Source organism: Mixophyes fleayi, chromosome 1 (genome assembly GCF_038048845.1).
Source record: "Mixophyes fleayi isolate aMixFle1 chromosome 1, aMixFle1.hap1, whole genome shotgun sequence".
Taxonomy (NCBI): domain Eukaryota; kingdom Metazoa; phylum Chordata; class Amphibia; order Anura; family Limnodynastidae; genus Mixophyes; species Mixophyes fleayi.
The window spans coordinates 99,543,758-99,604,705 of NC_134402.1; the positions used below are offsets into that span (position 1 = coordinate 99,543,758).

Below are 60,948 nucleotides of genomic sequence, written 5' to 3' on the forward strand. Positions count from 1 at the left end.
GGGGATGGGGAAGGCTTCATTTCTTGGGATCAAGACAATTAGAATTTATGAAAGGTTGATGGACCTGTGTTAATTTACAGTCTTGCTATCAATATAATTATGTGAATTTAATCCATATATTTTCTTTAAAGAACAGTAAAGATTTCTTCACTTTTCTTCTCACATAATCCTCCTTTTAGATTTAAAACTATTCTGAGTAAAAGATTCATTTTTTAAATAGTTGAGATCTGGATGAGAAGAAAGATTTTCAAAATGGAACAATGGCATCAGTGTTATAAGTGAAACGAATTAGGAACGCCATTATTTTTTGGTTCGCAAAGCAGATTAAAACTGCTGGGAATTTACAAGAATAAAAAATAAGAATGAACAAACTGTTGTAAATAACCGTAACACATGATCTATTAAACAGTGACTCCAGCATACTATAAGCTGAAACACCAGTAGTTTCATAATCAGCATGTGAAAATTGTTTTTTGCCAATTAGCAAATGTGTGCAGTATCAAAGGCAATCTCAGCACCTTTCATGAAAGTGAACACATGTATTATGTAAATATAAATGCTAATAAATATTTCTAATAATTATACAAGTGGACTACAATAAGAGTAGTAGAATGCAGAAAGGGTCAAGTGATATACACCAAAAGCAAGACTTGCTGTATTTCATCAAGTCTGGTTTGGGGGATTATACATCAATGCCTTGTAGAGTTCTGTATGTGAGAATATATTCCACATATTGTATATTTCTTTATTTTGAATCCCATTAATTTCCTTTGTCACTTTTTTTATATAAGGGTTTATGTAACCTAAAATATTTTACAGGACATGGGATGCTGTATTTGGCACAGGACTGACGATTAAATATAACCACACACACGCTGATCTGGTTTCTTAGCTCGTAGCACAGTTGTTAGCATTGCTGCCTCACAGCTCTTGGATTATGGGCTTGATTCCAACCATATCTGTGTGGAGAGTCAATAAGTTTGTATGTTCACCCTTTGCTTATGTGGGTTTTTCCTGGTGCTCAAATTCCTCCCACAGTCCAAACACATCTTGGTAGGTTAATTGTATGCCAGTATGCATTTGTGGGATAGTGAATTTAGACTGTAAGCTCTTGTGGGGAAGAGACTGATGTAAATGATTACTTTTGTCTGTAAAGTGCTGCATAATATGGTTGTACTATAAAAGTAAATAATAATAACCAAAAGGTAAGGACACTGTGTTATTGGCCCTGACCACCACTTAGCAGCCCAATTAGCTTAGCACCAATTAGCATAGAGTCTGGAGCAGATTTGTTACAGTATCCATAACCTTCTTTTCTACCCCCAGACTCCAGCACCTATATAATGTTGCTAACCAGACAAATGGTAGTGATGTATTCTCTGTAAAATGAAGCAGATTAACAGACTGGGCCACATACTACAGGTGACAGACGTAAACACAACATGTTCATTACAATTTTTCCGCTCTGGGAATATTTTTCTTCCTTCTCTTTCACCACAAATTCCCAATTTCATCTGTTATTGCTGGAGTATAGTTGCATTTCACTCATTGGGGAAGATTCATTCACCGACCATGTGGCGCACATTGCTGACAATTACGGTAGGCATCTCCGCTCATTTTTCCTCGCACCTCTAAGGGAGATTTCTAGTGGAGATATCTGTCAAATATCTTTCATGAAGTTTGGACATTTCGGATAAACCTTGCATCAAATTGAATCTCCCCCATGAACTATCAATCAGTAGACTAAATGCTATTAGTAAAGCAGCACGCGTACTATTAATTACACAGTTGCATGCACTCTGCTCTAACAAACAAGGTTTTCAGGTCTGGTACACATTGGGCTTTTCAGGCTGGTTACAATTAGGAAAACATTAGAAAAGAGCTTTGACATATAGATTGTACGTTGTTACTATGCCAATAGTTTATGTTTTGTTTTCAGTGATTCCATATATTTGTACAGGTATCACACGCTAATTGCAGTATCGTGCTATATTGTGATGCATGTCACAATCAACAGTGAATAACATATTTTATTGTAACCTAACTGGTTCAATTTGGGAGCTCTCTCAGTCTTATTTTTGTCTCAGTACTTTCAATATATTAATATTTTGCTGTAAACAACTCATCTTACACAAATGTGGCATTAATGCTATCTAAGTTGTATTTAGTAGCTCATTAATAAAACAAGAGGATACTGAAAATGGTGATTACCTACAATTATAAAGAACTTATCACCCTTGTACCAGATAGATTGCATCATAATGGCTCAGTTACCGGTTTGAATACAATGAATACTAAACCATCCACTGTATATTTACACTTAGGAAAGTAAGTCTGCTGACCATTATCAGTTTTCAAATAGGATTCTTTGTTGATTTGGTAGTAGGTCTTTAGGGAGTTGTTTCTAGGATTAATGCATTTGCATAATGAATTAGCATTTAACAATTGAACAGTAATGGATCAGTTTCTTTGCAGGCCTTTTCTGATTCACAGGCTTGAAGGAAAAGTTTATTTGCAAATACTGCAAACCATTTGTTTTGGTTTTAGATAAAAACTCAGCTTGTGACCAATTTAGATGCTAATTGTTTTGTGATGTTTAAACTGTTTTAATTGCACACTATTTGTCATTGTCCCATCCATAAACACTCAGTGGAAATGGTTGAGTGGCCTAAATGAAAATTGATGTATATTTGTAAGCAGTAGTTTATAGGCGTTAGATTGTCTAAAGTACGTTTAAGATAAATTTAGGAAATCCTGTTATATACACTAAATCTTATTGGATGGCATAGTGTTCAAAGCATTGTATTGTTTTGATATTTTTAATTAGCCATTCCTTGTATCACATATCAGTTACTTATAAAGACAGATGTAGCTAACTGCAGATAAACACCTGTCAGTGTGATTTCAAGTTATGGCATTTTCTGAGATGCCCATATACAGTTCTACCCAGTCAGCCATACTTGTACATATACAGGTGTGGCCAAATCTGAAAATATAACCATTTGGTGCTCAAACTGGCATACCAATAGCACGTTGATATGATATTACATGGAATTGCCAAGATTTCAACGCATCATTGCGGATATAGCATTCATTAAGGAGCAGAAACAACAGCTTGTATAGTATCCCTAGTCATTGTAATAATAACCAGAGCTATGGTGAACAAAACCTTCAGCTAAGATTATATATAGTCAGAATAAGTGATCCAGGGCAAAATAGTTGTCTATTCACATATGTATTTCAAAGATGTATATATTTGACAGACAAGATGAATATACATAATTTTAATATATATGTGCCTATATAATAATTGTGCCAGTTCCAGATTCTTCTACAGATCACAGATATCCTCAGAATTCCTAAATACAAAGAGAACAATTTAATCACTTGTTGACTGCATGGTTTTCCCCCCTTCATGACCATAACAATTTTCTAAGTTTGGCAATGTGCCTATTTCACACTGAACACATTTTTACAATTTGTAATATATGCCAGTGAATTTGATAGTATTTTTTCATAACCAATAGGTCTTTCTTATCGTAGAACAACAGAATAATATGGGGGAAAATGTGCGAAAATTCCCTTTTCCATTACATTTCTCGTAGTTACCTTTACGCGATTAGTGAGATAGTTATCCCAAAATGTAATCAACTCGTTCTCCCAAATTTACCAAATATGTGTACATTATAAGGTCTGACACTGTTATAGGATCCAGGGACAATGATCTTTTATGCATTGCTGTCATTGTAGGTGGACCAAAATACAAATTCTTAAGTGTAAGTGAATGGAGATAGGGCTAGAAGAGGGTTGTTAGAACAAATGTTTCGGGGCTGTCATTATATGGGAAAATTGGGGTGACCTTTATTGTGTGTGACATCATACAGAATGCATTGAGTGTTACACACAATGAGCCCAATCAACTAAAGAGAAATTTTATTAAGAAGTTAAACTTGCCCAATATCCCCATAAATGAACCATTAATTTCCCAAATTATCCAATCTACTAAAAACCATAACAATCTCCAAAGGCGATTTTGGGCAATTTTACAGCTTTTCCCATTAATTTGAATAGTCGATGCATTTTAGGTGGGCGCAGAAAGCCCTTTTAAATACATTGGTCATTAAAATTAATGGGAAGAGCTCTGCCAATGACAAGCAATGTTGGGTTATATCTGAGCAGGCACTGACCCCTAGATTCATTGATAATAATTGCGGCATATCCTGGATGACAGAGCATTTCAGTTCCTCAGCAATTGCTAAAAGAAAATAGGAGAATAATGTTTAGTAGATCCTTTCGCTGATTGATGTGATTTTATTGAGATGGGGACACTGTTATGAAAAAGTTTTTCTTTATGTTTTTTTTTTCCTTTTCATGAGAACTTTTAGAGCAATGATTGGCAACATGACACAATTTAGGGACTGATGCCTCTAAACTTTTTAAAGGGCCTCACATTGCTCTCAATGTCAATAATAATTTAGGCAATGTGTTTAATCAAAGAAAGAGACACCTATCTGTAATAACATATCAGTAGGCATTTTAAACAAGTCTTACTAGCTATAACTTTTGTATTGATTTTCAGTAACATAAGGACTCATATCCACTGGCGTATATTATGCTAGTAAATCGCATGTAAACAGGTCATACACTAGAAACCATTGTTTCTGATGTCACCAAACCCACTGTCTTGTCATGCTATCATTGCGGTATTATTCTATTTGGTTTTTGGAATGCATTGTATTCTTTTTTTGGTTCTTACAACTGATAAACATATTAGGAAAGCCTACATTATGCTGCAAACACTAGTAAAAATGCTAGTAAAAAAGCCACATGCTATTCCCAACATTTTTTATGTTATGAAAATTAATAATCCCACACGCAATGTGAATTTTAATCTTTAACTACAGACTTAGGCCGGGTACACACTACAGAAAATTACTCCTGATGCGATATCGTTACTGATTTTACCAACAACTGAAAGTGCCGTTCAGCATGCCGATTCATGTGTACACACTATACACGTTTTACCTTCAGACCTGTGCTTTTCATCTGTCATAACCATCTGCTGAAAAGATTGGCGCTCTGTAAACTCTGTGGAGATCTGCCTACACTGCTGGTCGTGATGGTGTACACACTTCAGAATTTGCACAACATTGTTGTAGAGATTTTTTTTCACATGATCGTGGAAACATACACACTAATGCAATATCGGACCGAACTGTCATATTTCGTGGGATTGGCATGATAATCGGGTAACAAACCTGTAGTGTGTACCCAGCCATACTCTTCATGAATCTATCATTAACATTTATTTATATAGCGCCAGCAAATTCCGTAGCGCTTTACAATTGGGAACAAACATTAATAAAACAATACTGGGTAATACATACAATGAGGTAAGAGAACCCTGCTCGCAAGCTTACAATCTATGGGACAATGGGAGTTGGAAACACAAAGGCATGTGCTACATCATATTGCATACTGGACTAGCTAGAATGCAAAGGTAAAAGTATTGAGTGGGCTGTGTGTGTAGCAATGTTGGTCAAAGGGTTGCTGTCTTGTGTTAGCTGTGTAGAGGGTGGTAATAGGGTAACCTAGGGAGATTAGGATGGTGGTTGAGGAATATCATAAGCTTGTCTGAAGAGATGGGTTTTCAGAGAACGCTTGAAGGTTTGAAGACTAGAGGAAAGTCTTACTGTGCGAGGGAGGGAATTCCACAAAGTGGCTGCAGCACGAAAAAAGTCCTGTAACCGAGAATGGGAGGATGTGATGAGAGTGGAAGAGAGACGCAGATCTTGTGCCGAACAGAGGTGTCGAGTTGGGAGATATTTTGAGACAAGTGAGGAGATGTATGTCGGTGCAATTTTGTTGACACCCTTGTATGTTAGTAGAAGAATTTATATATTGGATTCATTGAAATACAGGCAGCCAATGTAGAGACTGACAGAGTGGCTCAGCAGAGGAAGAATAGGTTAAGTGTTTAAACACTTAAACTTAGGGGTCCTGACACGATGACGTCAGCCTGCACTGCCGAACACTTCTTCAATCGGAAACACTTGCTGTCATCATGCTGATCCAATCGGAGATCTCCAGCGTCGTCTTCAAGGGAAATCTGTTGGGTTTTTTTCATTCGGTTTTGCTGCTTTTCGGGGGTTTTTTGTAGGGCTGCCGTCCATGACGGCATAGTGGTAATCATTTTTACGATTACCACCGCAGGAGAGAGTAATGGTTTTTACTTTTTTCTGTGATCAAATCATTGACAACCTTGGTCAGCGCAGTCTCTGTGGAGTGTTGAGAGCGAAAGCCTGACTGAAGAGGATCCAATAGGTTGTTTGCTGTAAGAAAGTGTGTGAGGCGAGTGTAGGCAATTCTCTTGAGAAGCTTGGAGGGGTATGGGAGCTGGGAGATGGGACGGTAATTTGCAAGAGAGTTGGGGTCAGAATTTTGTTTATTTAAAATGGGAGTAATCACTGCATGCTTGAACAGTGATGGAAAAATACCAGTAGAAAGAGATAGATTACAGGTTTTAGTTTATGGGGTAATGAGCACAGGAGACAGAGACCTACTAATTTGTGAGGGAATGGGATCAAGAGGACAGAAGGTAGAGTAGGAAGATGAGAAAAGAGTAGAAACTTCCTCTTCATTTGTGCGATCAAATGAGAGAGTGTCAGAGGGTGCTACAAAGGAATTGAGCTGATTGCTTGTCGAAGGAGATGATACCATTTCAAGTCTGATCTTATCTATTTTGTCCTTGAAATAGGAAGCAAGATCCTGGGCACTGATGGTAGTTGGAGGATTTGGGGCGGGAGGATTCAGAAGAGATTTAAATGTGTTAAAAAGGCGTTTGGGGTTAGAAGCCTGAGCATAGATGAGAGATTGGAAGCATGTTTGTTTTGCAGTGTTCAGAGCAATTCTATAGGAGTGGTAGATACCAGTATATGTGATGAAATCATTAGAGGTACAAGATTTACGCCAGTGACGTTCTGCTTTACGAGAAAGTTTTTGTAGGGTTTTTGTTAATTTAGTGTGCCACGGTTGGCAACGAAGTCTACACGGAGTATGTAGTGTCGCTGGAGCCACTTGATCAAGGGCAGTTGCTAGGGTTTGGTGAAAATGGGGTACCGCCCGATCAGGGGAGGAGAATGTAGAAATTGGGGAGAGAAGGTGTTGGAGAGAGGTGGAAAACTGTTGAAGATCATGAACCTTAAAAAGAAAAACTCAATATAAAGTTTATATGTTGTATTTAAAGTGTACTAAACTATTTTTCAAAAATTTACTTCTGTGTAACTGGAAGAACAATGAAGGTTTCATACATACCCATTAATACATAAACTATAGCCATCAGGGATAGTATGAGTAATTTCTGTAGTCAAGCACAAAAGTTAATTTATGAATAGCAGCATCAAAGTACAAGATTCATAAAAGCACATTGTTTAATGTGACTTCGTGAGATTAAATTGTTCCACTGACATAGTATGTGCTTTATTAAATCTCATGAGTATATTGCTAACAATTTCCAGTGCATAAATACATTTAATCGTCCCAAATGTTATGTACTGAATTACTGTACTATAGTTACATTGATCTTGTACATTCAAGGCAATTGTCAGTCAAAAGTAATGCATGCATTCTGTATACCAGAATGCAGGCAATCAGCTTGTGTCCTTCAACTTATCTTAATTTCTGTGAGTGTGTAATAAGTTGTAATTCAATTTTGTTATCTCCATTTTCAATTACAGCACACACTGATAATACTGAAATGCAGAAACTCACCTGATCCCTTGCTTAACTTAACACTTTGTACATGTTTGTTGAAAGGTATACTATTTAGAGGCACGTGCTAAAAGCAAGGTTGTTCATTTGTCCACATTAGCATTTTTTTTTGAGGCCTAGATTCTTACCTGCACCACCAGAAAATGACAGCTTAGCAATGCAAATCCAACTTTCCACCGACTGTTCGCTTCAGCTTATGCAAATGCACCTAGATTTCTGCTGGGGCGCATAGCTTTGCAAAGCAAAATGGCCACTTTTGAAGTGTAGCAGGGGAGAGGAGCAGAGGTGTTCACACCAAAGTATAGAAGAGCTGTTGTGGTGCTCCTTATTTTGTGGAATGGTGCAGAAACGAGGTTTCATTTTGCGGAGCAAGATAATTGTAATGAGATAAGGGGGTGGAGAGGGCACATTTTCAGGAGTCCTCTTTAATGGTCCCGACTCAGAGCTGGTGTTGGTCTTGTCCTAGACTTTGAATGAAACAAAACACTTGCTACACATTGTGCACTTATTTAATAAAATAAATTAATTAATACATCTTAAAATTGGCAGTGAGTTAAAAAAAAGCAATAACATGATTTTCAAATAAAATTTAGTAGAATAAATGATTCCCCTAAAGGCCTTTGTTTACCATGTTATTAAATATATTGTAAAATATTTTCTTCTTTCTTGATGCGTCATAATCCAAATGGGAAATCTTATTTTCTACTCTCTTCTCACTACACCTGCATTGGTCCAAATGGAAAAAAGTTAAAAAAGAAAGAAAAATCCACAGAAAAAAATGACACACCAGGTCAAGATGAGTGCCCAAATTAAAATGACCAATGCCAGGGGGTAAATTTATCAAGCTGCGAGTTTCCGGCCGGTTTGAAAAGTGGACATGTTGCCTATAGCAACCAATCAGATTCTTGTGATCACTTATTTAGTACATTCTACAGAATGATTGCTAGAATCTGATTGGTTGCTATAGGCAGCATCTCCACTTTTCAAACCCACCAGAAACTCGCAGCTTGATAAATTTACCCCCAAGAGTCCCTGGAACTTTCCCTTGACTAGTTAGCCATTAAATGGGGCAAGTCTGGGAAACTAAAGTATAAGTCTTTAGCAGACAAACACCTTTGATGGTGTAGTCCAAGCAATGCAATGAAAAATGTACACACAAAAGTGCCACATGACACTCCCAATGTCCCCTCATTCTCATGATTTATTTATTTGAGCCATAAAGAAGACTAAACCAATGAGTATTTTAATAGAAAAACAGAAAAATGTATTTATTTGAAAGGAGTGATACTAAAGACTAGGAGGTTCAGCACTGATAGGAGAGTACCTGAGGTTTGATCCCTCTGGGCACTTTGTTTATTGCTAAATATATCAATATCACACTACATTCTTACAGTAGCTGCTCTACGGCTGATGGTTTGTTATTGGGGGGGCTTCCTGTTATCAACAATACATTTTTTAACACTTAAAATTTTTATTTTATGTTTAAGTGACCATTTACTAGATAGACATATCAAGGTTTATAAAGCTATAATAAAATGGAGGATACACTCCCAAAAATTTGCCTTATCTTGTTCATAGGATTGTACTTCACTGTACTCCCTATCTTACAGTGTTATCTTGCCATTTTTTCCACTACTTCTACCTAGTAGTACTAATTTTGCTTTTATCAAGTACACACAACGTAGTAATTTTTTCTGCTGGATCAGCCCTTCACATTAAAAATAGTTGAGAAAAACTTTAAAAATGTCCTTAAAGAAAACTTTAAGGACAAAAAAATCAACAAAATACTATAGTATTGTTATGTCCTAAGTACTTTTTACTAAAATACGCTGACATATTTTATACTCGTTTCATACATGACATTTTTAAGATCATTATCAGTTTCAGATATATAATACAACATAAATATTAAGGTGCACACATTAAATTACAGTAGTGCACATTATATACGTATCTGACATGATTGTATTTATGTCTTTCCCCTGATATGCAATAAATATACGTTGGTAGGAAACAAGCCAATATATTACGGGATGCAAATTTTAACTGGTGCTGAAAAGTTCCATATATAAAGTTAACGTATTTTTTTATAATATACATATGCTATCATCAGCATCAGTAGCAGCAGCTATTTTTATAGCGTCACTAATTCTGCAGCGCTGTACAGAGAACTCATGCTATTAAATTATGGGGAACAGATATTTTTCCTTGAGAAATTGTTAAAATATTACCCTCCTCTCACTTCCACTAGCATGAAAATCTTTCACTTGCCGTCTTACTCCTCCTGTATAATTTCTGCCTTTATATATTGTCACCTTTACTTTTGTATGTTATTATTTCAAGAATATTAAAAACCTTGCAATATTTATTGCAGAGCATCTGATATTTAGAAACTAGAAATAATCCCTATATTAAACCACCCCAATCCTCGCTTCATTGTTTTTCAATCTCTCCCCCCTTTTCTCTTCTTTTGTAGACCACAACTCATTCTATTCTGTCACTCCACTTTGTCCAATCCACTTCTCTCTTTTGCTACACCCCTTATCCTTCTCCCTTATGCTCTTATTTTTTTGCCCCCTTATTTACATGCTCTCCAATCCCTATTCCTGTGTTCTTCTGGTATCATTTACACTCCTCATTTAACCTCACATTTCTGTGGTTCTCCAACTCTATATTCTGACTCTTTCTCCAGCTTTTGCTCAACACTTAAGTTTAGGATATTGTTCTCACCTGTCTCTTACACAAATATCTTATTCTACCCCTTCTCACACTTCATACACTTCAAGCCAGACTGAGTGACAGCTTGAAAATAATAGAGACCACTGCTGTCCCTGTCATTATGAAAAGCAGGATAAGCAGCTACTCTCAATGGCAGGTGTTTGCAGAACTCCAATGGTTGATATTTGAGAATGGTAACTGGCTCAAGAACTTAGGCTGGAATTTGTAGTGGACTGTGCTTTGTGTTGCAAATGTGAGTATTGTTGCTAGATGAAAGACACTATGTGGCCCATCTACTGTGAAAAGAGCAATTCCTCTGGTCTTTGCTAGACCTCTCCAGTGGTGACCCTAGTTCTGGTATGTGTTGTTTGTCCTGTTTCAACATCTTCTCGTCTAGAGAATGCACATTTCCACTGTGCAAAAGGGCTCAAATTGGTTCCGAGTTGGCCATCCTTGGGTCTAGTCTTATAATATGACCTGTTTGGCACCTCCATATTGCACTTAAGCAGGAAAGTGAATTTCCTGGTGTACTCGGGGCAATGTAATAAAAAGATTCACACGCACAAAATTGCTACATGTAATAAAGACATCCACGATATCACCTCTCAGTTTAAGCCATAATTATGGTAAACCAATCAGTGTTTAAGGAGAAAGATAGAAAAGTTTATTTTATTGAAAGGGGTGGTACTAAAGGCAGGTGGTGAACTTTGATGTGACATTTACACTTTTGCACAGTACATCTTTGTAGAATTTCCCACATCCAGAGAGTAGATATGCACCTTGATGTGCACTGGGTAGACTATCCAGACACACCAGTGTAAGCCCAGGCTTCATCTATTTTAAAATGCAGTGTATATGGAAACAAGCAAAGAGTACACTTTTCCATGATTCTTCCTCTAGATAATTAAATTCAGTTAGGTCTAACCAGAAAGTGCCCGTAAACAAAGGGGCATTTTATTTTGTTACTTGTTTTGCAAGTCATTTTGTCAATTGTTTTGCTTTTTTTATATGTTGGGTTTTTTTTTATTATTTTTGTTTAATCTTGGAAGCCTGCCTTTCGTCTCACCTCTTAAATCATTACTAGATTCACTATAGCCTAGTTGTAACAGCAGCTACCATAAGAGCCACTGTTAGATCCAGGTTACACCTGAAGTTTGTGCTGACAACTCTCTGGTCTTCTTTGCATTCACAACAATGTCATCACATTAGTTTGTTTTATCAATGCAGAACCACAGTAAGCTGTATAACACTTTAACTTTGAATGCTGTGTACAGTAATCTGTAAGAATTATGGTAACAAATGCAAATATTGAAATTGTACATTGAAAGTGCTAACCAGTCCACTGCCAACTGTCTAAAATTGTCCTTCCTGCTTTGAAAGTTGATTGCTGCTCATACATTACTTAAAGCTCTCAAACGATAGTCACAAAATTCTAGACTATGGGTCTCATTTAGAGTTGCATATAAAAATACACCTTTTGCATATGAGGAAAGATGCACTTGCTCACTTCTGTTTTTATGTTTATATTCTGAGTTGCATATTAAGACACATGCAATGTAATGCAGAGTGCATAGATGTGTCAAGAACAAAATTGCAATAGTCATCTTGTAATTTTTATTCAGTTTTGAAAACAGAGTTGGCTCTGTCGATCAACAATCTTATACTCAAAAAGAATACACACAAAAAAGTGTAATAAATATGAACTAAATTCAAACTCTCTGTGAAAAGTATAGAAACTACAAGAACAGCAAAACAACCATATCAAATTTTATGAATATTGTTTGATTTTCGGCTTTACGGATCAGAAGCCAGAAAACAGAGGGCAGGTCCTGATCTATCAGCGCTAATACACTAATATCTGTTATTCATCTTGTAAATTTGTATGAGGCTTGTGGAGTGGTAAATATTCACCTCATCAATTGCATATCTAAATATATGTGTAGTCCAAAATAGGACACATCTCAAAGGTCTATGATTACCATGTATCTGCACACCCTTACTATACTGCACATTTGCCTCTCAAAATGTATGGGCCGATTAATGCAACTCAAAATATTGGCGCAAGTTGTGCGCATGAGCAGTGCAACGCTGAAGTTACCTATAAATGCGCTTATGTGCAAACTAAATGTGACCTTTTTAGCTACAGGTGTCTCATGCATTAATTAAGCATATAACATCTTAGCATGGTCAAGTATAAAATTGCTGGACTGGGGTTGCACGTACAGACAGCACTGCCCACATGTTGTGGCCCAGCACCCTATTAAGCGACTATATTAGTGTTTCCATTATTTTATCCACCATTTGTATTTACCCATGCTTAAGCTGAGTACACACTACAGAGTTTTTGTCCAATAATCGACTCAACCAGCCGACATACGACCGCTCGTTCGAAAGTCGTGCCAGTGTGTGTAGTGACACGATGGTCGAAAGTCTGCCCAAATGGACGATTGTCGCCTCATTTGGTTGGTCGTACCATTCAATATTTCGTTCCAGTCTCCTTTCCGTTGTGTAATGTGTATAGATTTCCGACCGATCCACGACAATCCTCCGATACTTCCTCGACTTGGGGTGCGTGTGTATGTAGATTTGTGATGCCTGTACCAGCCCCACGTGGTGTAGTATCCGCACATCACAGACTTGTGTTTTGTAATAGATGTGTATTGCACCTGTCTGGTTGCAGACCATTACACTTGTGTAAAGCACATGTGTTATTGCCCTTTGCATCTATGTTGGGAACAAATTCATATTTACCTTTTATAAACTTATATCTTTATGAACGATTAAACTTATGCAGTCATATTAACCTTTATTAACTACTATTTGTAAAATACCCAGAATAAACAACACTGCGTTCATGCAACAGTTTTATTTAAAAAGAAGTACAACATTTTTTATTGCAAGTGAAAAAACTAATATTACACTTTAAATGTGCTAGTGGTTTGTGGCAGAACAGTTCCAAACAGCATACACATTTAAACAAAATTTTTCTCAAGGTAATTTTTTTCTTGATGTCGCTACAAAACCCTTGTTTTGTAGGTAAAAAAATCAAAGGGAATTAAAAACTGTTTACCATTAAACTTCTACATCTGTAATTCATATCCAATACCAGAAATACTCTCATTTGCTCATCTTGCACACTGCTCGAGATCAGTTTATATTGTGGTCCCTGTGGTGCAATCGCAATAATAGTGGGCTTAACCTCCATATATTCTGGAAAACAGGCGCCATTTTGGTTAATTATAACGGTACAGGTATGTGCCCAAAGCATTTAGTTGTCTAAACATGTTCACTGAAATACCATTGTGTATAACTTCTTTCATATCTTGGTATTCAACATAATTTTCTATTTGATAACAGGTGTTACATTACTGGTATCAGTGGTATCTAAACTGGCCTTCTCACTGTTAATTCTTCGTTCTGAGAAAAAAAAAATCTATGTTACAAATTAGGCGTTTACATTGCTTCGTGTGAAACTGCAATGAAATAAAGTCCTTCAAACAGGTACACTACATGTGCTACTCACCTTTTTTAATGTCGTTGTCGTACTGGTCCAGTAATTTTACCATCATCTCCACCTCTCTTGGGCTCATTGGCTTTGCTCTTTGCTCTTCTTGAGCATCTCCATCCTCAACCTTAACTTTTTAAAAAATGTTTGGCCCTTCCAGCACCATCTCTGTCTCCGTCTCCATAGCTGCAACCACCCCTGACACCTTCTCCTCACCTGCAACCCCCACTGACACCTTCTCCTCACTCGCAACCGCCACTGACACCTTCTCCTCACTCGCCATCTTCTCACGCTCCTCGGCGCCAGACAGGCTCCTGTCATTTTATACACTCAGACATGGGAGTTTGTTTCTGCTGTGGACCAATCAGCGATGATGCCCGCAGATAATAGAGCATTCCATTACATACAAAGGGATTTTATTATTAGGGAATAATTATTGCATTGCACTTTACCAGTTAAATGTTTTTTATAAATTTTATGTATGGTAATAAACTTCTATTTTATCGGAAAGAATGAAGAGACAGTGTTGCCTTCTCTTTTTATGCGGCTTTGGGTGTTAACTATAGTGAAAGCCCTGCCCCTTTATGCTAATGTCTTTGGTATATCGTTACATGCCCCGCAAATGTTGCTTCAGTGTGTACGAAATTAAAACCATTGTTCATGACAACATGACTGTAAAAAGTCGCTAACAGGACGGCTCCTCTTCCCTTTATCGTTTAAAACAAGGCTAGTGTGTATGCAGTCCATGGACCAAGCGATCGGACCATCGATCAGATGTAAGAACGCTCTGCATTAAAAGTTGGTCGAAATTTCTGTAGTGTGTACCCAGCTTTACTCTTCAAGGTAACAGTTTAAAGAAGCCCGTGCCTATAGGCCTGGCAGACAATTTTCACATGTGTGTGTGTATATTTCACGTTGTCTTTGAATTATATTCAGGTTTACTAGCATATAAAAGTTGATAATTGTATGGTAATAAATCCATGTTTCTATCCTCTCCCATTAAACAATGTGTATCAAGCAATTAATGAAGAATAGATACTGATGACTCATGCAGCAATACGTGTTCTACATGTCTTGCAAAGTGGAGGAACCGGAAAGTGATAAGAGCTGGGGCTATCTGCTTATATACAGTTTTATTCAAAGTGATTTGTAGCCTAATTTTTATTTGTACTGTAGAATTAGTAGTATCCAAGAATAATACGGAAAATTCAATCCACGGATAACCAGCTGGCTCTTTGCCACAAAAAATCCTGATGCAAGAAAGCTCACGAACAAAAGATTGCATAAACATTTTAAGGAGTTTATGGTGTTACTGGATTTGTTGTTGTCAGGTGGGTTGTGAAAGAGGATTGAGAAAGAGGATTGAACATTTTTCTTCCTCTGTTTTAGAACTACAAGTTGTTTATAATAAGACATAAAGATTGCAAGCACAATTGTCATCAGGGATTAACAGACGACTGATTGATAGATGAGCAAGACAGGTGTTGTATGGGCTTTGATTTCAGAGCAGTCGGTTCTTTTATTGGAACACTTTGCAGTGTTTAATTGTATGTACATTAAAGGACAAAGATTATAGAGTCAATTTAAACATTGTCTATATTATACTGATGCAATGATATCTAATGAGCACAATCTATGCTTTGTAGAGTTTGCTACATTAATTTGGAGTAGTTTCATCATGTCTGAAACTAGATGTCCTTCCATTTTGTATGATGAACTTGCTGCTGGGAGCATTCTTCTTTGAAGTCTATTTATGAAATTTAAATTTACCTTGGTCAAGAAACTAGACTTGTAGTTTCAAGTCTCTGCGTAACTCATTTCATTGCTTAGATACATGCTTTAGCAGAGTTTATTTAACATTACCCTGTTCTTCCTAAAGAGGTAGGCAATGCCTTATATTTACAAAGTTATTATATATACTTTTTTGTACAGTGTTTATTTTAGTTTTTGGCACATAGAGAATTACGAACCACTTACAAAACCACTATTGAGCCTATATCGAGCCTATACAAATTAAGTAAACAAAAACAAAAATTACCTGCAACACTGATTGAACAAAGGGAGGGTGTGGTACAAGAATACACAATATATACTTATATAATATTCTTGTGTGTGTAGAAGGTTTATTCTAATTATTAAGGAAACCTAGATCAAGGAAAGTTGGCTCTGGGCGTGGAGTATGCCATAGATAATGGGTGATGGTCAAGGGGCAAAGCACAGCTTAAGCGATACCAGGAGTTACAGGTCGACAAAGTCGGAGTATTTATCCGCTGCTGAGAGAGTGACGTTGTCCATTGTCATATAAAATTCTTTTTGACGGAACCATTCCTTGATTGTGAGTGGGGTGTGGGATTGCAAATCGCTTGTATTTGGAAATGGGTATATTAGAAAGGGAGAGTAGCCATAATACAGACTCATCCGGAACAGGGTTCCCCAAAGCTGCATTAGAAAGTTATTATATATAATAACTAAGTGAAAAATAAAGTGCACAAAGGTGGAACTCTCCTTTATTTTAGTATCCATTTACAGCTCTCTGTATTTATAATATTATTTCAAAAGTCTTGTAATGACTGAGAGGTAACAGTATGTGAGACCACAATTTCTGGGGCTTATTTTTATGTCTCAGATTTGATTTTTAGCTTAGTTATTTTATTTAATGTGAGACACAGAATTCTGATTATTAGTCTGACTTTCATTTTCCAAATATGACAGCGATTATTAAAATGAATACAGGGTTAAAGTGTGTGTTACAATCAAATGATTTCATATTATCTCAGAATCAACTGCCCTAATGTAATATGATGATGTATGATAGCCTTTATTGTATCAGTCAAAGTACAACCATTACACTGCAAAACATGGATTTATTAAGCAGTAACAAGAGTACATTCACATACATAGACAAAGAGGAGGGGAACAGTCAGAAACAGCCAGCTCTGTGGTAATGTTATGTCTACTATTCCACAACCAGCTTTCATTTACTGTACGGGTGGATTGCTAAAAAATACATAGAGGTAGCTTGTGTGAACTGTTTTATTGAGACATTTATAAGTTCATATGAAATTAAGTTTAACAGTTGTTTATATATTGTGTATAATTTTAATGTCTTTATGTGAACAGATATTGATTGTTACTGTAATCTTAGGGTGAGTAACCTCTTGATATTTAATGCTGTTATTGACCCTGGTACTCTTCGTGTAGTTTATCATGATTAGCATGATCAGATAATGGTTTGAAGTGAGTACAAGCACTAACCTGCTATAATTAACTGGTGTAAGATAAAGCACATTTTGTGGTACAAGTTTAGTTTTACTTTTCATTTACTATTTGCATATACTTGTAAACATATGATACAATTAATTTTCACTTATTGTCAAAAACATTGTTTTTCAGTCCTTACTCTGCTAGTTATTTCACTTTAGAGAGAAAGATTCAAAATGTTCCTGGTGTTTGGTAATTTAGCAGCATGGATCAGAAGATGACTAATTTCATTTTTGTTTTCTTTACATGTGTTTGAAGGGTTAATGATGTGATAATAATGTTCCCATAGGTGGACGTTTGTTCCTTATTAAGTGCACTTAATGAGTGTCAAATTTGTTCTAAGAGCTGCCTACGTTTTTAACCAAGCCTACTTAGCAGTTTAAAGCACAGGTCCCAACCCACATGCCTAGATAAAATACAGGATTTGCTAAGAATGTGAGTTCATTAAAGCCACAAGTAAACCACTGCACAACTACTGAAGATGAAAAATCCAGTGTTGGATGTATTGTCATTTTTTTTGGACAAGATACTAATCTTTGTAAACCTGAAATCAAATTGTGCTTCAGTAACTGACAAAAATGGCAACATGTATGAGACATCTCTCTTTAAAAGAGGTGATCTTCTGGAAGTTCCCAGGACTCTCTTTGTCCATTTTGGTATCTATCTTGGAGACAATCGGGTTGCACATTTGATACCAGATATTCTTCCAGCTTTGTCATGTAACAAATCTTGTATTCAAAAAATGGTGACTAACAAAAGGCTCATAGCCGGGGTGCTAGCCAAGGTGGCTAGCGTAAGAGTGGACACTGTGCAGGATTTTGCTTATGGTGGACATATAATAGTTAACCACATGGACCAGAATATCAGAAATAAAGCTCTTACTGGTGAAGAAGTGGCTCAAAGGGCCGAGAAACTTGTTGGAACTACTTCATACAGCCTGCTGTGGGATAACTGTGAGCATTTTGTAACCTACTGCAGATATGGTATCCCAGTGAGTGTCCAGACAGAAAAGGTAAATAGATTAGAGAACCTATACGCAGTAATTATTTATATGGAAATGTGTCATATCTGCTGTTATACGAATCAAGTTGATGCCTAAATGATTTTGAGGTACCTCTTTGTATCTTTAAGCTAGTTTCACATTACCCTGTTTTCTTACCTATTCACTGTATCTATGAACCTTCACATTGGTATAGTGTAACCTACTGAGTGATGAGCAGCCTGACCAGAATGTACAGCTTTTTAATCTTAATAGAAGACAGTAAACAGAGTGTTTCACTACTGCACACTAACCATTATGATTACCAGATACTTTCTCCAATTCTTCTATGTCTTTTTGTTTATTTTGAAAACTGAAAATTATGGAGGAATAGGAATAAGGGGCCTGATTCATTAAGGATCTTAACTTAAGAAACTTCTTATTTCAGTCTCTTGGATAAAAGCATGTTACAATGCAAGGAGTGCAAATTAGTATTCTGTTTTGCACATAAGTTAAATACTGACTGTTTTATCATGTAGCACACAAATATCAACTTTAAATTTCAGTGTAGAAATAAGCTATCAGGTATTTGTGTGCTACATGAAAAAACAGTCAGTATTTAACTTATGTGCAAAACAGAAAACTAATTTGCACCCCTTGCATTGTAACCTGGTTTTGTCCAGGAGACTAAAATAAGAAGTTTCTCAAGTTAAGATACTTAATGAATCAGGCCCAAGATGTCTTGGTTTCTTGGCTACAAAGTCACGCATCACAGTTATTCATGTGAAGTAAGTACTTTACCTTGTACTCCATAGGGTTTTGTTTGTACACTATTTTTGTTTTCTCTCTCTCTTTTTATTGAGCATTTGAAAGTCCAGGATACAAAGTCGCAACTGAGTAACAATCATCCTTAATGGAATCAGTTTAAAATGAATGGACTTTACTGGTGAACATAGGCATGCACACAGTGTGTGCCAAGGCACACACTAACGCATAGGAGAATTTTAGCGGGCGAAGATGGGCGAAATGGAGCTGCTGCGCATGTGCGGGAGCTCATGCCATGTTCCATTGTGGAACTGAAGACATCTCAACTCTCTGTGCTGACTCCAATTGTGAGTCACACAGAAGATAACAGAGCTGCATACAAATGTTTTATTAATATTTATTATTAATGGTAAATTGTGTATACATGAAATTGATGGCACTACAGTTTGGCATAATAGGAACTGGAGGCACTACTGTGTGAATTGAGGCACTACTGTGTTTCCATAGAACGTAGACATCATATATATAGCTCCTTTGTTGTACTAAAAATATATTCATTTTAAAACTAACCAAATTCCATGCTCCCTTGTCCTTGCCCTTAGTTCTCTGAAATAACAGGTATGTTATATGCATATAATGGATGCTCACCTGCACTTTTCTTTACAAGGTCTCCATTTGCATTTCTAATGTGCTCCACATGGTACTGCACAGTGATGCTTTCTCTGATGTGAAAACAAGGCTCATTGTGTTAAAGGCACATTCCAGGATAGATCTTGCCTTGCTCTTTGAGAGAATGGTCTAATGATGGCTGCATAATCCAATAGTAGATGAAAGTAAACATTCTCTAATTTCCCTCAAAAGGTAATCACTGTACTCATCTAAATGTCAGAACATTCAGACAGTGCATCTAAACAAGCAGTGCTAGAAGACTAAACTTTATGGTTACGTTAATAAAGACTAATGTAGCTGGGAGGAAACCTCAGTTTAATTAGAAAGTACTGTGTTGTGAACATGCCTTTTCCCTTGGGCATTTAATGTTATCAAATGCAGTCCTTTACAGCCTGGCAAAGTCGTGCAGGGTAGCTCAGTGGTGCACAGTTCAGCAGGATATCACACAGGCTCCATCACATAACATACTATACCACATTGGATGGGGTCAGTAAATAGTAATTTGTTTATACTGTAGGTTCTAGTGTCAATCCATCATTTTAATGAACATTTCTCACATTCTAAAGTTGCTGAGTAAGACATTGCATCATGTGGCTCATCTGGGTCTGATGTCACTGCAGGGAGACAGATGACATTAGATGAAGCATTTTCTTATATTCACACCCAGATAATCATATGCAGCTTCTAGGGTTATTGAATTGTAGTACAATGACTCATATAAAACCAGACTTTTATTAATAATTCATGTGTAGGCAAAAATAAAACCTGCAGACTTGTTGTAATACTGGGTGTATAGAGCGAATTTCATACAGTAGTTACCAGGTTAATAAGAAAGTGATAAAAATGCAGTCTACCAAAATGTCCTCTACCAGAGAAGTCAGGAAAAGTTCGCCATGGGCTGATCCCTAAAATGTTCTTTCAGTTCGTTTATCCTGTGACAGGAGTCACAGGTCCATGCATGTTTGTCTACCTGAAACATATGTAATAAATCATGTGTTACAGTGTTCTCTATGGGGCTGGTTGTTGTCTACTCTGTCAAGAAGTTTGGTAATAAAATGGCAGAGTTTATTGACAGGGTTAACGAAGAGAACGTTTCTAAAGCTGAAGCCCTGAAAGATGCTGCAATTAAAGAACTGGAAACTGCAATTGAAGAAAAGAAAGAACAGTGGAGAGTTGAAGGACGACACTATCTTTGATGCTAAAAGGAACAGTGTGACCATGCTTCGGGAAATCAACTACAGGGAGAGGTTGCTGAGTGTTTATAATGAGGTAAAAAAGCATATAGACTACTAAGTGGCTCTGTTGGGTAGAAAACAATGTTGTGCAAAGCATTTCTGCACAGCAGCAAAAAGAGTGTGTCGCCAAATGTATCTCGGATCTGAAGTTTCTATCAAAGATGGTACAAGCAAACACTTGAATATTTTATCTTGCAGAATTATACAGCTATGTATCCTGACAAGTTCAACAACTGAATGATGCGTAACTCTTAAATACATATATCTACACACTCTGAAGGAAAAAAAATTGACGTCCCTTAACTTTGTATGGGGAAGCTTTCACTGGCAAATCTTTTTGCCAACAGGGGTTACCGCCAACGAAAGCACTGCCATCACCAGAATATACCCTTTCATAGGGCTTATCTGCATTTAATAAAAAGAGCCCATAATGTTAGTAGGGAATATCCTGAGAAAGTGAAAGAAGCAGTCACTGCAATGTGAAGCAGTTTAGAAACTCTTATAGGACTGGACTATTCTTTTCCCCTTGAAATCATTTTCCAACTGCAATCCTATATTATTATTATTATTATTATTATTAATTTTTATTTATAGGGCGCCACAAGGTGTCTGTAGCACCGTACAGGGACAAACGAATAACAATACAAACATAAGCACAGTAACTCAGTAAGCTCAATGCACAGAGAGGGCAGGGGGAGGGAGGATCCGCAAATGACGGGGCCCAAGAAGGAGGGCACGGAAGACAGAGGGGGGAGGAGGAAGCAAGAGGGGATGGGGGGTGGAGGGCTAAGTAGCTGGAGAGCAGAGTTAGAAGTGGTGGAAACAGGAGGAGAGATGGCCCTGCTCAGAGGAGCGTACAATCTAAGGGGAGGGGTGGACAGACAGAGAAAGGCAGGGGAGAGTAGGGGGACAGGCAGGGAAGGGGAAAGAAGGGGGAGAGGCAGAAGATAAGGTAGGAAGTTAAGTGGTAGACTGGAAGGCTTTAAGAAAAATGTGGGTTTTTAAAGCCCGTTTGAAACTGGACAGATTAGGGGAAGTTCTGATGGAGGGAGGGAGCTTGTTCCAGTGGAGGGGGGCAGCGCGGGCGAAGTCTTGGATACGCGCGTGGAAAGAGGTGATCAGGGGGGAAGAGAAGCGACGGTTATTAGCAGATCGGAGAGGGCGGGATGGAGCATGAATAGACAGGAGTGCGGAGATGTAGGGTGCAGTGGCGTTGGCGAGGGCCTTGTATGTAAGAGTGAGGAGCTTGAACAGAATTCTGTAGGGGAAAGGGAGCCAGTGAAGGAATTGGTAGAGGGGGAGACAGAAGAGGAGCGGCAAGGAAGGAAGATAAGCCTAGCGGCTGCGTTGAGTACAGATCGAAGGGGAGCAAGATGAGAGAGGGGGAGGCCAGTAAGGAGGAGGTTACAGTAGTCCAAGCGGGAGATGATCAGAGAGGGAATAAGACCTTTGGTGGCATCTTGGGAGAGAAAGGGCCGGATGCGAGCGATGTTACGCAGCTGGAAGCGGCAGGATTTAGCAAGAGAGAGGATGTGGGGGCCAAAGGAGAGAGAGGAGTCGAGGATGACACCAAGGCAGCGAAGTTGGGGGACAGGGGAGATAGAGGAGTTGTCGACAGTGATGGAGAGGTCAGAAGGGGATGAGGTATGAGGGGGGTGAAAAACTGAGCTCAGTTTTAGCGAGATTAAGTTTGAGGAATCGAGAGGACATCCAGGAGGAGATTGCAGAGAGGCAGGCAGACACCCTAGAGAGGAGGGAGGGAGAGAGATCAGGAGAGGAGAGGTATAGTTGAGTGTCGTCAGCGTAAAGGTGGTAGTTGAAGCCGAAGGAGCTGATGAGTTCACCCAGGGAGGAGGTGTATAGAGAGAAGAGTAAGGGTCCCAGAACAGAGCCCTGAGGGACCTTGACTTGAAGGGTGGACAGGGGGGCGAGAGACCCAGTGGTGGTGACAGTGAAGGATCGGTCAGCAAGGTAAGAGGTGAACCAGGACAGGACTGGGCCAGAGAGGCCGAAGGACTGGAGGGTGTGGAGGAGGGGGGGTGGTCAATATATGTGTACAAATCATCTTTGTACACAAATAGATAGGGTAGCAGTAAGCCTAGTTAGGGACAGGCGTAGGCTTAGAAAAATCGGTGTACCATTGGCTTTTGTAGGTATGGATCATAAGCTTTCTGGGTCGAATGTACAGTATGCCTTGCACAATTGTGTGGCAGTCATGACAAATATGTCAGGGTCACAGAGAATATTTAATTCAGAATATCATAAATCAGTGTCACAAAAAGGACTCATTGGGAGATGGGGCCATTTAATTTTTACTATCCTATATTATTTTTTTGTTACTTTTATATTTTGGCTTGGTATGTCCGTGCACGGTGCAGGAGGGGGTTGATCTAAGTCACTGATGGACCACCTAGCACTTGAACATGATTTATTTAACCATCAGCCCTCCAGTTCTCCCGTGGTCTTGGACATGAGCAATCACTGACAGACTGGTTCCAGTACTAAAGAAGCCCAAGCCAGGGCAATCTTTCTGTGCTGTTTATAATATATTTATAATTTATATATGTTAGGGGGGTGGGAAGCGGTAAAAGAGGAGCGAGCGGTCAGGTTTGTGCCTGGTGCAGTGTGTATGTATTAAACAGATGAATTCCCTCCCCTTCCTTCTCCTGGGAGAGAACATAATATATTGGCACACATCATATGTGAATGTAATATGCCAGCTTCAATGCCCGAGTCATAATCGCTCCCAGACAGCTTCCTTTAATTTTACCAGCACAAACTGATATAGGAGGAGCCAGGATGACTCGGGTATATGACATTTTCTTTAAGCTCTCACCAACATATTATGCTCTATCTAGGGTAGGGGGCTTCATGTTTTGTTTTTAGACAAACCTCACATGTCCTCTTTAATAATGTGTGTATAATTTAATGAACAGACATTTGTTTTTAATCCTAATTTGCTCTAGCAAGCCAAATACATTTTTGTTATTTATATAGAAATATTGTGTCATTTTATCACATACAGAAGGATCATGAAATGTATTTGCAAAATCCTTTTACCTTGGTGTTTTAAATACTGGTGCATGCGATGTATACATTGAGCTTTGTCACAGTCTTTGTGACAGCTAAAATTTTATTTAATCTAATTGCATAATAACAAAGTATACAAGGGCAGAACTAATTGTCTTTATAATGTGTAGACACACCTGAACTTTACACTTTGACACATGAACATCAAATGATAAATGAGTAGTTCAGTGTTCCTGCAACTGACAGCTCCAATTTATCTGCTAATTTAATCAAACCTCCATACTGCAAGGTTCCCAGTTTCTTTCGTCTTCTCCACTGTGTTTTCATTATTACTATTTGTATTGTATTATACTTATAATATGGTTATGTTAAGCACATGGATGACCCCAAAGGCTATTGGACAAATGTTGCATGGACATATTAATGGAAATGTGGAAAAAGTGGAACATATTTGCATAACTGAGATGCCATTTTTTTGAGAAAAAGCTTCAGAACTATCCCAATCATGAAACACGGGGGTGGGAACTTCATGGATCAAAGACACAGACATCTCCCAGTCATCGAAAGAACATTGAATTCTGGATTGTACCTGTCATTCTACAGGAGAAAGTCAGAGTACCCACTCGTGAAATTTTGTAGAACGTGGGGCATATAGCTCATCAAGAATTATCAATACATAATTACATCCACAATAGAATTGTTAAGCAGGAAACATTCTGCATTTTTAAATGACTTATTTAGAATCCCGACCAGAGGTGGGCATCATCTCTGTACACAGATACATGCCTTTCAGGAGAATCTGTAGCTGGCTGATGGGTGCTAACCAGAAAATTTGTGTGTGTCCTCAGAGCTAAAATAAAAAGGAGGTCAAAATGAGCATGACCAAGAAATCCATAGTATTCTCTGGCTAGGTATGGAACCGTGATAGCATGGGCCCATATGATGCATATAATGTGCGAAGTAGCTATATGGTGGCATGGGGATGTTATATATATTGTGCACTGTTGCTAACTATGGTCTTTTTGGGCGATGTATCAGGTGGTTTGGTACTGTATTGGGGCCCATCGGGTCTATATAGTGGCATAGGGCTAAATATTACAGGCTTTTGACGATGGATTAGTTAGTATATGATGGTCATTTATACACGATATTTACATATTTGCCATATGATGCAGGTGATTATTGGCATGGGGCCAATAAGGAATTAATCCCCTCTTAAGGTAAATTAGGCTATACTTTGTTGGAGAGTTATATCCCTCTGGATCTGTTAGGATTTGTGAGGTTAAAACATTGATCTTGATGAACATACTGTATGTCTTTTCAACCTAAACAACAGTAACTATATACTCTTACCACCCCTCCCTCTAGAATGTCCTCTCTACCTATTGTCTCATGTATGTCTACTGTCTGACTCCCTTGTGAGTCCCCATAGCATCACTCACACTCATCAGTGCCACTTATGTGTATTACCTCATCTATTTGTGATTTGCTTATTGTATCCGAGAGCGGTACAATAATGAGTGTCTGCAGGCAATAGTGAAGCATGGTGGAGGTTACTTGGGGCTGCATTTCAGCAAATGAAGTTGGGGATTTGGTCAGGATTAATGGTTTCCTCAATGTTGTGTAATACAGGCAGGTACTTATCCATCCAGCAATACCATTAGGAAGGTGTCTGATTGGCTCCAAATTTATTCTGCAGCAGTACAAGGACCCCAAACATACAGTCAATGACATTAAGCCCTATCTTCAGCATAAAGAAGAACAAGAAGTCCTGGAAGTGATGATATGGTCCCTACAGAGCCCTGATCTCAACATCATCAATCTGTCTGGGATTACATGAAGAGACAGAAGGATTTGAGCAAGCCTACATCCACAGAAGATCTGTGGTTAGTTCTCCAAGATGTTTGGCACAACCTCCCTGCCGAGTTCCTTCAAAAAACTCTGTGCAAGTGTACCTAGAAGAATTGATGCTGTTTTGAAGACAAAGGGTGGTTACACCAAATATTGCTTTGGTTTAGATTTCTATTCTGTACATTCACTTTGCATATTGTTAATTGATAAAAAAATAAACTATTAACACTTCTATTTTTAAAAGCATTCTTACTTTGCAGCATTTTTTTCACACCTGCCTAAAACTTTTGCACAGTACTATAAATATATATATGCTATGTTTTATACTGTCCATCAGCTACAGTAAATTTATTTGGTTATTACAGAGGGCTAACTGATAATCAGTAATAGATTTAATGTCACTAATATTAGGCAGTTTTTTTAAATTTATGTAGTTAAAGTTTTATTGTTTTATAACTTTTTCTTAGCATAGATTATAGCTTAAGCTGTTGATTGTCTCTCTATAGCAGACAGACAGAAAGGAAGTCTGCAGTTAAAGATTTTATCTTTGCACAGCAAGCGCAGTAATATACTGTAGCAAGGAATAAACTGGAAAGTCAGGAAATTGGGCCATAAACATGTCACTTCACAAGGCACAGAATGGTGTTAAAGGTGTATGCACTTTCTGCTTTATTTTTGTTGGAGAAAGGATGAATTCTTAACAAGTAGGCGCTATAAGGTAATCTTTTGTGATGACTTGTTAAGATAGCACAAAAAAGGCTTGGCTAATGGCTGATGACAGCGTGCTGGCAGGCTCTGAGGGAAAAGCTGTCTGTATACAACTGGATAAAGGATCAAGTTCTTCTTTTCTCCGGGCCTCAATGGCTCAGTCATTTTTCAGGTAAGATGAATGTGTCTACCCATCTATCATTACTTGCAGGCTCTCTGGGAAGTTGAAGCCCTGTGGGTTAGTAGTGCATTTGCTTGGCTGCTGATGTTATGAGCTACTGAAGAAGGCGCTTTGTTGACAAGACAGAGCTGCCTTTTTGTGAGCTTTGTTCCTGGGGTTTATTCATTTACATAATGGATTAGCATGTATCAAAATGCACTTTAACGGATTGCTCCATTTTTCTTTTCTTCCTTTTTGATGTATTTAAACAAGAGTATAATCCAGCGGGCCTACAAAAATAGACACTAATAAATAGTAATATTTAATTTAAAAAAACAAGGTTTGATAACAGCATTTAAATGAACCATTTAATGTGTCTTCTTCAGTAAGGGAACTAAGATCCTTTGTAACATTTGAATAATATGATCTTATAAAAAAATATATGAGTGTTAGTATGTATGCCACACAGTATGCAGCACTAAAATATAATAAGTATTATATAACTTGCTTCATTTTGGCTACATAAGGTATAACTTTTGTAAAGTACAAGCATCAGAACCACAGTACAGTGATGTTTTACAGATGAGAGACAGTTAGTTTTACAAAACCTGTATTGGTAAGAGTGTTACACTGCGCCCCTAACCTTACCAATTGTGTTTTAGTAATAGTGATGTTCCTAAATTATTGTGAGAAAGTCAAAATTGTGCACAAGACTATAATTCTTTACAACTGAGATACAATATTACTATGCCCAAAACACCGCTATGTCAGACAATATATATTATTTTTGACAGTACTGCCCAGCGAATATCTCATTATCATGCTTGTGTTACATCACAGTAACACATTCAAGCACTTGTTTCAAATATTATTATTTTTAATTTCCTAAATGCTACTTTTAGTCAAAATGTAGTCACATTTACTAAAATTGTTTTTTCCCCACAAGGTAATCTTCCTAAGGGGAAAAAAACTGCTCTTCCCCTAAGGGCACCATTGCTTGTATAGAAGTTTTATAGTTTACGGTTACTTGTTCAGAATATTTATTAGATTCATTTTTTGTTTTGCTCAATTTTTAGGTAAGTTTGCCTCTTGAAGCATGCAATAGTATTTACAATATCTCAAAACACACAGTTCCCTTTCTGATGGATTTAAACAACTGTGTGACCCAACTACAGTATATCTCCAAATAACAGTTTGTAACAAACAGGTTACATTAATATCAGTTAGAAGTCATGTTTATTTTCAGACATCTCAGCCCTTTAACATTCTACTTGAAAACAGAAGGTTTTTGCATCAATAAATATACACATTTTGTGCCCTGATGTTTAGAAGCACACACATATGTGACCACTCTTTTTTTTTAAAAAAAATGTTAAAGCTGATTACAACAATATTATCCTTTTTTCCCCCAGTATATACAAGTAAATAAATAGAATTGTTTTGAATGTTATTTGTCAATCTATGTGCACACATGTTAAATGTAATTTTATGATCAACATAAGTGTGCACATGATACTGTACAGAGTTGTAGCCTGCAATCTTGGACATAAAGCCCTTTAAATGAACATAACATGATAATGATGGTTCATTCTGCACTAGTAATATACATAGTCACTGTAACTTTCAGTAACATTATTTTATTTTACTTATTAAATAACAGAAAATATAATGTTGCAAGAAATATCTTGCAAATTTACAATAGTAGAGTAAAACTGTATGTCTTACAATATTTTTATTATATTTCCATGTATTGTTTATAATAAAATAGTAGTTATATTATAATACAATAATTATTATATTTTAGTCCTTTATTATATGTTATAAATAAATAACTGCATAGTTAAATTAATATTTTATATTACAGCATTGAATTATCTGTCTACAGTTAACACATTCAGAATTTGAAGTATATCGTTTTAACGTCCCCAAAAAAATCAATGGAAACCAAAATGAAATGTTCATAATATTGCAAGTTTATCTAATTGAATTTAGTGGTTCTTTTCTTGGCATTGAAAGTTGTAGTACAATGCAATGAAGGGGGACTCCCAGATTAGTTTTAGCCAATCCTCGCAGGCTTTACTCAGTGATGTCAAAAGATTCTCCCCCATGTGTCTAACAAAAAAACACAGATTAGCATGAGGCAAAACACAGCAGTTAAAACTTGCCTTGCAATGCTCAAGGTGAGCATCATGAAATCCCTATTGGTAGGACTAATGATCTTCCTTTTTGAAAAAGTCTTCATCTTTGCAAATTTTAAGAAATTTAGCCTGGCAAAAAGGAAACTTAAAGCAAGATGTTCTGACGTTTGCGCACTGAAGAGAGGTGACATATTACAGGTCCCTAGGACACTGTTTGTTCACTTTGGAATTTATTTGGGAAATAACAAGGTTGCCCATTTGATGCCAGACATCCTTCCTGCTCTTTCAGACGACAAGTGTCTGATTGAGAAAGTCGTGACCAACAAAAGACTGATCCTGGGTGTTCTGGCTAAGGTGGCCAGTATAAGAGTGGACACTGTGCAGGACTTCGCCTATGGTGGAAGTATAATAGTTAATGAGATGGACAGCGGCTTCAAGACAAAACCCCTTCCTAATGAAGAAGTGGCCCAGAGGGCTGAAAGACTGATGGGATCCACATCATACAGCCTACTGTGGGATAACTGTGAGCACTTTGTCACCTACTGCAGATATGGCTTCCCCGTGAGCTTCCAGACTGACAAGGTAAATTGTGCCTCAATGTCCATCTGGCTCTGTGCATGCTGACATGCTGACTTTGGGGTCTTTTCTGCAAAACACAAATTTGCTGCTATGCTAAAGGTTCTATATTGCTTAATGGAATATTGTTATCAGTTAAGAGAAAACATTTTTATTCGATGCATTGTTAAATGAAAGGTAGGACAGGTTTGCTTTGCTACATGTTCTACATACACATACACACTAGTTTAACAAATGCTTGGTTCTATTACAGCTTTAATTTTAATTCTTTGCTTCACTCAGCTCAATATATATCTCCTTACCGTTGATATTTCCCCTTAAATTGTTCCACTGATGGCTGTGTGTACACATCAGAAGAAAATTAAAATAGGCAAGTTTTATTTTTGTGTAATAAGATAATAATGTCAGTATATAACAAACCCTAGTGTTCACCAGACAATTAACTTGTATATTCCTGCTGCTTGTGTTTTCTTCTCAGTGAGGGTTTTCTGTCTCTATTTGGGTAATATAAAATGTTTCATTTACACACTGTAATTAAAACCTGTATAATGCTTCTATTCCATTTACACATAAAATGACTGGAACTATCAACTACAAAGTAACTTGTTTTTAGAAGCTGAATTGTATTCCTGTTTACTGCCTTGTTGTGTGACATACACCAGGTATTACTGCTTCCTCTGGAACAATTCAGGTTTATTGTTAATAACCTTTAACCTTGCTAATAGTTAAACAGTTCCTGTACTAACAGGAGACATAAAATCCCGTCTGGGCCAAACAGTATTTGCTAAAAGTCCATGAAGGTGTTACTTCCTTGTGATCATCTAATAAAATGATTCCTAATGTGCTATTCCTCTCTTTCTTTTCATGAGCAAATGTCTGTACTATTTGTCTGGCAGGATTATCAAAAATAAATAATGTGGAATGTATCATTATGTTGGATCATAGCTAAAACAATTCATGTTATTCACGTGTTAAATTCTAGCAATTTATTTTTATTATCATTATGTATATTTTCTTAGGTTTATTTATATTTTTTTTCCTTTTATATACGTATTCTTTTTTTACTTTTTATGTGCAATTTTATTGTCTTGCTCTTGCACCCTTTGCTTTTGTGTTTAGTTTAGACATTATAGCTTGAGATTGAATACTGCAACTATTGGGGCCTTAAGCATATGGATTTTTACGAACTTAGCATAGCGTGGTTACTCATCCTTTTGTTTCAAAGGGTCGTGATATTTTCTGTGTATTTAATATTCATATCTATATATTGTGTTACTTAATAAACACTACATGATGGTAAAGTAAATGCTAACATGTAATATACTTGAAATAGCAAGTTTGTATCATTGTGTGTATCATGCCTGTACACTCAAACTTAAAAAAAAAAAAACACATTATAAACATTTTCAACAATACTTAAGTGTTTAGGCAACTTGTAGCAAGTAATAACAATATGTTTATTCTGCACTTGTACATTGTAACTGCTGGAGTGATTGACTTATTACTATTAGTAGAGATTTATTGTCACAAAGTGGTTTTATTGCATTACATCAGTGTTTACATTTTCATTTGCAATGTTAGCTACAGAGGTGCATTCACTTGTGCCAGTGTTCATTTATAAAACGTAAATGTTTTTGTAAAGGAATGCATCATGTTTATATGTAAAAAAATAAGAAAAAAAACCAATTACAAATGTTTCAACCTGCATAGATTAAATGCTGAAGAGCTTAGATGCCTTGTAGCTTGCAAGACATAATATACTGCATGCAGTACATTTAGCACATTTAAAAACACTCTTTTATTACATACACAGTGGTTAGAGTCAAAAAAGGGGCCACTCTGGTACTGCAGTGCTAAATAGAATTGCTTTCCAGTGTATAATATACAATACTACAATCTTAAATTATCCATTTTCTACATTGTCAGTTTGCTGTTCAGCATAGTCTCATCAGGATGAGTATTAAATGTTAAGATCTGTTACATTTGTAACATACAGATCATTGTCTTACACAAGTAACTGACAAACTTGTATTTATCTTTCAGTTCTGTGAGAATGTGAAGAAGATAATCCGAGACCAAAGATGTGTTCTGATTGCTGCTGCTCTAGGGATAGGATTGACGCTTTGTTTGGGTGTAGGGCCTTCCACCGCCCTTCCCAGTCTACTTATTACATTCTCACTCTGGATGGCAAGCTGAGGAGGTAGTGTACAGGAGGGATAGAATCTGATGTGTGCCTACAACGGATTATAGTGCTAGATGTACTGCAGGCAACAACTTGTCACAACCTGGAAATAAGAACATTTATAAGACACCAGAAATGATTAGCATTTGTGTGACAGAATCTGTTTAAATTATGAAATAAGTAGCATAAAATTTAATTTTGTAGTGTTTAACTATAATATTCTACTTGTTCATTAGTAGGGTGAGCATTCAGGGCTCGTTTTAACGTGTGCACAGAGAAATATGTAAAATGTATGAAAACACACACTTTACATGTGTTGTAGCGTGATTTACATGCATTGCAATCAGTGCAAGCTGTTGTACTAGTAGGGTGCAATAATGCAGGAGAAATAGGCCTCATTCTAAAATTTTGAACCATTAAAAATTTAAAGCGCATTGGTCAAATGAGCCTAGGATAAACCATTCATCTTAATTTTAACATGGTTTTCTGGTGTTAAATGCTGAAAGAGACATGAACAGCACATAGGTGTGCACAAGCCCTCACTGTAATGAAAAATAATGTTACATAGTGAAACCATAATACACAACTTGCTTAGCAGCTGACATGTAGTAAATGCAGAGGTTTTATTTGTAATAACAATTGGCCAGGATAATAAACATATAAAGTGCTTTTTACATGTTAAGTTTAACCACTAATTTAAAATATCGTAGAAAATTGGAAATTCTAAAGTTACAACATTTTGCTTCCTCTAACCCATAGATTCTGCCTCAGCAGGTAGCACCATTCCTGATATATGACCACTGTTTCAGTGCAGGACCTGAACAACATTGATTCATGTTATACATTCATTTATAACTACCATGTGAAAGTATATATTTTTGTCTTACGGTAGCTGTGTAGGCCACTGGATACACACACCATTGCTGTAGATCACTACTGATTGTTAAGCTGCACACACAGGTTGCAATCCAACTGTTACAATGTGATCTCTAAATGGCCAGGTCTGTGAGCATCTAGGCCAGTGGTCAGGGAACAGGGGTAAATTACCCCAAATGGGGTAAAAATGAAATTCCTGGGGGTAATGCTTCCGATTCACATGCTGTCAGATGGATTGTAGACCCCTTTATATGTGAAATTGCTGTTGTGCCAGAAGAGCCACAAAGGTTGGTAGAGGCACTTCTTGAGCTTCGATGCAATAATGAAGCACGTGTTGCATTTGAAAACAAAGCAGATCTGTCATATTTTTGGATGTCATCAGCTGCAAAGACATTCAAAATTACACATAAGGAGTCAAAAAGTTGCTGCCTTTTGCAACAACCTACCTTTGCGAACAAGGATTTTCCACTGTAACAAAAATAAAAACAAAGCAGAGAAATCGATTGGACGCTGAACACTCTATCCAAATTGCTCTGACATCAAAATGCGTATCTAAATATATTTGGGGGTAAAAGGTAAAAAAGTTCCCTGACCTCTGATCTAGGCCATACATATATCACAAATCTTGTTCCAGATTCAGTGAGTGGCTGCATGTCAATGGATATGTGACCTCTCTACATTCTCCTACACTTCGGGTTGGCTAGTGATCTAACATATGTTTTGATAGCGTGACATCATTGGTTACACTGATTTTATTACCAGCCAGGTCAAATCTGATGCATACATAATAGTTGGCAGATAAAAAAAAATCCAAACTGGACTACCAAATCTGCATTTGTGTGGCAAGCTTTACTCTACATATTTTCATCTAATTAAGAAACCACATGACTAGTACCGCAGTCATTTCAATTTAAAAATAGCAGCAATATGGGCAGAGCCTTAATCCTTGAACATGTGGCCATGAATTTCATTAGCATAAATTGTATGAACTAGATCTAGATTGTGCATGATGCCTTGTTAGCACTTTTTTTTAAAACATTTGTGCCATTTTGTCCTATATAAGTAGGAGGATTCTGCAGAAAGACTATGGACACAATTTTACTAACAAAGTCTTTTTAAAAATATTTACAAAAAATAAGATGTAGTAGTGTATCTTGTAAATATATTTACACCTTATTTTGAATATATGTGAATATATGTTTAAAAATAATCTGTTTTGTTGAAAATCTTAAATCCACTTATATTTGGTCTTTTGCATCATATTACTAAAGATGCAAAGCTTCCATTCTAAAGAAGGATCATCAGCATTTGCAGAGACCCCTTTCTAGTGCTCAGCTAAGCAGCACTGGAAGTAAACCTATGAAGGGAGGTTGCCGCTTCTGAAATATGTACAGATCCATGCATCAATGTGTACTTAAAGCAATAAATACAATATAGGTTGTTTCATTCTTTTTAAGCAGAATTCATGAGCATGTGAGATTTTTGTATGTTGTATATCAAGTAACTTAAGTTTAATGTTTATGATATTATTGTACTTTTTATTGTATTCATGTCTGCAGTTTTTAATGTGAAATAAAAAAAACACAACTATGTGTTCGAAGCCAATGATTTCTGTAGTATAAGACAATAAGTACTGTAAAAGACGTGGCTGAAGTACCGCAAAGTGTATTTTGACATAAGCTGCTAATAGAAGCAAGAAGGTATTTATTGATACATTCACTTTGTAAATATTAGTTAGTGCTAAGTATTTATGAATTCTTTTACTGCACATTAATGTGAGCAATGTATTGGTGTTCACAAAAAATATTGGTGTTCACAACTAAAAAGTAACCTGTTTTACTGACAATTTTAACCTGCTCGTAAAACTTTCTATAGATGAATGATTAAATTCAAATCAGGGCTTTAAAACCTACAAAACAATATTCATACCATCCTGTGCTATATGTTAAGTTATGTGCACATACATATTTATCCCACATCAAAGTGTATTCTGTGAAGAGGACACCCAATGCTTATAACTCCAACTAATAGTATTGCTTTCTATCAAATGCAGACATTTTTTTTCTTGGTGTGAGGGGCACGACCCTTCTTGTGACAGGACAGTAGTCAGTGGCTGATGGACAGCACAACACACAGTGCAAGAGAGATCACAGCACATGGACCAAGTCAGCTGCAGACAGCAGAATAATTAGCATATTTCTCTTTCCCATTCCTTTTCTTTCACTTGGAGCCTTGCACTAAAACATCTGTTTTTATGTTTCACTTTAGCCTATATTTTTGCATTGTTATAGGAAGCAAAGAGACCTCCTTATGTTTAGGTAACACATTGTAGATGGTTCTAAGCATTAGTCTGGTTAACGATTACCTTGGTCATTTTTGTCTACACACTGAAGAATGATTATGTTTTAATTGAATATGACATCTCCTATTTGTCAAAGTCAAGTGACTTCTAGTGGAAAGAAAGTAAAATGCACAGAAGTACGTTTCTCCCTCTTTGTGTTGACAAATGACCAATGCCTCTATAATACCCTGGCAGGTGGGAATAGCAGTTAGGGTGACATTTACTGAATAAGCTTACCCTATATACATCACAAATGAAATAAAATACTAGGCATGTGAACATAACATCACCATTTTCATGTATGCAGTTGCACTCACACATGGAGCAATTACAAATCCCGAGGACCTAACAGACAGGAATGGGTGTAAGGGTTGGATAGGGGTTAGTTCGGTCACTGTGGAAACTGTTATTCATTCTGAACTTCTGCAAATGCATAAAAACTAACAATACCAGCTACAATTGGGAGAAAAGTGCTGAACATTTGTTCCTCTACTTCTTACTTCAATATTGCTGCAGTTCACCCGAGGTGAAAATCTCCATGAAAATACACTTACAGTTATTATTACTTAAAATTGTTTAGGTAGTATTGCTCATACTATATAAACTCTAAATATTAAACAACTAATATGAGAAAAGTGCCATATGTGTATTTTTTTTGCAATAAATAATTGTATCTTTAACAACAATAATGCATGTGGAGATTTCATGTCCCAGTGACAATAGTAATTTCTTATCACAAGTAACTATGAACTACTGACTTTAGGTCGCAGAACAGTTTATCAGCATAACAGATGAAACAGCTTTATATTTAATGTATTCCTCCTCACTATTTAAACTTGGATAAACAGATTATGGCTACAATTATTTTCTACAATTTAAAAGCAAAGCCCCTATGTCTTCCGTTCTTCTGTCTTGCTGTTGATCTCTATATAGTTTCACATGTTCTGTCCTCCTGAGTATCAGTGACATATGCCATGGAGGTTACAAAGAGAAAAAGATCATTTTGGGCAGCACGATGGCTTAATGGTTAGCACTTCTGCCTCACAGTGTTCATGAGTTCGATTCCCAACCACGACCTTATCTGTGTGGAATTTGTATGTTCTCCCTGTTTTTTCTTAGGTTTCCTCCCACACTCCAAAAACATACTAGTAGGTTAATTGGCTGCTATTAAATTGACCTTAATCTCTCTCGGTCTGTGTGAATGTTAGGGAATTTAGACTGTAAGCTCCAATTTTTGCAGCCCGAACAAAAGCTTAAACTTCTTCAGATAGGTGCAACTTAAATAGGATATGGGGTCAGAGTGAAGATACTGCAGTCATTATCATCATCAACTTTATGGTGCTCATCAATTATTTACGTTTAAAAAAAAAGAAATAACCTTTTTTTGGCTTCCCCCTAAAAGAATTAGCCAGCACCAATGTTATAGCCCAGTGTTGGCTAACCTGTGACACTCCAGGTGTTGTGAAACTACAAATCCCAGCATGCTTTGCCGATATATAGCAGCTTATTGCTGGAAGGGTATGCTGGGACTTGTAGTTTCACAACACCTGGCGTGTCACAGGTTAGCCAACACTGTTATAGCCTATGCTGGTTATCGCTAAAGCAGGGAGACAACAAGCATGGAGCCGCTCTGTAAAACTGACTACAAGCACCAGGTGTGCCAGGCTGGGCTGTTCACTCTACAACAGAGAGTAGGGTCCCCATGTCATTAAGTGATAGCCCCAACCTGGTCAGCACATGTCAGAATTCCTTAGGAAATCAGGCCCACAAAAAATATGTGCCCCCCCCCCCCCCCAAGGCAAATTAGCCACATGCTTATTTGCACTGAGACTGCTCCTGTGACCCCAGAGCAGTGAGTGCCAGGGTAATATTGTAAAGACAGAAAAACACTAAGTACCCAGCAAAACATACCTGACCTAAGCAGCCAATTACTGGCGCTTATAGAATTAATTGAACAATGAATGGTTGCTCATAAACGGCCATCTCCTGACCCTGAAAAAAAAACAACATTAAAAATTTCTTGGGTTTAGTTAAAATTTCCAGTGAACACAGCACATCAGAAAAGGAGGTTGGTCATTGAAGCACAAAACACCATTAAGGATTTAATAATTTTCTCAAATAATGCTGCTTTTCTCATGCACATTTATTACCTACATGTATTACACAACATGGGACTATAGAGAAGTTTCCAAGCTGAATTAAAAACTCACAAATGTGTACAATTTCTGTAGAATGTAACAAAACTGTGATGGTGAGTAGATCTAAGAGTATTGACATTTTAGGTTCTTTATAGCAATATACATTTATGCTGTCCAATGTGTACTGTATATCTATTAAAATCTGATGTCATACAACTCCTTACTGATGTTCTCTGGGAGTTGAGCACTCAGAAAAATCCTCTTGCTGCTGATTCACAAATACAACATTTGCAAATACATGGTTTCATTGGGTAGTGACAAGATCTGTCACTAGTAAAATCACAATCTTTCACTGAAAGTAATCTGCCAGGTATCTCTTATAAGCACTACTGCGACCACCCGTAAACATTGATCCCTGTGATAACATTGGTCTCAATGGGTATTGTGTCAGCTGTCCCCATTAATTCTCATTTAAAGTCATTTACTGTATATCTACTTAAGCCATTGTTTGACACTGTCTTTTCCAATGTATTATGTTGCACTGCTAAAATTCCTACAGAAAATAATTACTTATTTGAGAAGAAAAATCAATTCCCTTCTTTCTATTTCCACCTATTTTTTTCTACAAGCACAGCTTCTACAAGGAATACTGATTTTGTGTTAATTTTACTTTTTTCCAGCTTTAAGCTCTTGGTCATGTTTTCTCGTTAAAGTTAACATTTTTAAAATGCGGTCACTTTCTGATCACTTTCTCTATGTCAGATTTTTGTCCTATGCCTTGAAGGCCGCTCACTCAGTGAGAATGGTTAACCCAGGGGTCACCTGATCTCTGTCTTTTCCTAATCAATGCCGACCCTCAGAATTAGAAGGAGAGCTGTCATCATCAACTTCTTCTGATCAATTCCCTAAAGGTCAACCAGATCTTTGAAATGTATACCATGCTGGGATGAGCTAATCTGTCAACAGGAAAGAAGAAAAAACATGCTGACACATCTGTTTTGGTTAAACTTGGAACTATATTTATTTTTGTACAGATTATATTGTTTTGGTTTTTTTTCTAATACATCAGTTTTAACATATTTAAACAGTGATAATTGTATCAATGTGTCCGATTTGTGTATAGTGGATATGAGATATATATAAATTTTTAGATTTTTCTCTTGTCATGTTTACAAATGATGACCAAAGAGTTGCTTAGAAGAGGATATGACACACAGCAGACAGTGAGAGAGGGAACCAAACTTATCCATGTTTAAATGCTATAAACTTATCAGATTGAACAAAATCATCAATGTTGCTTTTTATACAAAACACAAACATATATTAAAACACAAACATCTCACTATACAGAGTGCTAAACCCACAACAATGTTCCAATACACTGCACTAAAACAATCACTACAGGCCTCACACACTGTACATATGTCCTTGCAAACTATCTATTTTCCTGTGCACTAAAACCATCTTCCCTGTTGCACTTACTGTTTATCATCTCCCAGATGTACCAAGGTTCCTCCTCTCCATTGCCTCAATCCTCTCTCTTCCTCCTTCTCAGTTATCCTGTGCAAATACTTACCCACTATAGACATTGTTTACAGTGAATTAGACCTAATTCTCTCTCTAAAACAAAGCTGTTTTGTTTTTGTGTTTCAGAGGAAACCAAAAGGTTACATTAACTGTGATCTATTCAGACATGTTATGGGTGCCAAGTTATTTACTATCTATTAATATAATTAAATCCACTCAAATTTTATTAATGTAAACATTTGTTACACCGTATCTGTATGTCACAGATGTTTATACTTTGGCATTTTGCTTATACATATAAACACTTTCTTTGCATTACCTGACTGCATTTGTACTATAGCCATAAAGAAATACCTCCACAATAAAATATCACACTGCCAGCTGGTTTGTTTCAGAAAATAGCTCACTGGGCTGGGGTGGATACTGGTCCTAAAGGCATAAAATATAATAAGATGTTATCAGCAGGTTGGGCAATTATTTTGACTACAACTTAAGATGGAAATGTGCACTCTATTTTTCTAAAATATTTGACTAGTGTTGTTCTGTATTTACCACCAGTCCGTATCTGTGGTGCTATTCCAAGGTAAAGCAATGGGCAAGGCAGAGGGGTAGGAGTCACTTGCATAGATTTATAGTTTGGCATGCAGTATGCTGCTCATCCAGACAAAGTACCAATGGCATGGTAGCTGGGTACAATTCTCTGGAACGGTCATTGACCAAATCCAGATATGGCTCAAGAACCAGAATCTCTCACTGAGATCTTACCAAATGCAAAAACATTAAACCGGTGCATGCAATGGGAACTAGATATCAGGAGGCTTTGATGATGATGTCTTCATTAACAAACTAAGCAGCTCAGCCAGGCCAATCAATCTAATATAGAAAATGACATCATCAGAATTTAACCAAGGGGGTCAATATCTTGGAAGCTGATAACTGAAGGGCATGCATACAGAAGAGGATGTTACATAACACAACTATCTAAAGCACCAGACAAATCCATTTGTGGCTACCTCCCGACTGTCCCTTTCTGGCCTAGTGAAGAGAGATGCCATACAGGATACGTGTTGGCTCCAATGCGGCATTCAGAACCTCTTTGGTTTACTAGCAACACTGGGTTCTTTCTGGAATAGTATTCTGCAAAAATACCCATACTTGCCAACTCTCCCGAAATGACCGGGAGACTCCCAGATTCCAGGTAGGTCTGCCAGGAGAGTATGGCAGCCTCCCGTATCTGCCCACTCCCTAGTGAAGTGGGCAGAAATAGATCCAAAATGCCATGATTCACAGAGAATCATGACATTTGACCCCGCCCACCACTGTAAAATTACGCGATTACGTCACGAGGCGGGGACAAAATTGTGTGATTTGCGTAGCTCCACCCCGAAACTCCCACTTCCCCCCAGGCATCTCCTGAACGCTGTCTTGAAAAAGTCGGCAAATATGAAAATACCCTTACCCTACCTACAGCACATCTCATAACATATAAATATAATAATGCAATATATAAAAAATAATTCAGATGTTATAAAATCCAAAGTTGCACCCCACCCCCCTCCCTGCTCAGTTATTTTCATGCCAGATGTTCACTAACTGTAATGAGTTTGGAACTTAAATATTATCATTTTTATATTTTTGCAGATTGTAAGAAGCTAATGCAAACATCCTCCCATCCTTGTCAAACTTCTAATATTCACCTGGCCGTAATTCACCCTTCTTTTGCAATCTCTGACAACAGCCTGAAGCAAGAGATCCATATGAATGAGGAGGAAAATGTTTATGTTATGTAGGCAATTCCCTGATATTTGGACTGATTAGTAACTCTTAATGTTCTACATCTACATTTGAATACTTATCTGAGAAAGTTTCCTTTACCTTCTCTAATCCAATTATTAGGGGCATATTCAATTGTTGTTTTTCCGCGCCGCAGAAAAACTAGTACCGTTAATACGGTAATATGTAGCTGGATTTCAGCTCGCGCCTCAGGGAGCTGCGAGCTGAAATCCAGCGAGTAAATTACCGTATTAACGTTTTTTCCATGCACGATTACCGTAATAACGGTAATCGTGCGCGGGCCGCAAGATTTTTGCAGTTTCCGCCGAGAATTGAATATGCCCCTTATTGTTGTAATCTATTGGCCCCCTAAAACCTTGCTCTATAAACAGGTTTGTAATTGTAATGCTTTTGTTAGTTTACAACTGTATAAAATATATCCAGGATGCACTAAACGATCTTAAACTAAACTTCAATTAAGAGTATATTGCAGAGTAGTTATCCCAACCCATGGTGTCCAGCAAGGATGTCGGAAGCTGGACTGCAGCCATAGCTCTTTAACATCTTTGAGGTGGAAAGTTTCATTACTTACTATGAAAGTGTGGGACTTCAGTATAGACACTGTCCAGTATCTTCTGATGTGTGTTTGTATGATCCGTGTGTGTGTGTGTGTTCTGAAGTGGTACAGTCCGCGTGTGTGTGAGACATACTGTAATGGGAGGAGTCTGTATGTGTAGTGACTGGGGATATTTTTTCAGGAAACTGAATAAAACCAGCAATTGGATACAGTGGAGCAAAATGTTATTAGATTGTGTCTTACACTCTGACTTAACCAAGCTTCTTATTTACAATCAAACAATTTAACTACAAAAAAAAGTGTCTGTTGCTGGTTAAAATGAATAAGCGATAAAAATAAGGAGTCGTGAAATATAAGCTTACAAGATAACAATAAAGAAAACTGCAGTATTATGGAAAAGGAGGAGGAAGGAGAAGAAGGCAGAAAAAGTAAAAGGGGAGGGGTGAGAGGAAGGGAAAGGGGAAAGAGGGGAGACGGTAGAGAGGAGAAGGGAAGGGACAGAAAGAAAAGGGGCAGAGGGAAGGGGGAAGAGAAGGAAAGAGAAAAACAAAACACTGAAGACCTGAGTAGCACCTGTAGAATATTTGAAACTAGAGAGAGGAGTTTAAACAGTAAAATGGGGTACAAACTAAATGAGGTCATAAAAGTCCTACAGCTATCTTATTCGTAAAATGCAAACACTTAACAGAGTAACCGAGGATCAAAAGTCCGTCCACACCATATTAATAAACACAGTGGTCGAAGTGGGCCGGTATGTGGGGATGAAGCTATAACAGCTTTATTTGAACTCGACAACTGTTGTCGTTTCTGTTTACCAAAAATGAAGTTAACTCCATGTTTGTTCTGCATACATTTTCCTCTTGCAAACACTTTTTTTTTTCTTTCCTAGGAGCCCCACTCATTTTGCTATCACAATTTGCAGTAAGCATTGGCAAACACACGAGACCGGGAAGCAGCACTTCCCATGGACTGTTTTTTGTAAATTGTACAACAATAGAACAGAGAGCGCGAATGATTCCGAGCGATTTAAAACGTTAGCATCGGTCTCATTGTCACCAGATCGTAGGACACTCTCCCTTCCCATACACACCGACATACACACTGACATACGTGATCACAAATCAATTAGCGCCCTATGAAACCATTCCCTCAAAAAAACCATCAATCGCCCATTAACCCCTATTAACCTATTCCTCTCCATTCTATCATCATTTCACCCTCCCAGTACCAAATAACATTTTCATCTACTCTATCAGCTCCCATAATTGAACATCTTTCCACACAGCACCCACCAACCTATTTACCCAGTAATACCTCCACTCACCACATAATAACCCCCCCCTGCACTGATTAATCCATTCATTTCACCTTCCCAGCACCCATTAGCACATTCACACACCTTGTCAACACTCATCCCCCCCACACATACTGTATACACACAGCCACACACATATATATATATATATATATATATATATATATATACATACACTGTCTCAATGGTAGTCTGATGGTATCTGCCGGTGTTGAGGCTACAGTACAGAAAGGCGTGGAGTCTAAACACACCCATGGTATTCACCAGAGACCCCCGCAAGGAGGTGTGGACTTAGCCACAGGGGGTGCACAGGTCGCGGTTCTCTGAAACAGTCACCAGCGAGATAGAGGTGAATAGTGGATAGTCAGGCAGGCTGAAATTGTTACCAGGAGGACAAGCAGTACCAAATCAGGAGCCAGAAGCGAAGTCAGGTAAGCCAAGGTATATAACCAGAGGACCAGAACAGTACCAAATCAGGGTCCAAAACAGTAGTCCAGAAACAAACTGAGTTAATAGCATAAAAGGAACAAATTGCAGGAACAGGAATGCTGGAGATCAGGAGTGAGCCTAATACCCTGGCACCAAAATGGTGCCAGAGGCTGGTTTAAATACATGCAGAGAGCTACTGATTGGAGCACCAAAGGAAGGAGCTCCCATAGGCTAATTTGGACGGGCAGTGAAAGCACTGACCGCTGATATAGAAAAAAAGCATCCCCACTGCTAAGCAACGAGGCAGAACTGTGCATGTGCACAGATGCGACCGGGAAAGGAAGAATGCATCCCGTTGCTAGACAACGGGACGCTTGCGGCTGGAAGGAGTCGGGCGACCATCCCTGGCAGCAGCGGAACTGCGGGAACGGCGCCTGTCACACACACACAGACATATAATAGATGTACAGTAACACACATGATTGTTTAGTCTGGGGGTGTGTGGCTTATGTGATTGATAGGCTGGGACACAGAGGAGAGGACCCGAGGCAAAGCAAGGGTGGATAATACACTGCCTGCATGTTCAATGTCACTGATTGCAGATATTTGATAGCCTAAAAGTTCTTCTGATAAGCCTACAAACCTCCCCTCTCCCCCCAATACTGTATTGCACTCTCTGCACTGCAGCCACTGTCAGTAATATAGAACATGCAGGCAGTATAGTGGCCACCTCTTCCATCTCAGGTCATCTCCTCCTACCCTGCTACTCGGAGTCCCAGCCTGTGAGTATCATCCATTATCCAGTCATGGCACAGAAAAGCATTAAAGATTTTTTTGGTGGTCGAAGTACTGAATCATCATCATCATAGCGACCACAGGTCAATTCCATTAATGCAAGACACGAAAGCCTGGAGTCCAGACAGCGCCATGACGTTCCACAGACCAGACAGCGCTGGGAGTGACCTCGTGCTGAACAGCACCGGGAGTGACCTCGGGCTGAGCCTTGACCAGCTCTTCTTTCAGCACAGCAAACTCTTTGTCATTCTCTGCAACTATGTCTTTAAGAGTTTCTAATGCGCTCTCTTTTGCCTCAAAAAATTCTTGTAATTTATTTCTCAGGGACTCAGAAATAGCTTATTGGATTTTCACCTTTTCAGCACAATGATGCTTTGAGTCTCTCAACTCTTTCTCCAGCCAGGAGATTTCTTCTCTAAAAGTCCTCTCCATGCGATTATACTCTGCCATGCCTACATAATCTTCTACAAAAGTTTTCCCCAAACAATCATATTGTTTCCTGGCCACATACTCTGACCCAACTTACACCAGGCTTAAACAGAGCATGATATTCTTCAACTTCTTTTCCATTCTGCAAAGTACCATGCAATTTTTTTAACACACTTTGCTGGGAATCAGTTTCAGTCACACCTGTTTGTACACTTTCTTTCTGATACATTTTATTCTTTTTCTTGCCCATCTTGGCTAGAGTAAGAAAAATTATGATGGCAGCAATTACTTTTGTTTCTATTTGCAGCTTTACACATATCCAGCACTTTCCACAGGTAATTAGAACAACAAACAGGTGCTTTATTTTGCACATACAGGTAAACAGCAGACTTCTGAGGACCACACCCAACTAACAGTTCAGAGAACAAACAAGGCATGGCAGTAAAATGGCCAGCAATTTTTAAAACTTTTGGTTTCTTTTGCAAAACAACAGACACAGCACAGTTCCAGTAACATTGCTCATATATTTCTGTCCATAACAGGAAATACTTGCTTTCTCAGCAATCCAGAAATCTCTTCTCTGTAACGGACAGCTTAATAAACAGTTTGGTGTATGACAGTGGCATTCAATATCTTCCCCTCACCACCTTTTGCATCAGGAGGTTGGGTGGACAGCTGTGCGTTGGCTGTCCTTGGCGATCCCACAAGCACAAAAGCACCCTTCTTGTAGCACTTTTAACACTTTCTGACCCGACTTGTTGAAAGAGCACTGTACAGACATCAGCAACATGGACAATGTCTTGTTGTAAATAAAACAGACATTTATTGTTTGCATCCCAATAAACGGTAATACTTCTTGTCAGGATGACACCAGTAAGCAATACCTTTTGCTTACACCTCCTGATGACTCTAATAGTAACTAAACATAGTTCATCTCTCATAACTGGCCAACTAGTTCAGCATCAATCACCCCTAACAAGTGCACAATTCAGGATTAAATACACAAGTCCCCTCCCTTTGGTCTAATTACCTCATTATACCACCTTTGTGTGTGCAGCCCAGGAGTCTGACTCTGCAAGGATTTAACCCTTTATGCAGCCTTTCTCTGAAGATTCCCTGGGACCTCATCTGTCCCTATGCAGGAAACAGGCCCGGAGCTACCATTAGGCAGCGTTAGACAGCTGCCTAGGATGCCAGGCTCTCGGGGGCGCCAGTGCAATACTTCACATTGTGTAATGCTACTGAGTTTAGCTTCCATGGCCGCCGCACAGCTTCAGATCCATGGCGGGGGTGGAGTGATTGATCGCCACCTCTCGCCTTTCTCCCATCAGTGACTGTCGGGTGTCACGTCATCTTCACGTCCCGACAGTTAGTTAGCAACGCGGCAAAGAAGAGCAGCAGCATGGAGAAAAGGTCCAGCAGGTAAGTAAAAAAATACGGGTGTGCGAATGGGAGGTGTGCTAGGGTAGGGGGGACATTTTTAAGCAGGGTAGGGGCGGTGTGCTGCGGGGGAGAGGGTATTGTTTAGCAGGGTGGACATTGTTGAGCAGGGTGGGGGCGGTGTGCTGGTGAAGGTGCATTGTTTAGCAGGGGGGGACATTGTTGAGCAGGGTGGGGGTGGTGTGCTGCGGGAGGGACATTGTTAAGCAGGGGAGGGCCGGTCTCTTCAAAAGGGAACGTTGTTAACCAGGGGGGGCAGTGTGCTGCGGGTGGGGGGCATTGTTAACCAGGGGGGGTGCTTTGGGGGCCATATTGTGATGCAGGGGGAGTAGTGTGATAAAGGTACATGTTTTTTGTTTGAAATCTAACACCTGGATACCTCCTCTCTAGAAATCCTGTGCTTGCCACTGGGCAGCAGTGGAGTCTGGACAGTGTTCTGCATGAAACATCACTGCATCTGGACCGCTGGTGGAGGTAAGGCTTATCTTCTTTTATTTATTTTTTTTACAAAAATCAAGTTTGTGAGGGTCTGGGAAGTGGGTATTTGTTTGGTGTGTGTTGGGGCGGGGGGTACGGTAGTTTGAAACTTTGTCTAGGGCGCCAAGACACCTTCCACCAGCCGCGGCAGAAAAGGTGTGACAAATAAGCCTCTTTGCCACAATATATATATATATATATATATATATATATATATATATATATATATATATATATATATATATTTATACATATATATACACACACACACTATATGGACAAAAATATTTGGCCGCACCTGTTAATTATTGAATTGAGGTGTTTCAATCAGACCAGTTGCCAGAGGTGTATAACATCAAGCACCTAGCTATGCAATCTCCATTTGCAAACATTTGTGATACAAAATGGGTCATTCTGAAGAGCTCAGTGACTTCAAGCCTGGTGTGATAGGATGCCAGCTTTGCCATAAGACGGTTCGTGATATTTCATCCTTGCTGGATATTCCACAGTCAACTGTCATTATTAGAAAGTGGAAGCGTTGGGGAACAAAAGCAACACAACCACGAAGTGGAACACCATGTAAACAGAACAGGGTCAATGACTGCGCATGGTGCATAAAAATCACCAACAATCTTCTGATTCCATAGCTGAAGAGTTCCGAACTCCCACAGGCATTAATGTAAGCACAAAACTGTGTGTTGGGAGATTAATGGAGTGGGTTTTCATGGCTGAGCAGATGCATGCAAGCCTTAAATCACCAAGACCAATGCCAAGCGTCGGATGGAGTGGTGTAAAGCACACCAACACTGGACTGTGGAGCAATGTAAACTTGTTCTATGGAGTGATGAATCACACTTCTCTGTTTAGCAGTCAAATGTGCGAGTCTGGGTTTGGCGGATGCCGGGAGAACATTACTTGCCTGACTGCATTATGCCAACTGTGAAGTTTGGTGGAGGAGGGATAATGATATGGGGCTGTTTTTCAGGGTTTGGGCTAGGTTCCGTATCTCCAGTGAAGGGCAAGCTTAATGCTTCAGCATACCAAGTCATTTTGGACAATGCTATGTTTCCAACTTTGTGGCAACAGTTTGTTGAAGGCCCTTTTCTATTCCAACATGACTGTGCCCCAGTGCACAAAACAAGGACTACAAAGACATGGTTTGATGAGTTCTGTGTGGAAGAACTTGACTGGCCCGCACAGAGCCATGACCTCAACCCCATCGAACACCTTTGGGATGAACTGGAATGGAGATTATGAGTCAGGCCTTCTCATCCAACATCAGTGCCTGACCTCATAAATGCTCTATAGAATGAATGGGCACAAATTTCCACAGAAACACTCAAACATCTTGTGGAAAGCCTTCCAAGAAGAGTGGAAGTTGTTATCACTGCAAAAGGGGGACCAACTCCATATTAAAGTTTATGTATTTGAATACAATGTCATTACAGTCCCTGTTGGTGTAATGATCAAGCATCTGAATACTTTTGTCCATATAGTATATAGTGTATAATATATATTTATTTATTTATATATATATACACACAAGTTAACCCGTGCATGATACTCATGCATTCTAGTCAAATCAAGCTACTTAAGGTGTTAAAAAGGTTCCTGTCATGCATTTGGGCCTAGCCCAGGCCTCCTCAGGGGAAGAGCATTACTTCCCGACGCAAGTGCCCTTTTTTAACGTGGTTTTGTCCACATGTCACCACCTCATCATTTTTCTCCATCACCTCATCCTTCATCTTCATCGCCACATCCTTCACAAAGCTACTTAAGGTGTTAAAAACTCCCCACTGTCACCCCTGGCAACCACCAACCACTCCCAACTGTCACTTCTCCTTCAAGAAATATATAGGTCAGTGTATAACTCTGCCCAGCAGGTGGCGCTGCAGCTTGTTTTTTTTTTTCCCACACACGCCACTAGGCATTTATATAGTAGATATATATAAAGTCAATAGATTCAGTACACCTGTGTCCACCCTGTGCTGACTGCTGACATGCTTGTGTTTGCTCCACCTACCAATGCAATGCTTTGCTATTTGTTTGCTGCACCAATTGTGACAGGCAGACTCTGCCTACCTTGCGTTTTGCATTTGCCTTGCCTAAAACTGATTTGGCTAGGGCTAATGATGTGCTAAGGTCGCCCACTATTGGCCCGCCTATTTGGTACCGGCTACATGAGGCCATGTTCAGAATTATTTACAGGACCACTTTGAGTTCCCAATCCGCCCCTGGTGGAACTTCTACTATATTGGTCACAGCGCTCTGAAAAAACCTACTCTCTTAAAAAACAAATAATATGTAAACCATGCCCTTGGTGTTGTGGGGAGGGAAATACAATAAAACAAGAGACTCCAATCATGGGTCTCTATGGTTCAGTGGGAAAGTAAAAATAAGTATTATGCCAAATAGGTGAAGGTGCATAGTACGTGTTCCACCTTAGTACTAAATAGTCTATCTCCATTCTCAGGGTCTGGGTGGAATGAAATGCACTAAATAACACAGTGCTATGGCCCTCCAAAAATTTTACTTTTGCTGGTAGAGGGAGGTAACCTTACCCCCAACCCTTTCTCAGTAGGGACAGATCATAAAACCTACCCAACCCCATTAATACCTGGTGTTGGAGGTGGTGTAAAATGTTATGACTCTTGAAGGTGGTATTAATTTTCCACTTCCAGGGTTCTTCTAGTGCTCAAGTCATATATCCATGAACTAGCTTAGCTATGACAACAAATTCTAACCATTCCACCTTTATTTAAAAAAAAATGACATCTTCATTAAAATAAATGTTCACTAATCCTAAGGTATACCATCTGGGTCACCACCAAGATGTTGGGTACGTACCCAAAAGTAAGGTAAGATTTTATCAAATTTCTGCTGCTTCAATTTGTTTGTCTTCTTAAAATAATTACCTAAAATTGCAGGATATTGAACTAAATCACTCTTTAAATTTGCAAATCTGTTTTGGCATCACTCAGAGGTATTCCTAAATTCAAAACTTATTTTAGAATATAAATTATGAACTTCTACAACAGAATGCTCAGTAATGAATAAGTAGTAACATATTTTCCATCTCAGCTAGTTTAAATAGCACATTTAACAAGTGGAAACATTTGAAGTGATAATGCACGGTACTGGAATTGGACAGTTAGGCTAGGCTGTTACTGCAATACCTTTGCCATTCAAATTTCTTTAGTTGCATAAAGGATTGATTGTAGTATGTGGTGTGTTTTCAAAATGGATTGTGGCCTACTTGGCTAGCATTGCCAATGGCGATTTTCCATTCCTAAGTATAAGTCTCCCCATGCAGCAGTAAATCCAAAGCAAAAAAATACTGGCACATGCACAAGAAAATGTTGATGCCTACCATTATAACCAGATACAATTTCAAATATATTGCTTGAATATAAGTTGCTTCTATTCTTGTAAAAGCAACTTACTATACTTTAAGTATAGTTTACCTTTCTCTTCTGCATTCACTAGACCACCTGGTAGTAAAAGAAGAATAGTAGGATAGTTAAGTGATGGAAAGCCTTTAAGGGTGGAAATAGAAGCCTGGTGTCTGGTGAACACACTAACTATAGAGTACAGACTATTGTGTGACATAGCTAGAATACTGATTAGTGGAAGTAGAGATACAAGTGGCGTAAGAAAATAGGTTGTAGTGGTTGTCTCTTTATCCAACCTTACAGCCGAAAGTTCATAATGGGATTGGAATCAGTAGGGCCCAGCTACTGTATCAATAATGCATATTTATGTTTACAGCCACATTCACCAATACCACAATACTCCACAGATTATTACTATACACTTTAGCACATTTTTATATATATTTTTTTTATATATTTTCAAACTTTAAATAATATATTCCAAACAATACAGTGAAACGTAATGACAAACAGGTTTTTTTTTCTGATTATCCCTTTATCACATATGAGTTCAATTACCATAGAGTAGTATTTCTTAAATATATAACACAGACATCTAAAGTGAGATCATTACAAAAATATAAAATTGTATGTTTTCTCTCCAGTCAGTTAACTTTCATCTTATGCCTAATAATTTATATATATATATATATATATATATATATATATATATATATATATATATATATATATATATATAAATATATATATATAAAAGCCATATTACGTTTTGAAGTATGATCTGTATAATAATGCTACACTGCATTATTCACCTCATATTCCTGATCTGTACTTTCTTCACTGTCTGCAGGCAGCAGGCGTTCATCCGTCACTCCCTGTAGTGCTTCCGTGGTGTGCAGTAAGCTCCTTTCTGAGGAGATCTCGTGAGAGTGAGACTATGAGACATAGTCTCACTCTCATGAGATCTCAGTAAGGAGATTACTGCGTGGCGCGAAAGCACTACAGTGACAGCAGGCAGCTAACAGCATAACATTTGCTGTTAGCTATCTTCCATTCTCCTTGACCAGCTGACAGTCGGAGCCTGGGGTGGGGACGCCCCCGACCCGATGAATGCTGGAGGGCCCCCCAGATGCCCGAGGCTCCTGGGGTCTAGCCCAGTTAGACCTCGGGTTAATCCGGCCCTGATTCTGGTATAAAGCTACTTGCATATATATTTAGTGAAAAACTAGAACATAAATAGGAGCTATATCAGTGGATGGAAAATAAATTGCGCACAGATTCTAAATTTGGAATTTAAATGGGTTCTAAAGATTTCTAACTACTCTTATGGTAACACTTTAGTGGCTGTTATTCTTACGGAATCCCCACCATTCCTGAAGAAAGCCACAGAATTATGCTGTTTCAGAGCAGGGAGAACAGAGGAGTTATTAGTCCTGGTGGGATGGAGTAATCCTAGGTATTCAGTTTGCTAAGATTGTAGGTGTATACTGAATACTGTCCAATCAGATGCCACATTCACTACACACCTTCCACACCACCTCTTCTCCAGTGCTGAGATCTTTCCTCTCCCTGTCTTGTCTAGTCCTCAGGTAATAGTGCCAGAAGTGCTACACTAAGAAATAGTTATTAAAAGATGGGAATTTATTCCATTAAAGGGATAGTTTAACAAAAATGATTTGGTTCAATTACTTTAATCTGTCTCCCATAACTATTTTGTAAGTTATTTCCTTATAACCTACTAAGGAGCCTGAATCTGTCTAGTTGTCACTAGATGATAGAGAAAGCATATAAAAAGTATATAAACAATATCAATTAATGGGACATATTTGAAAATGCTACTTCAGCCACACTGACAGACTCATATTACACATTATCATATTAAATATTCCGACATCAGGAATTATTAGGAAATGTGTAAAATTTCAAAAATTTCCTTCAAACACAAAGTAATTAGGAAGAAATGTATTTGGTTAAAGTGCATATTTTAAGAAGTAATAACACATTAACACTTTTTTTCTTAAAAAGCAATAAGCCCATAAAAATGTGTATTTTTTAACATAAATCTCTGTGGGAAGCTAATAGAAAAAACTTTGTAATTGCCATTTCTACTTGGTTTGTTTCTTCAGACTGCTATTAATGATTTATAATTCTGCAGAGTTTCCACAGTGCCATGTGACTACCATGGTAACCACTGTCACACGGCATATGATGTAGTGAGCAGAGAAGCTTTAAAATTCCCCTCTGAGCTCTGTCTGCACTGTGCATTGTAAAATCTTGTGCCCCCCCCCCTCTTTCACCATGACATGCTGAGAGCTGTGAGTCTGTGTGTGTATGTGGGTGACTGACAGATATACTTGTCTCCCCCCTAGAGAGATTTTGAAAAGGACATCATTATCTGTAGTAGGACTGTTAAAAAATGACTATTAGATGCATGCTTAAAAGGTACTTAACTTGCTATTTAGGGGTTGCTGCCTTAAATACACAACATCACAATGTAAAAACATTCTAATTGTATAATGGTAGCTGAGTTTTCTTTGTACATTAAGAGAACCAACAAAAAAGGGTAAATAATTAAGCAACCTATTGACTTTATATAACTCATATATATGTAGATAGGGATAATATACTTAATCATTCAGATATAGCAGTCCTGACTGCCCCTGAATGTATGAGTTGTATAACATTAGATAAAACTAGGCAAACGTCTTCATATGGTTGTTTTTGCAGTACAAATGTTTTCCTTTTCTACAAACAATGTTTTTCAGAGTAAATTTTACTTTGATTGTCATACACATTTATGTAACAGTTTTATTATAAATAAAGTATTTTACAAGATGTATTATATACAGAGTACAGATTGGTGGTTGCCTCTAGCTTGCCATCCACAGGGTGAAGGTTATAAGAAGACAGGGGAGAGTCGTGGAAGGATCCAATCCCAGGCAGAGAGTTAACACAAGTCCTGAAGCTGCAGAAACAAACACACTCCTCTGATCTCTAATAATCCTCTTGACAGTCTCACAAAACTAGAAAATAATATAAAGATTTGTTAGAGGGATTACAGTTTAATCAGTAAGAAAAAAATACACTAATTGATAAACCCTTTTATAAACAATGAACAATAACATCACATAACAATATTGCCATTTTCATTCATAAAATACTTTTTAATCATGATAAAAAGCTGCTTGTCCTATACCATGTGTGTCCACCCCTGAGCTCAGCATAACTAATACTGAAACATGTTCCTCACTGCAGATATGTGTAAGTGCTGGAATGTGAGTGTGCACTCACAACAGCTGATTACAGCCACTAAAACTACTGAATTTGCCACTTGTCATTCAAATAAAGGCTTGTGGCTTGTTTATTCACCTTAGAGACCCGAATTATTATTATTTTTTTCCTTTAATAGTCAGATATTCAGAACTTTGATCAATACTCATTTTAGACTGGGGAATCAGAGGAAGGTCATTCCATCCTGTGTGAAATAGATATCACATGAAAAGCCCACATTAAGTTATATGCGTCGTGACCACATTCTAACTTGACAAGATCTTCTCCAGACATCATAGGTTGCTGGAAAATAGTATGTAGAGGATAGAGAAGGAGGAAGGTTTGGCTTGTATACCATACTTGCCAACTTTTAAGATAGTCATGTGACAAAGGGTAGGAGGGGGGTGTGGTGACATTGCGCGTCATTGAATAGCGGGGGTGGGGCTTAATTGTGTCATTAAGCCCCACCCCTGCTATTCAACTCCATTTAATGCCATGAATTTTGCCGATTGCGGGAAGAAGAGTAGTTTACATTGGTCGCCACTCCCCAAAATTCGGGAGCCTCCCGGAAATTCCGGGAGAGTAGGCAAGTATGTTGTATACTCTTATTCAATAAATATATGGAAAGGAGCGACACTGCTGTGATTGGTATATAGGATACAAATCAAAGTACAGGAGCGCACTTTAGATACGAAAGAAACATTTAAGCACAATAGGACATATATGTACAGTAAATTCTGCAACATTACTATTTCATATAGTGCACATTTAATCAAATTGTCTATGCCCACCTACTGTCACATGGTGACCTCATTTAGATAGGAATCTACACTAAGTTTATTTCTGTAAAAAAGGAATCTAACTCTTCGTGTTGTATTTGCTACATACTGCAAATAATGCTGTTTGGAACCTGGCTACGTGCTGCCCCACTTAATAGTACGTATATGAAATCCATTTACTGTTGGTTGACTGACAGTAAGTTAGGCTAAGTACACACTACAGATGTTTTAGCCAATTATCAGGTCAGACAGCCAATGAACACCGTTTGGCCCAATACCGCATTAGTGTGTACACTTGCATGATGAGCGAAATTCGTTCGAAAGTTTCATGGTTGTTCTGTTTAATAATCGTTCCAACTAGAGATGGGCGGGTCCGGTTCTCCGAGAACCGAACCCACCCGAACTTTGGGTATCCGAGTACCGAGCTGAGCAGCTCGGTACTCTCCCGCCAATTCCGAATCCAAATCGAGGCCGAACGTCATTGTGACGTCGTCGGATCTCGGGACTCGGTTCTCGCGATACTTCAACTTTATAAATACACGCCTCCACAGCAATCCATCGCCATTTGACAGAGGGAGAGAGCAGGGTGTAGTCATAGGCTAATTAGAGCAGGGACAGAGAAAGAATACAATATTGTTCTTGCAATTGCTCTAACCAAAATCGCTAGTGCAGAGAGGAGGATAGAGGTTTATTATTTTTTCTTCATATTTGGCACTCCCCAGCGCTTTTGGGTTGTCCCCCATAATTGTGCATTAATATTTCTGGCTGTCAAAAGTCATATCTGTCAGCAGTATCTACTCAATAAATGTTAGCACTCCTCAGTGTTTTTGGGGTGTCCTCTCTAATTGTGCATTAATATTTCTGGCTGTCAAAAGTCATATCTGTCAGCAGTATCTACTCAATAAATTTTAGCACTCCTCTGTGTTTTTGGGGTGTCCTCCCTAATTGTGCATTAATATTTCTGGCTGTCAAAAGTCATATCTGTCAGCAGTATCTACTCAATAAATGTTAGCACTCCTCAGTGTTTTTGGGGTGCCCTCTCTAATTGTGCATTAATATTTCTGGCTGTCAAAAGTCATATCTGTCAGCAGTATCTACTCAATAAATGTTAGCACTCCTCAGTGTTTTTGGGGTGTCCTCTCTAATTGTGCATTAATATTTCTGGCTGTCAAAAGTCATATCTGTCAGCAGTATCTACTCAATAAATTTTAGCACTCCTCAGTGTTTTTGGGGTGTCCTCCCTAATTGTGCATTAATATTTCTGGCTGTCAAAAGTCATATCTGTCAGCAGTATCTACGCAATGGATTCAAAGCAGTCCACATATGATCTAAATGAGCAACCAGGTTCTGTCACCAGTCCTGATGTTAGTGTTCCCAGTACGTCATCTGGCCAAGGCGATGTCAAACAACAGAGTGTTTTCAAATTAGTGCAAAAAACAAAAACCAAAAAAAAATTTACTGTATTGAAGCGAAAACGAAGTGTAACTGAGCAAAAGTTAAGTGACGATAAAAAAAAAATTGCAAGCATGCCATTCTACACACGCAGTGGCAAAGAGAGAATGAGGCCTTCACCTTTGGCTATTAGTGGCAGATCCCAAAAAGTTACCCAGCCTACAATTGGTGCACAACTACTGTTACGCGTCAAAGCCGAGCTGCAAGATAACAGTGAGGCATTACAGGAGAATATTTGCTCTGATTCACAAATGATAACAATCCCTGTGGAGAGTCCATCCAACAGTGGGATGTCTAATCGTGAGCCTTCTGCTGATGTGTGCCTTAATAGCCCGAGTGTAGCCGGTGATACCCAAATTGAGGATGCCACTTTGGAATTAGAAGAGGATGAGGGGGAGATTTGTGTAGGCGACGAGGGCGCTAATGATGATGTTGATGATTATGATGCAGACAGATACCAAATTGCCTTTCTCAATTTCTATTTATATTCTAGATTATATAACGGCTGAATAGTTTTCTATTTTACTCCTAGTGGAGAGAGGATCTGATGCAGACAGATACCAAACTGCCTTTGTCCATTTCAATTTATATTGTACAGTATATAATGGCTGAATTTTTTAGTATTTTATACAAGTGGAGGGGGGCCTAGAGAGACAGAAACCAAACTGGCTTTCTCCATGTCAATTAATATTGTACAGTCTATAATGGCTGAATTTTTTAGTATTTTATACAAGTGGAGGGGGGCCTAGAGAGACAGAAACCAAACTGGCTTTCTCCATGTCAATTAATATTGTACAGTCTATAATGGCTGAATTTTTTAGTATTTTATACAAGTGGAGGGGGGCCTAGAGAGACAGAAACCAAACTGGCTTTCTCCATGTCAATTAATATTGTACAGTCTATAATGGCTGAATTTTTGGGTATTTTATACAAGTGGAGGGGGGCCTTGAGAGACAGAAACCAAACTGGCTTTCTCCATGTCAATTAATATTGTACAGTCTATAATGGCTGAATTTTTTGGTATTTTATACAAGTGGAGGGGGGCCTTGAGAGACAGAAACCAAACTGGCTTTTTCCATTTCTTTACATATTTAACTATAAGTGTAGGGTGTAATATACATTCAAAGACGATGGCTGCCTTGCCAATATGCATAGATGGAGAGGAAGACAATCTGTTTTGTGTGTAGAATAGGCCTACCAACGAAGAATTAAACTGTTTTTTGGGATGATTTATTACCTCAACAATTAGATTACTTGTCTCTAAAACAGTTGGAGCACTAAATTGGGTTAATTTAGGCCCAAAAACATGGATTTTCCCAAAAAATAGCAAAACAAAACCAAACAAAACCAAAACCAAAACCAAAACACGCAATGGAGGTTTTGCAAAACCAAAACCAAAACCAAAACACGACGGTAATCCAGATCCAAAACCGAATCCAAAACCAAAACACGGGGGTCAGTGACCATCTCTAGTTCCAACCGCCTTCCAATCCTACAGTGTGTACACACTCATGATCAGGATCTCCATAGTGTTTACAGAATTATGATCTTTTCAGCTGACGGTTATGACAGATGAAGAGCACAGATGTGAGGGTAAATCTTTTAAAACATGTATAGTGTGCACGTATGAATCGGCTGCTGATCACACTTGGTCGGATAATTCTGTAGTGTGCACCCAGCCTTAGTCATTGCACTGAAACTAAAGAGTCTATTTATTAAAGGGAGAAAAGCCCTTTGTATAATAAAGCCTTTTTTAATAAAATATGAAGAATAATTTTTATTTTTTATAGAAAGTGGAACTGGAAGCCCAAGTTCAGGCTTCCAGTTACACTGGGCATGTGTGGCGAACATTTATTGATAAATAGCGTAGAGAAAGATTTTCTATTGCTGCGATAGCAATAAGCAAATATACTTCATATCACCACTATTTGATATAGAAACCTCTAAATATCTTAATCTTGCCATGTATCAGGATGTTGAGCATGTGTACTTCAGGTGATGCTTCTCATACTGGGTGTAGTGCCTTCAGTACCTACACAGTGTAGGATGTATGAAGGTGAACCAGCTTAGAGGAGGGAAAACTGTAGAAATGGATGCACATGGCCCAGTCTATAATCACATACTGCTATAAAGCACTGTGGAAATTATTAAGCAAGCATATAATTATTGTACTGGCTCCAATTTCTAAAATAAAGCTACTGAGTGAGGCAGATGCCTGTGAAGTACAGAGTTTTATGAGTAAAGAATAGTGAGTCTACAGACGTGGGTTATAAAAGAGCTGTGTCTACCGAAACCCTCTGAGATCAGATTTGGTTTTCTTCTATTTCTTTTGGAAGCAAAAGAAATGTCTTATGAACTGCATTTTCTGGCAACTTCAGAGCCAATAAGCTCAATACATTGCTTGGCACCTGTAGTCTACCTTACAAACCAAGTGTTCCATACCAAGTGTTTCATATGAGACAGAGAGAGAATGCTGGCACATGATCTGTGCTCTGCAAATAAGTGGGTGGGAGACACCTTGGTCATTAAAAAAGACAATTGGAAGGAACCTGTCACTGTAGCTTTGTTGAAGCCATAAAAAGACACTTCCTTGTTTTGAACTGTCAGCGCACAAAAAACACTTGTTTTCTAAACAAGTGTAGATTTATATAGTGATGATAGGTCAACGTTTATCTGCTGTGCTGGAAACTGTCATTTTTCAAGAAGTTTTTGCATTTCTGGCTTGTAACATCATTGGTTTATTGGTGAAACAAACTCCCCCATGTATACAACAAGTAAGCATAATTGACTTATCTAACACAGTCATAACCAGTTAGTGAATATGTACTGTATGTCCTTAAAATACTTATTTATCTAGGAAACTAGACTACTCCAGTTTAATCAAATTACAGCCTTTATATTGTGCTACAGAGAGGGGATGCAGCCATTTGTGGGCTGAACAAGTATTCATGAGAACGCAGCCTATCATTTCACTAGGAGCAAAGTGCCCTCAGTGATGTTTCACTATTAATAGTGACTTACAGGTAACTAATCAACTTGATTTTCTCCTGTATCCCTTCATCAGTATTGATCAATATAATACTTTTACTATTCTACTGGCTTTAAATGCATAAAATCACACTGTTTCCTATCAGCTTCAGTGTTTGTGTTTTCTTTATGTATATTGTTAAATAAGCTACAATAGACACAAGGGTGTCCACAGTGCTGCAAGTATCTTTTGAATAGAGAATATTCTTGATATGGAACCATGTGTTTCTCTTAGTTGGGGGGCAGCGGGTATATATAAGCATGGGTTGACATCTCATTTAATCTTATATGTGACCTAGTTCTACCAGCTGCATTGCAATGTAAAACATATAGCATGTTAAATTAAGCATATTTCTCCCTTTGGAAATGTGATATGGGTCACAGATTTTAAATTAATAATAATAATAAAGTCAGCAACATGCTTGTCCACTGTCCCTAATATTCAGGGATTTCTGCTGCACATTTTGTTAGTGTTTTTCATTATTGTCCATTCGCACAGTACCACTTCTCCATGCTGCATGACATTCACAGAATAGGTTTTATTCTGTTATTTGATATAAATGTTGTGATTATTTTTTGTGTAATATTATAGATCACAGCTTCCTATATTGATAACTGCACCTGCCCTGCAGCCAAGTGTCCTTAGAAAGTATAATCACACTTTGACTTTTGCCTAATATTATTAGAACTATTAATACTAATCACTATGAGCCATTTTGCATATTTATCGATTGCTCTAGTGTTTTAAAGTGGTAGAAGCTTTTTATGTTGTCTTTACATATTGTCAAAAGATAATTATATTTAAAATACATGTATCTGCTATACCCGAAAAAAAAAAATCACAATTATTAATATTAAAGTTTCCATACCTTGAAGGGATTTAACCTATGATATTGAGTCTAGTATTTACAGCCCACTAAGGGAAGTAATTTTTCTTGTCTTGCTCACACAGAAAATGATCAGGTAATTAGTCATTTGTAGACAAATTAAGCAGTTCACATAGGGTTTACACAACAAAAATTTATTTTTGAATCAGTAAATTTTCACAACATTTGAAAATGTAAAACAAAACCTTAAATGGTTACATGTAACATTTTAATTTACCTTGTCAGTCTGAAAGCTCACGGGGAAGCCATATCTGCAGTAGGTGACAAAGTGCTCACAGTTATCCCACAGTAGGCTGTATGATGTGGATCCCATCAGTTTTTCAGCCCTCTGGGCCACTTCTTCATTAGAAAGGGGTTTTGTCTTGAAGCCGCTGTCCATCTCATTAACTATTATACTTCCACCATAGGCGAAGTCCTGCACAGTGTCCACTCTTATACTGGCCACCTTAGCCAGAACACCCAGGATCAGTCTTTTGTTGGTCACGACTTTCTCAATCAGACACTTGTCGTCTGAAAGAGCAGGAAGGATGTCTGGCATCAAATGGGCAACTTTGTTATTTCCCAAATAAATTCCAAAGTGAACAAACAGTGTCCTAGAGACCTGCAATAAGTCTCCTCGTTTAAAAATGGATATGTCCTGATAATGGGTAGCTTCCTGACCTTCATCTGGCATACTAAAGAGTTTAAAGTTGGCAACAAAATATAATTTATCCAGAAAAAGGAACAGCAAGTCTAACAGAGGGCTTTTCATCTTCCTCACCTTATGCTTTCAGTCTGCCTGCTGTAATTGAAACTTGAACTTGTAGTGGGTGGGAGATGCCTTGTGCTACTTAAATTGAAGAATATTTATAAGGTTTGTGTGTTATGAAGTGACATCACAGCACAGTGGTCATGATTGGCTGAAAGGAATTTGGCAGCAGTCAGAGGGATTTGTTTATGTATCACTGGGACAAACCCCCTAGACATAAACACTGAGCTTGCAGTGGCACTTCTTCCTTAGCCTGCTGTAAAGTAAGTGCACAAAACAGGCACTCCCTCTCCCAGACCAGGGATTTTCCACAGCATATAACAGGGTGATTCATGAATCACAAAGCTTCTGAAAGCTGCATTTAAACAGACCTGGAGGGCTTTAACTTCTTTCCACTTCCTTTTTTCTGCTGAGAATTTGGTCAATCCCGTTTGTAGCACAGAAACCAGACTGAATCATTTTCCTTTTTATTTTAATGAAATTGCAGCTTTACAGACAGTCCTTATAACATGTAATAAGGAGGTCCCAGGAGCTAAAGAGACAGATTTATAAGACCAGTTCAAATATATACTGTAGACCGCTTGTAATTGTACAGTTTGCTGTTAAAAGTCAACTAACCCATATATATATATATATATATATATATATATATATATATATTGTGGCTAGAGCACCTTTCTTGTGATACAGGCACGCAATGGACAACTTCTTGCTTCACATTAAGTGCTTTTATTGTTCTTTCACAATAAACACAGCATCACTTCTTTGTCAGGACAACACCAGGAAACCTTACTCACTTACCCTGCTTCCCTCTCTAGTTTACAGCGGTCGCCACGCTCAAGTGCACAACCTAGGTTTTTATACGTGAGACTCCTCTCACAGCCTTGGCTTGACGGACAGGCAACACAGGAGTTCCCTGTAGATTTTCTGTAACCTCTTTTGATTGCAGACACCTTGTCAGCCTTAAGCTGTTGCTGTGGAAGACAACTCAAGGCATATAAGTTAAAAATACATTTCTTACTTCTACTTTTTAATACATGTCCCAGACCTGTATGTAACTAAACCTAGGTGCAAGTGCTACACCTGTATGCAACTTGGCCTGCAGCCTTTTACTTGCAGACTGTCAGCCAAATTGCTCATTCCTCTCTCAGATGCCTGTGGCAAACCCCTCCCTTTGTTGCAATATACAGTATATAGACAAAAGTATTCGGACGCTTGACCATTACACCAACAGTGACTGTAATGACATTGTATTCAAATCATATACTTTAATATGAAGTTGGTCCCCCTTTTACAGCGATAACAGCTTCCACTCTTCTTGGAAGACTTTCCACAAGATGTTGGAGTGTTTCTGTGGGAATTTGTGTCCATTCATTCTGTAGAGCATTTATGAAGTCAGGCACTGTTGTTGGACGAGAAGGCCTGGCTGGCTATCTCCATTCCAGTTCATCCCAAAGGTGTACGATGGGCTTGAGGTCAGGGCTCTGTGCGGGCCAGTCAAGTTCTTCCACACAGAACTCCAAACCATGTCTTTGTAGTCCTGGCTTTGTGCACTGGGGCACAGTTATGTTGGAATAGAAAAGGGTCTTCCCCAAACTGTTGGCACAAAGTTGGAAGCATAGCATTATCCAAAATGACTTGGTATGCTGAAGCATTAAGATTGCCCTTCACTGGAGCTAAGGGGCCTAGCCCAAATCCTGAAAAACAGTCCCATACCGTTTTCCCTCCT

The 60,948-nt window shown here is 38.2% G+C and overlaps 3 protein-coding genes and 1 pseudogene across 3 annotated transcripts; 3 read left to right on the forward strand and 1 right to left on the reverse strand.

Annotated features, from left to right (window-relative positions):
• The first annotated feature begins 17,664 nt into the window (after nucleotides 1-17,664).
• On the forward strand, nucleotides 17,665-25,959 carry LOC142140647 (lecithin retinol acyltransferase-like). The gene is made up of 2 exons (XM_075198387.1): nucleotides 17,665-18,266; nucleotides 25,632-25,959. The coding sequence occupies exons 1-2, from the start codon at nucleotides 17,736-17,738 to the stop codon at nucleotides 25,770-25,772; spliced, it is 672 nt and encodes a 223-aa protein (XP_075054488.1). The 5' UTR covers nucleotides 17,665-17,735; the 3' UTR covers nucleotides 25,773-25,959.
• LOC142104158 (ATP synthase peripheral stalk subunit b, mitochondrial pseudogene) lies at nucleotides 19,251-21,615 on the forward strand (annotated as a pseudogene).
• Nucleotides 25,960-28,625: 2,666 nt separating the features above from the next.
• Nucleotides 28,626-34,005, forward strand: LOC142140640 (lecithin retinol acyltransferase-like). Its single transcript, XM_075198374.1, has 2 exons — nucleotides 28,626-29,371; nucleotides 31,409-34,005. The coding sequence occupies exons 1-2, from the start codon at nucleotides 28,787-28,789 to the stop codon at nucleotides 31,559-31,561; spliced, it is 738 nt and encodes a 245-aa protein (XP_075054475.1). The 5' UTR covers nucleotides 28,626-28,786; the 3' UTR covers nucleotides 31,562-34,005.
• Nucleotides 34,006-51,376: 17,371 nt separating this feature from the next.
• Nucleotides 51,377-59,309, reverse strand: LOC142105300 (lecithin retinol acyltransferase-like). The gene is made up of 2 exons (XM_075189507.1): nucleotides 58,689-59,309; nucleotides 51,377-52,079 (listed from the first exon to the last, which is right to left on the reverse strand). The coding sequence occupies exons 1-2, from the start codon at nucleotides 59,220-59,222 to the stop codon at nucleotides 51,927-51,929; spliced, it is 687 nt and encodes a 228-aa protein (XP_075045608.1). The 5' UTR covers nucleotides 59,223-59,309; the 3' UTR covers nucleotides 51,377-51,926.
• Between the last annotated feature and the right edge of the window lie 1,639 nt (nucleotides 59,310-60,948).

What these genes read in the sequence shown, in the direction of transcription:
- LOC142140647 (XM_075198387.1), top strand. Translation starts at nt 17,736, where the DNA reads ATGAAAAATCCAGTGTTGGATGTATTGTCATTTTTTTTGGACAAGATA. An exon ending in TGAGTGTCCAGACAGAAAAG is followed by an intron (nt 18,267 to 25,631) that starts GTAAATAGATTA and finishes TTTATTCTGCAG; the next exon opens with CAGTACAAGGACCCCAAACA.
- LOC142140640 (XM_075198374.1), top strand. Translation starts at nt 28,787, where the DNA reads ATGAGGCAAAACACAGCAGTTAAAACTTGCCTTGCAATGCTCAAGGTG. An exon ending in TGAGCTTCCAGACTGACAAG is followed by an intron (nt 29,372 to 31,408) that starts GTAAATTGTGCC and finishes TTTATCTTTCAG; the next exon opens with TTCTGTGAGAATGTGAAGAA.
- LOC142105300 (XM_075189507.1), bottom strand. Translation starts at nt 59,222, where the DNA reads ATGAAAAGCCCTCTGTTAGACTTGCTGTTCCTTTTTCTGGATAAATTA. An exon ending in TGAGCTTTCAGACTGACAAG is followed by an intron (nt 52,080 to 58,688) that starts GTAAATTAAAAT and finishes ATTATTTTCTAG; the next exon opens with TTTTGTGAGACTGTCAAGAG.